Source organism: Mustela erminea, chromosome 18 (genome assembly GCF_009829155.1).
Source record: "Mustela erminea isolate mMusErm1 chromosome 18, mMusErm1.Pri, whole genome shotgun sequence".
Taxonomy (NCBI): domain Eukaryota; kingdom Metazoa; phylum Chordata; class Mammalia; order Carnivora; family Mustelidae; genus Mustela; species Mustela erminea.
The window spans coordinates 974,666-1,044,060 of NC_045631.1; the positions used below are offsets into that span (position 1 = coordinate 974,666).

A 69,395-nucleotide genomic window follows, 5' to 3' on the forward strand; every position below is an offset into this window, starting at 1 on the left:
CCAACTCCTGTGCTCCACCCGGCGCCCAGGCCTGCATCCCAAGCCAGCTGCAAGCTAGAGGCCTAGATTCTGAAGTCCTGGCCTCTCCACCTAGTAGGCTGTTCTCCACCAGGGCAACTGTGTCTCCCAACCTGGGCCAGAGGGAGCCAGGGTCGTTCTGCATGACAGGGAGCCAGGCCGGGGCGAATGCAGTACAAGGACACCACTCAAATCCCACAGAGCCCAAGACAGCCTCTCAACAGGGAGTGTCAATAGTCTGGCTGCTGGGAAACACATGCCGTGTGGTGGGGTGGACACAGAGTGGTGAGGGGGAGACCCTGCAGACCAGAGTTTGGAGCCAGGGAGACCCCGCGGACCAGAATGTATGAGCTGGAGAGACCCTGTAGACCAGAGTGCAGAGCCTGGGAGACCCTGAGGACCAGAGCTTATGAGCAGGAGACCCCACAAAACAGAGCACGTGAGCAGGAAAATCCTGCTTATGCGCCTGTGCCTGTGCGCATGAGCAGGGAACCCCGCAGGGCGCATGAGCAGAGGACCCCGAAGACCAGGATGGGTGAGCCGGGGACCCTACAGACCGGAGCGCGTGAGCCAGGAGACCATGCAGACTAGAGCGCGTGAGCTGGGGCCCCCACAGACGGGCAGTTACAGCAGGCGCCTTCCAAGCACATGCTGTGTCCCAGGTGGGCCCTCTCTTCTGTCCATGGGTCCATTCACCTGCACCCTTAACTCCACACCAACCCAGGGAGCAAAGGGTTGTTTTTACCAACTTTCCCCTCCATTTTACAGACGCAGAAACTGGGGGCGAGGGGTTAAGCACTTTGCCCCAAATCTCAGGGCTCCTGGTCTGCATGCTGGGGGTGGAATCCTGGTGAGCCCTGGCCTCTGGGAGCCCAGATTTCGTGCCACCCAGACACGGGGAGGCTGGGACTCTGCCCCCTCAGCACCCACGAGACTCTAACAAGCTGCCTGCTGCCCCTTAACTGTCCCTGGGGGATCCGGAATCAGTGGTCCTTCCAGCCCCGCGCAGCCGCTGTGGCTCCGATGTCCGTGGCTGTGGCTGCGTCTCTCCATCTGTCTCTGTGTCCGTGTGTCCTCTCCCCTGTGCGTGTGTGTCTGGTAAGGACACTTGTCCCTGGGTTGGGGGATGATCTGGGACCGTCTCCTGTTGAGATCCTTCGTTTAATTACATCAGCCAAGACCCGTTAAAGGTAACCGCTGCAGGTTGCAGGGTCGTGAATGCAGCTGTGCCTCTCTGGGGGCCGCTACTCAGCACCCTGCGGACTGCAACGCCTGCCGCAGTGAGCGTGGTCCTGAGAGTAGAAGCGCCACCGCCCACGGGGGACGAGGGAAGATCTTAGAGGAGGCACTTGTGCGCGTGGGAGGGGCTGGATGACCCACGGGAGACACTGCACACTTGGCTGGCCGTGGCCCGTGGGAGCGAGGGCGGGCCCTGCACTCTGGGCACCGGGGGCTGTTGGCTGTCCGTGGCTGTGGGCTAAGTGACCGACGTCACAGGCCGGGCACGAGGGGTGCTGCCCTTCCCACCCCTTCGGCCAGGTGCCGCCGTGGGACCGCTCAGCGGGCGGGTAGAGGGCACCTGATGTTGGGTGGGGGCCAGGGTGAGTCCGGCAAGAGCACGTTCACACACAGCGCGGGACACCGCAGCACACGGCGCAGAGAGAGGAGGAGGAGGACCCGGCTGCCCCAGGCAGGGTCCTGAAGGCATGTGCCCCGCAGGCAGGGGCGGGTGGGCTGAGGGACACGGAGGCTCCAGGGAGCCAGCGGGTCAGCTGGATGTGCAGCTGGCGGGGGAGGCGGGGGAGGCGGGGGCGGGGGCGGGGTCAGGAAGGGGAGGAGGAGGAGCCGGCAGGAGGGCAGGCTACCTGGGGCGCTGGGAGCAGAACACATGGCGGGAGCGAGAGGAGCGCATGGTGGGGGCTGGGCATGCAGGTGGGGGCGCGAGGTCTGGTCAGAGAGCAGATTGGTGGGTTTGTGGACAGTCCCCGGCTATGCTCGCAATCGCCATCCAGCGTGGCCTAGGGAAGGGACCGTCATGGATGGAGCCTGATTTAGGGGGTGTTGCTCCCTTGGGGGGTGGCAGGGTCCAGCAGACCCTGGGCCCTCCGCTCTCAGGCAGGCGCGGGCGTGAGTGCAGAGCAGAGGGAACTGGGAGGCCAGAGGGATGGTGTGCGCTGCGCCCCCAGAACTGGAAAGAGGAGCCTGACTCACAGGGGGCAGGGTGGGGCTTCGAACCCAGGGAGGCCGGAACCCAAAGCACGCGCCTGCGCCTCACACAGCGCCACCTCTTGGTCGCGGAAGGCTGCGGGGTGGGGGTGGGGGGGGCGGCCACCTGTGCGGATGTGCAGTGCCGCTGGAGGTGGGGTCTCGGTGCCCTGATGGCCCCGCACCCTCCAGACCCACAGAAGCATAAATGAGCTCGCGCTTTGACGCTGGCCTCGGCTCCCAAAGACCCGTCAGCTCCGGGGACACTGAGGAAGTGTGACCTTTTGTCTTCCCGTCACAAGGCAGGCTTCCCCGGAGCATGCTCAGGCTGGCGGGGCAGGCAGTGGTCCCCACCTCCCCCGTGGAGCGCCGTTGACCAGGGAGGCAGGGGCGAGGCCTACTTGGAGTCCGAGGGCCCCAGGCAGGGCATGCCCCCCCCATCCCGGTACTTTCCCCCAGGGGGTGTTTCCGGGCCCATTAACACATGCGTGCTTGGCTGGGTCTCCATTTGTCACGGCAAACATCGGGCATGTGGTAATGGTTCCCTTAAACCATGGCCGGTTGGGTCTTAATGTCTGTTTAATGACACCTGCTATGAAGGCTCCCATAACGGAGCTCATAATGGCAGATGAGGGGCTGTTAGGCCAGGAAGGACAGCTCTGGATGGTGGGCTGCCTCTGGGGGGGGGGGGGGTGGAAGGACTGGGGGGAGCCACCTAGAGCCTCCCTTGTTCTGCTGGGCCCCTGAGAGCAGGGGACACAGAAGTGGCTCTAGGGGATGTGGCCAACACCAGAGCCATCTGGGTTTCCTTTACCGACCACTAACCCACGCTGAGTGAACAGGAAGCACTTGGTTTCCCGTGTGGGACTGGGGGTAAGAAATACCAGGGATGGGGAGCTGGGGACACGTCCCTCCCTGCCAGGTCCCTCCCAGCGGCAAGTGGGTCCCTCCCTGCCCTCCTGCCCCAGCCTCAACCTCCACACTCGGGTGCGGGACAGAGACGGCTTGCGAGGGTGTGTAGAGACGTCACCAGCCATCGCGGCCGTCCTCAGACGCTCTCTTTGTCCTCATGCCTCCCCCCTTGTGGTACTGAGGTGCACTCAGACAGCTGGGGCTGCTTGCTCCTGGGGCACCTGCCCCCCTTGGGAGGAGGGGTCTCTAGGTGTGGGCGTCGTTGGTCACACACGAGTAACCGGAAGCCTTCCATGATGAACAGAATGTCCCCTGTGCTTGACAGGAGCGCGGTGGGACCAGAGGCCGAAGCGGTTAGCACGGCCGGCCTGCTGGGCGCTCTCAGACGGGAGCACACCCGGGAGTTTGCCAGTGGCCAGGGAGGACGCTCTGTGAGGAGGGGATGGTGTGTGGAACAAGGGGTCACAGGAGGCCACCCACGTCCCCCAGACGACCGGACAGGGAGCTCCTGCACGCCCTCTGAGGGGGCGCTCACAAACCGCGGCTGAGCACCCAGCATCTTCCTCGAATACGATTAATTCTTTCCATTGGCAGGAAAGTTAAAACATTTTTATATTGAAGCCAACAAAATATATCACAGTAAAAAAGCAAACATTGCATGATCTTTTTTTTTTTTTTTTTTTTTAGGATTGAATTTTAAAAAGTGAGGTGAGTTTTGTGTCTCCCCGGGCCTTGCTGAAATGTCCGTGGAGGGCAGCGTCGGCACTCGGGGCCTGGAGGACGGGAGCTAGAGGGGCTGTTGATGGCGAGGGTCACTCTGGGGAGGTTCTCATCTGGGGGTGAGCTGGGAGCAGACCCGCGTTGGAAACAAGTGAGGCAGACGGTTCACGAAGGACTGAAGGCAGGAGGCAGGCTTGGAACCTGCTGGAATGGCCAACATTAGAGGCCCTATGGGAGGGGACGATGGTTGGGAGGAGCAGCGGGGTCCGCCCGGGAAGATCTCTGAGGTTCGGAGCCCGCGGCACTCCCACTGGCTGGAACTGCAGGCCCCGTGAAGCACCTGGCATCCACACCCCACTCACCATGCCGCCATGCCGTGTGCTCATGACATCAGCAACCACACAGTGTGGCCCTACGGAGTGCTTCCTGCACGCTCGGCACCCTGCGGGCTCCCACTCTCTGGGGCACGTTCACCCGCAAGACAGCTGCTGAAGCCAGAGCTGCCTGGGACTAAGTAGACCGCGGCTCAGACAGGTGCCCAGGAGCACATCCGGAGCCCAAGGCCCCTCCAGCCTGTCACTGTCCCCTGGGTCCCAGGTGGTCAGAGGTTCCGTTCAGGTGTTTCTGGAGAGAAGGCAAACGAGCAGCGTCTCTCGAGAAACTTTGTCCTTTTACTCAGAAAGGAATGCGCTCACCAAAATTTCCATCCGTGCTCATGGACGGGGACCAGGGCGCGTGGCCCACGTGGCCACAGGGAGCCTGGGAAGGTGAGCTGTCATCAGGAAGCATGGCTACCCCGACCTGCGCAGGGTCCTCTCAGGGAATAAGGGGGTGTGGTGGACACGTGTCGGCTGACGTGACTATCTCCACCGTCCTGGGATGTGATTACCATTTCCTAATTTGACAGAGGAGGGGATTAAGGGACAGGCAAGCCAGGTCATCTTTTCTGAAGACTACATAGTAGACAGGGGAACCATATCTCTGTAGGCGACCTGAGGGCAGGACCGTGTGTTTCTCCTTTGCTCTGTGTATCTGTGACCCCATCGCCAGACATAAGTCACCTGGCTCGATGCCTGATCGAATGCCTCGTTGATGGCCCAGTAAAGTCCTGTGCACGTCCCAGAGGAAAGAGTTCCGGAAGCCTCCCCACCCCGGCATGTGGTTCCTCTGGGCCCAGGCAGCGTGGCTGTGCCAGGAGGACCAGGTTCGGCTGACCGCCAGCCCAGCCACGTTCAGCTGAGCTCACCAGGACCGAACAAGGTTCTCAAGCAGTGTTTTTAACAAGTTGTAAATAATATCTCACCAAGTCCCATCGCTGCCTAGAACTGATGCGGCTGATGAAACGCAATCATGATCCCGTGAATCACTTCTGTCTGTTTACAAGAACGTTTCATTCTCCTCCTTCCAGAAGGACGCACAGAACACGCTCTAAAAGAAGACGTATCTGGTGCTGACATACGGGAAGCCGGTGTTGCATTCCGATTCCTCACTGGCTTGTGCGGTGTGTGCAAAAGAAGGGAAGCTCGTGATTACTGGGGATTAAAAAAAAAAATACTCACAGATAATTTGTCTTAAGAAGAAACACGGGCATCTGCAGAACGATGAACTTACCTCCCCGTAGTCTGCTCCTAGGTCAGAAACGTGGCCGGTGCCCTGCGAGGTGATTACTGGCTTCTGGCCCTGCTCTCTCACTCTCAAAGAAAGGGCGTGTGTCTCGGCCTCCTGCAGAACCATCCCGCCCTTGCCCCCCATCGCCCCTGCTAAGGCTGACACAGACCTCCGTATGTTGGCACATGAACTAAGGAATAAACCTCTGGAATAAAGTTGGAATATTCTGGACGGGGAAGTCTTCCCTGCTGCAGCGACCGTCCGTATGACAGTCGGGCTTAAGGAGGAAGAGGGGGAGCTCAGACACCCAGGGTTGCATCAAACCGTGAACCGAGCAGCCGTGCCGCATAACAAAGCATCCCGACCTTCAGTGGCTTGAGACAAAGACTATTTCTTCTCATGGCCGGGGCTCAGCAGGTCGACCGTGCTACGGCTGATCTGGGCTACCCTCGTTCAGGGGCGGGTCAGCAGGGCATGGCTCCAGGCTCCTGGCTAGACTCGGGTCTTTTCCTCGGGTTTCTCCAGAGGCCACATCTGAAGTGGTGCCTCTGCCTGGTGCATAACCTTCTCGGGGATCCCAGGAACGTGAGCTCGCCCCACTCCAGGGCACAAGGACATGGCAAGCCTCCGGCAGCATTACATCTACGAATATCTTGTTAGTCCAGACAGGTCACTCCGTCCACCTGTGCACCTCCCTCCCAAGGGCAGGGAGCAGGGCCGGGCCCTGGGGCCCTGGGGCCCAGGGAGGGGCCATGGGGCCAGGGGAAGCCTGAGAAGTAAGTTCTATAATGAGGCAGCGAAGCCTCGGAACCGGGGATTCGATCTGTCCCAGAGGAAGCCATGGGGTGGTAGAGTGGTGGGGTAGGGTGGGGTGGGGTGGGGCGGGGGGAGCAGAGAAATGCAGGAGAAACAGAGGGAGGACATGGAGTGGGCAGCAGGTGGAACATGCGTGGGAAGGGAAAGGGCGAATCTGTCCTAGGTCCCCCGCGTCCAGTTTCAGCCCCAGAAAGGTGAGAGCCACAGGTATAGGTGGGGCATTCCTGAGGGACGCAGCCCACATGCTGCCAAGATGCTCTGGGCTGGAAAGGTCACAGCCGCACCTGCCTTCCCCTGCAGAGAAGCCGTGACCCCTAGTTTCCCCGCAGTCAGTTGGTCTGTTAGCAAATACCCGCCGTGGTGGAGGTCTGGATGGCAGGTGGGCGAGCAGACCTGCGCCAGCATGGGGCTCCTTCCCACCGCCCTCGGCTGCCACCCGACCTCTGCTCCCCGGGCCCCGCTTTTCTGACAGTCTCTCGCCCGGTCCCCAGATCGACTTCCCTGTTAGCGAGCGACACAGGCTGCCACTCCTTCATGAGACCTCCACTTTCCCCGAGATTCTGCTTTCTGGCTCTCATTAGCATTTCCCTCCTGTCCCCCTGAACATTTCTCCTCAGTGTCTTTTCCCGGCGCACTGAACGTTCAAGGAGGGGAGTGTTGGCGGCAGAGATGCAGAGAAGCACTTAACAGGAAATGGTCCAAAATCTTTTGCCCTGGAAGCGCCGGGAGCCTCCTGCTCGCAGCCTGTCCTGTGATGTGGGGTTGGGTGGATGACGAGCTCGTCTGACACCTGTGTGACCTGCTGTCCGTGTGGGCAGTGACCCCAGTGACCCACCCTGCCTCCTGTCATAAGTGGCATTGGCAGAGTCCTTTGCACCACCCTTCTGGGCTCCTGGGGGTTAGGCCCGCAGCCAAGGGAGTTGGACCACCCAGGGCCTGGCCGGGGGCGGGCTGCTCTCCTGACCACCCTGCACAAGGGGAAGGGGCTCAGGCTTCACCTACAAATTTCATCGCCTGCTTCTCCCACATCAGGGACCTTCAACCTGCCTTTCCGCTCCCTCCCGCACTCCCCCCTGCACTCTGCTAAAACTGCCCCGTGCTAGTCTGAACTCCTGCCCACCCTCTTCCTGCCTCTTCATCACGCTTGAATGTCACCTCCTCCATGAAGCTCTCCCTGATTCTCTGGCAGGAGTCATCCACGCCGCCTCTCTTCTGGGGCACTCATTGTGGTGCAACTTACCTCCTTCCCCACCTGACTGCTGCTTCCTGGCTGTGGGGAATTTGCCTCAGGCTTTGCTTTCCCCCCCAGTGCCCAGCTAATGATTCCAGTGGAGTAGTTCCTCTATGGCGAGAGACCATCAAATTGGGGTGGGAGTGGCAATCGGAGAAGTGACTTGATATGTCCTTAAGAGCTCTGGTCCCCAGTTTGCGGCTTCGGAAGAGAGGAGAGTGAAATCAGTTTTTATTGAATCGGCCTGCTCTTTGCAGAGTGATTTTGTGGTCTCTTTCATTGGGCCAATTACAGTTATGAAGATGAATTACGACAGGCGGCCCCCGCGTGCCTGCATTACTGTGTGCTAGCTGCGTAATTAGTGGCCGGCGTCTAGGAGGGGAGTTTGTTGGATGTTTCCATCAGAAAAAAAAAGAGAAAGAAACACACATTATGATCCATAAAAAACAATGAACAATGATAATTTCATTTTTATTGGTCATTTTAAAACATTCGCTGATAATTTCCCCCATGCTTAATAGGCACATGCTTGCGTCCTTCAAGTAAATCCATAAACTTGTCGCAGAAACGCAGTCTTACATGATTGTTCAGCGTCCTGCCGTCGTGAAGCCCAAATGAGCAACTTCCCAAGGTGCCAGATGTGGGGCTCCTGGAGGGCGTTGATCCGGCCTTACGGGTTACCGGGGGCAGAAGGACTCTCATGAGAGTGAGCACTGACTGTCCAGCTGTCCTCCAGCCAAGGGGGTTTAAACGTGAGAGCGTTTATCCTGTTTTGCATTTGATTTAAAACAGGATGAGCCCTTCTAACAGGTATAGGTACTTTCTGCAGATAATTAGGAGGAGTCTTGAGGTCCTTGGGGTGGGGGACGGAAAGCAGCACAGATAGGAGCGAAGCCTGGGCTCTGGAGGGAGGGGCCTCCGCAGCCTTCAGGATGCCCACAAGACCCCCCTCCTGTCTGTGCTGTGGAGCGGGACAGAACTCTGAGTAGTGCGTGTGTGTCTGTGATCATGTGTGTGTGAGCGTGTGAGCATGAACATGCACATACCCGTGCGATCGTGTCTGTGTGTTAGTGCATGGGGACATGCGTGTGCATGTGCACGTGTGTCTCCAAGTGAGCAGGTGGGTCGTGTGTGTACGTATGTGATCATGTGTGTCTGCCTGTGAGTTTGATTGTGTATGCATGTGAATGAGTGTGTACGTGTGTGCGAATGTGTGTACGTGTGCACAGATGAGTGTGAGCACGCATCTGCGTGTGATCATGTGTGTGGATGTGAGTGTGTGGACATGTGTGTGCATGTGTGTGAACACGCGTGTGCATGCGAGTGGGTGGGTGTGAGCATGTACGTGTGTGTGGGTGTGAGCATGCATGTACACACGTGATCGTTTCTGTGTTACTATGTGGGGAACATCCGTGTACGCATGCGCGTGTGTCTCCGTGTGGGTGTGCACATGTGGGTCATGTGTGTACATGTGATCGTGTATGTCTGTTGTGCGTGATTGTGTGTGTGTGAATGAGTGCCTGTGTGGGTGTGTATGTGTGTGTGCGTGTGAGCACGCATGACTGTGTGTTCCCATGTCTCCAGAATCCCCCGTGGGGAGTGAGTGGGGACGAGAGGTCAGGATGCGCTGCAGGGCTGGGACTCTGTGCAGCATCAGGTGAGGCAGGGCAGCAGCTGGCAGGCAGGAAGGCCAGGCTCCGTCTGTGTGTGCTCCTGGCCGCGCCCCACGGGCATGTGGCCTCTCCCTGAGCTGAGCGTGTCTGCCACAGCCCACCAATGCCCTGGGCTTCTCTGGGACCGACACGCAGGTCACTCCTCCCGCACTTCCGCTGTGCCCGCTGCTCTGCCCGCCCCCACGGTTCCCACAAGCAGAGTCGCAGCTGTGGCCCGGCGTCTGCTGGGTCGTGGCGGCTCTCCATCTGCCCTCACTCTTGCTTCCTGCAGCCTGCTTGGCTCTCTTTGGCTCTGCAGACGTTTCCTGCCTGCACTCTCTCTGCCACTATGTAGCCGTGTTTGAACCTGCTTTTCCCGGAGGCTCCCAACACCAGAGTTCCCACCCCGCGGGCCTGGGTCCTCCTCCAAGTCTGTGTCCCCCGAGACCATTGCAGGCCTGGACCCAGAAGGATAGATCATCCTTGTCTGTATCCCTGGGAGTGTGTGGGGTGGCACACGCTGGTGTGGCTTCCATTGTAAGCGGGGTTTTCCCAAGTGGCAGGAAATGCCGGGTCTCGCCACGTGGGCACTAGGTAATCCTTGTGTTAGTCAACAAGCAGGTAATTATTCTGTGTTTGTGTGATTTCCCCTCTCATGACTCATTTGCTCCTCCATGTGCTCGAATAGTCATTCAACAAACATTGAAGCCAGTGGGTCTGAGCCGTTCGTGCAGGAGCCGGGTTCAAATCGCAGCCCATCACACCACCCGACTGCTCAGAAGCCCGTTTGCTTATCTGTTCAGGGGGCCTCCTGAGGCTGATCAGAGGAACACCGTACAATTCCGTGTTAAAGGCCCCATAGTTCTCCGCTGCTGTCGCTGCCGTGGGTGTCCTCACCATTAAACCCTGCCAAGGCTCACAGTCCAGCAAAGGCCGGGACGAGGGTTCCCTGTAGTCTGTTCTGTCCCAGGGGATCAGGAGAGGCTGAGGGAGGAGGCACGTCCCTCCATGCTGGGCCTTGAAGGATAGTTAAAAGGCTACTAGTCAGTGGGGCAGGGGGGAAGCATCCCAGGAAGATGGAGGAGCACGAATGGCCAGGTGGATTGATGATGGAGGCCGTGAAGAGGAAGGTTGTGTGGCCAGATTACAGAGAGCCTTAGAGAGCCTCGAATGCCAAGCCAAGGGGGGCATCTGGGTTGTATTCTGCTGGCCGTGGGGAGGGATTCCTGCGTCTTAAACAAGGGAGCGGTGGGATCCGATCGGTGCCAAGGGGACAAGTTGCCATTATAAAAATAAATACGTTCCCCGGGACTAAGGAAGTTGGCAGGAATGCGCGGCCAGATTTTCAATGCTCCGCCTGTGCGCTCGCTTCCTGCCGCAGGAAAAGGGGCCAGGAAGGGGGGTGTCACGGGAGCTTCGAGGCCTCTCGTCCAGAGTAGGCAGCCAACTGGGCTTGCCAGGGACCGCGAGGAAGGGGACGTGATGCAGGTGGCCTCTGGCCCCATGCCAGGCTTCTTCCTGTCCTCGTCGCCTCAGCAGCTCCTGGAGACCCAGAGGAACCACAGGCGGGAAACGGGGGAAGGCGGGAGTGATGGGGTCCACGTGAACATGCTATGTGGCACTGAGACAGATCACTTCAGTCTCCCAAGACACTGTGTCCCTGTCGCTGTGGGAGCTCCGTGGCACCGGCCGTGGCTGTGAGGACTCAGGGGGACAGTGTGAGTGTCTGGGACGCACTGTGGGGTGCACAGCAGGTGCCCATCAAACAGCAGGTGTGGGGGGGCGGGGGGCTTCGGAGCCAAAGAGGCTCACACACCGGCTCCCGCCTCCCACCACCCCTGCTCCACCACCCTTCTCACCCAAGGGCCCTGCCGCAGGCGCACTGGACGGGACGTGGGACTCGTGGCTCCCACCCGGGAGGGGCTCACAGGGTTTCACCACCCTTCTCCCAAGCAGGCAACGCTCGCATCCTACGTCTTTTCTTCCAGGACCTTCGAAGTTTTCGCTGTAAGTGGTAAAACACATCAGTGAATTTCCCCATGAATATTTATTGAAATGGCACTTTTAATACAAAGCCATTTTAGTGAAACTCCCAGGAAATGCATTCCATGCAGCCATTGATCTTAAAATATTTACTACGAATATGCTCGTCTTGGAACTATTACACGCTGCCTCTTGTTATTTGTTCTGGATGAAATCGCAGGGATCTGGCACGCGTGGTTTTACAAGCTGAGCAGGGCTGGCGAGATGATCTGGACGGCATTCGGCTTCCTTTCTCCCTGGCCCCCAATGTGTGGGTTTCTGCCGCTCCTCCGCGACTCTCGGGCGGGGGGGGGGAGGCGCTGAGGGCTAGCCTGTGGCAGTCGAGCTCTGAGAACAGACGCCTCGAGAATCAGGGGCACAAGGGCTCATCTTGCTGGACGCCCCAACTTACCCATGAAGGTGCCCCTTCACGTGGGGCCACTTCCCAACCCACCCACTGCATCGGCAAAACCTGGAGAAGGTAGAGAAGCTGCGAGGTCCAGGAAGACACAGGGATGCCGGAATTTCATATGTTCTGGGGCGGGTGTGGATGCTAAGGCTTTTTGGAGAGGAGGCCACCAACATCCTTCACGACTAGGATGCCACCTATCCCCTGAGCCAGCTTTGACGCTTGGGTCCCACAGACCTCAAAGTACTCGTACGTAAGTGTTCATACCGAGCAGCCCTTGTTGCACGAGGCCAGCAGGGGCCCCAGCCACAAACAGCGTCTCTGGACAGCGGGGAGTTGTGGACAAGGTGCTTCCCACTTCCGTGGCCCCATGGCCTCGGAGGACCGCTGACCGCTCATGGGGTGTCAGCACAAACCTCCAAGCACAGACCTTCATGTGCATGTACGAGTACTATAAGCGTGGGATAGACAGACTGAAGAAGGAGGACTCAAACAGACGAGGTAAAAGGTTCAGTGTTTCCCTGGTGCCAGCGGGGTGCACGTGCTGCACGTTGGAGGTCCTTGCTAGAGAATGTTATGCACCGTCCCACAGCCTACAGCATGTCATCGAGTAGGGACCTGAAAGACGGAAAATTGGGTGCCTTGTAGGATCTTGTTGCAAAAACATACAGTGGCTGTCAGAAATCTCGTATGTCAGTCTGCAGACGGTGGGTAGAGACTTATGGCTACAGAGGGGCAGATGGAGACGCACGCATGTGTCTTTCGTAGCATGGCATGGATGGGGGATCCTCGGCCGTGTGCCCTGGGGCCACGGTGAGGACTGGATGGGGAAGGGGCTCAGCGTTAGGTACGGAGCAGCAGAACAGGGGACAAAGGTCGGGCGATGCCGTTAGGCCGTCTTCCCGACCATCCATCAACAGGGCTTTGGACAAAAACCCGCTGCTTTGTCCCCAGTTTTGCAAACAGGATATGGGTGGACCAAGAATGTGTGTCTTCCATTCGGACAACTCCCTGGAAAGCTCAGCACTGCGGTTCGTCCTGCCTGCCGTGCGGATGCCACATCTCACTTTTGTCCCCCAGCGTCTCAGCCCATGGGGGAGGGGGTTCACAGGTGTCATCAGCTCCAATCCCCCCCCCCCCACCAGCTCACAAACAGGAAGCATGAGGCAGTAGTTGCTTTCCCGGAAAACTTGAAAATCAGATGGTTTAGGATTTTCGTGCATCCCTACTTCCTTCCCCTGATAGTTGCTGTACCTCCGGCCTGCGAGTCCTGTGCCGGGAATGGAGGGTAGGAACGTCCGTACAAAATATAGCATTTGAGTGAATTGAAAACGGTGATTATCTAACTTAAAACATAAGGAATGGAAGGAACCCACAAAATCTGATTTAAGCATTTTTTTTTCTGTTTTTCCATGGAGCTGTCTGTTTTGGGGAAGACTTGACAGAGACTGGGCTCTCGGTGAAGGTCTGGCTGTTACGATGACCCCGCTGAGGTCAGTGTTTGGAGCAGGTGCAAAGGTGATGCTTTTTCCCCAGATTGTGTGGATGGCATCCATAGAACTGTTAGGGAGCCAAGACGGGTGAGGTCTTCGATCTTCTTTCAAATTTCTCGGGTTTGGTTTTTTTTTCTAATAAAGAACTTGAGCTTCAGAGAGGAGAAGATGCTACCCAAGGTCACACAGCATCTCCTGGCGATGCTCGTAGGTCATCCGATCCAGTCTCCGTGGTCAAGCGTCTGGTTCTCACGGCAGCTGGTTAGGGGGAAGCACTCGTTCAGCTTCTCCTTCCCTGAATCGAATGCAGACGGTGACGTGGTCAGGAAGGCAGAGAAGGGGCAGCAATGACAAATGCTGAGAAGCAGCAAACTGACGAGAAGGTCAGAGGTGGGGAGCGCTCAGCACACAGCTGGGCTCGTGCCGCAGAAAGGCAGGCGTGTCCCACCGGGAGTCAGTGGAATTGGGGAGCAGGAGGTGGCCCAGGCGTGATTCACAGGGTCGTTGACTGAGGTCCCAAACCTGGGCCCACCAGGAAGGTTGTCCGGACACCATTCTCCTCTCCTGGAATGAACACAGATCCTCTGACACTCCAATGAGGACCAGAAGCACCAAAGAGACCACAAACCCGACAACGAGAGAAACTCCCAGCCAAGGAAATAGCGTTAACAGCACCGAGTGCATTTAATGTCCGTCGGCAGACGTGAAAGGGCACCATCCACGAAACCGGGCAGACTGTGATAAAAATTAATTAGAAGTTCCAGGAATTAAAAAAAAAACATGTAATTATGGAAATGGGCAGATGGGTTAACGGGAACTGTACGCGGGGGAGAGCAAATGATCTTTTTTGAGGACAAAGTGCAGGACCCGCATGGTGGGATCCAAAGGGCATGTGTGGGAAACTGCCCGCTGTGTCTCCCAGATGCAGCCGGGCTCTGGAGTCCGGACACCAGCCAGTGAGGAATTCAAGAAGGACGTTGGGGGGAGGGGCAACATTCAACCCAAAAATCATCAATGGCGTTTAAACTAAAGAAGTCCAGATACTGAAAGGACCACCGTGCGCTGTGCACGATTAACTAAAAAGGAGTGCAGAGTGGCTAGTGTGGACTGGGGACATGGCTCTGACTCATGGGGACACGGGTGTAACTGGCCCCACGATGATATCCTCAAACACCCCCCATAGTCAGTGCAGACCAGCAGGGGACGGGAGCAGAAAGTACGGATTTCCAGAATTTTCCCACTTTGGTGGTGTGGCCGTCAGACCCCGTCTTGGTCCACAGGGATCCCCACTTCCTAGGGTTTGTGCTTTCATGGGACCCCTGCCCCTGAGTGGGGGTCTGTCCCTTGGGATGCGGCAACGGTGACCGGACAGTCTTCCTGGGATCAGGTAGGAGACGTGGGACCCTCCAGCCAGCAGCCGCTCTGCAGCGACCTTCCTGGGAGAGGCCCACATGTCAGGGCTGACTGTGGGTCGCAGGGACCGAGGACCTCTGTCCTACAACCACAGAAACTCAGATCCGCCAACAGTGTGGGGGAGCCTAGACGCGGACACGCCCATCAGGCCTATGGTGGGAACACAGACCGCTAACACCACCTTGATGGCGGGCAGCCCAGGGAGGTCTACCCAGACGTCCGACCCACGGGAGCCGGGGGAGGGTGCCTGGGGGTCGGCTTGAGCTGCTGGGTTCGTGGTAATTTGTCACGTGGCAAAGGAAAGCTGCCCAGCTGACAATGGTGGGGTGTGATCTCAACCGCGGCCAGTAGCACTGTCGGCCGGGTGCAGGGGGCCCTGCCAGGTGGGCGGGGGTCACTGGGTCAACTGGGTGCGGGGCTCAGACAGTGGGGACGAGATCAGTGAGTGACCTGATGCCAACGTCCAGGTGACCGCTGTCTCGTGGTCAGGAGGGCTGGCGTGCGATGGGAGGGGGCACCTGCTTGTCCTGTGGGTGAGCGTCCCAAGCTTATCAGTCAGCTCCCTGGGGAGACAGGACCCTCTCCCACCTGGGACACCTGGGAGAGAGCACGGACACCCCGGCATGGCAAGGTCCTTCTCCCTGCTCCTCGCGGGCAGGTCTTCAAGTCCTGGCCCTTGGCGCTGACCTCGGGCGCCCACCAAAGTGTGTTCCAGAAGAGAACTGGCCGTGAGATTAACGGGGTCACTTCCAGACAAGCTGGCTGGACGCCCCGTCGGCAGCGACACCCAAGAGCTATAGGGTTGAAGCAGAAGGGCAGCGGTTTTGTGGAAGGAGCCGCACTCCTGCCCGGGCCTTTGAGCACTCGTCCCTCCAGCGTGACCTCCAGGGTGTCCGGGTCCCTCATCTGTGAAGCAGAGGGCCGTTGCGTGGACCTGCTCAGCCCAGGAGCTAGATCTCTCCTCCGACAGAGGCGCCTGCGGGCCGAGGGCTCTGTTGTAGGAAAAAGGCTCCGTCCGCAACCCCCCAGCTCGAACTGGGCCGAAGCCCGGCCCCCGCCTGCAGCCGTCACGGAGACAGAATGACAGAACATGGGGCCAAGCCCGCGGCCGACGAGGAAGAGAAACCCAACTGCAGCCGAGGTGAACGAGAAGAGGGTTTATTGGCTCGTGTAACAAACCCGCCCAGAGCAGGGCGGTTGCAGTCAGTCTTGAGTGTACATAACGATGCCGAGTTCCTGGCTCCTGTGCCCCCCGATGGTCCCGCTGTATAACCGGTGACACCTGAGGGTGGGCCCCTCCGCAGGCCCAGGGCTGCTGCCTCCCCTCCCACCAGCAGTGCACGTGCTTCCCAATGTCCTGAGATGCCCCCCACGGCCACACCACCATAGCTCATGCGACCGTCCCCGAAACCACTCTAGCCAGAGAGATGGAAGGAGCCGCTGGCTTTGCCCAGCTGGGGCCCCACCCAGGAGATGACAGTGACCTTCAATAGCCCCACCCCAGAAACCAGGGCTGCTAGAGAGGGATACGGGGGCGGGAACAGGGGGCACGGCCTGCCCGGCTCAAGCTCTGGCTTCCACTCCATTTCGACCTCATTCAGGCCAACTGGTCCTGGTGGGAGCAGCGAGCAGGGGGTGCCCAGACCCATCAGTTTCCCACTAGACCCCCACAAACCACACTGCACAACCCCAGCGAGCTTCCAGCCGCAGGAGACACACCTCTGCCCCAAGCATTCCTGCAGCCATGAAGACCCCCCCAGCACTCCCATCTCCCCACTGAGGGCCCCCCAGGAACCAAGGAGCTCCTGCCATGTTTTAAGGGGAAAATAAATTCTGGTGTGCAAACATTATCACACATTCATGCACTCGGGATCTAATTTTAGCTGCAAGAGACTTCGTTACAAGATGCTCACATAATTAAGCAGCTTTCTTCCCGGGGTCTGGAAGCCTGTCTATTCTTCTGTTTCATTTACACATCACTGGGATTATCAGAAATGTGTTTTCGTTTTTTAAAATTATGTATTTTGGTGTTTCCAAATTGATCCACAACGGGAGATGAAAACCATGGAAATTACATGTCTTAACGCAGGTCTGTGTGACTTCATGGCCTCGCCATTAAACCTGGAATCTGCAGCAGTGGGGATTTGTCACAACTCTCCCCCAGATTCACACTGGCTTTTGCACCCTGGCTGCTTGATGGAGAAGCTGAGAGCTCCAGGAGGCCTCACTTGCACAAACAGACAGCCAGAGCCCTTCCCGTGCCTCCAGGCTCTCCCACAGGAAGAACCAGCCACAGGGCCTTTGCATGTCTTTGCTCATCAGATACGCAGGAGCACCAGCCCCCTGTAGGGTGCCCGACCATGTGGACCGACTCAGCGTGACCTGGGTGTACACTGACCCCATCTTTCTACTCATCTGCAGGTCTGGCTGAGGTGCCTTGTAAACCACAAGGCCATCAGAGCAACCGGCTCTCCCCCGGGAAGGAAGGGAGGTTCTCTGCACACCTGCAGCAGGAAGTGGACCAGGTACCGGGGGTCTGACTGATGCTGTCCTGATTCTGGGTTGGGCAGGAGGATGGAAGGCCCAAGGGTCAGTGGGCCTGGCCCTCCAGCCATACCTCTGCCCTTCCCAGCCTCCCCAGTGTCTGGGTCTTCTCCCCGAAGTCCGCAAAGAGTGAGGGCCAGAACTAGAAGCCAGGCTCAGGAGGAAGCCAGCATCCGGCTCTCCATTCTGTCGAGACTCTAGGCTTGCTTGGGGGGGTGGTGGTGGTGTGCAGGGACCCTTGGGCCATCTTCCACGGCAGGTGGGGCCCCCTGGCAGGCCTCACCTCTTCCTACGACTCCAGAGAAACAGTTTCGTCAGGGGCCTTCCCAGAGTGAACTGCGGAGCTAGGGCCGTGCCAATAAGCGTTGCCAGCATTAAGCTGAGAGCGGCTGTGGGACAGCCCAGGACAGGCTCAGCACCACAGTGGGTTCCTCACGGACGGGTGTGGAGGCCTCGCTCCAAGGAAGGGCAGCCCACCGGGCCCTCCACCCCACCTGCTCTCATATGGTGGCTCTCGGCATCCCGGGAACAGGGGGAGTGCAGGGTCGGGACATTCCAATGCTGGTTTCCCCAAATCTCTCACCCCGTTTTCTTCCCCTGCAGCAGCTTGGCTCAGGCTGCAGGAGAGCAGAGCAAGGGGCCCTGCCACCAACACCCCAAGCCTGTAAAAGCTGTCGAGGGGCCCATCCACCATCGTCCACCTGGCAGGGGTACAACCCCCCAACACACTGGAGACCTGGTAGCGCGGCCTCATTCTGAACCCGAGGTACCCCTGAAGGGAGCTCTGTCCCTCCAGGCTGAGCACCAGGTGGCTGAGGATGGTCCCGCTCTGTGTCCCCACCTCTGTCCTCACCCACCCACTCCGCCCCCAGCTGCAGAAACTCAGACACACACGCCCCACAGCCCATCCCCCTGTTCTCCAAGCCCCCGAGCCTTTGCACACACTGTTTTCTCTGCCTCAAGGTCCTTCCCTCGGGTCTGCTGGGGTAATTCCTACAGATGCCTCCAGACCAGCCTGCACGGTGACCCTGAGCCTGCATAGCATGCACAGTCCTCTGCTACTGGGTTTCTTCCCCTCCGTGACCACCCTCTTCTGTCCCGAGTCTGTGAGCTGAGGTGGGCAACTTTCCTACCTCTCCCCCCAGCCCCCGGCCAGCTAGCACACAGCAGCCCGCTGCGCTCCTGAGGACCCTCCCTCCAGGGTGAATGAGTGGGAAAGATGGCAGGCTCCCACAAAGACAGAGGGTGTGGCGAGGAGGCCCAGGGACCCAGCGGCGGGGGATGGGGTTGTGTGTGAACTCAGAGGGTTTGGCCATGGCCCCTCCCCCGACGGTTGTATGGATGAGGGACATGGCCAAGTGGGTGGGGCTACAGGTCCAAGTGACACCAAGACCCACCCCTCCTGGATCTCCCCATGTGCACCCCAAGCTCCCCCCGGAGGCCAGCCCTTCCCTGACCCATGCCCTCTAGCCCCACACCCTGCCTCCAGGACATGGGAGGAAAAAGTCAGGCAAGGGGGCTCCTCCAGGCGTGCTAATGTTGGACGGGGCAGTGGGGGTGCAAAGAGCTATGGCAATCCTGAGGTCAGTGTGCAGCGTGGGGATGGGGGGGAGGCTCCACCCTGAGCTGCCAGCCAGTCTGCGGAGAAGGGAGATGCAGGACTGTGGTCCCGGGAGCCTGGTGGCCATACCACAGGGGCTCACAGGGGGTCAGATGTGCCATGTAGGGTCACAGGGTCCAGCAGCCTCTGTGAGCTCATGCCCACACTATGGTACTCGCTGCCCACAGCGCTGACCCCCGCCCAAGGACCCTGGCCAGCAAGCCCGCAGCGGGAAGCAGGAGAGCCGCACCGGGGGCCCAGCACGCACGTGACCCGGCATGCCAAGTCCGAGGTGGTCCCCGCAAGCGTGCAGTGGTGCGTGTGGCGGGTCTGTGAGCGCGGGGGTTCTGCAGCGGCTCCGGCAGCCAGGCCCGCGGAGCAGCGTCCAGCGGCGCGGGCGGAGCCGCCGGGCCGTCATCTGGGCACGTACTCGCCGGGCAGCCCGGCCCCGCCGTGGTCGCGCAGCGCCTTGTCCACCGTCCGGATGTAGCCGTCGATCAGCGCCCGCATCTCGGGGGTGAAGGGCTCGGGGTCGTGCGGGCGCCGGCCGCGCCGTCGGAAGCTGCCCTCCTTGTTGTTCTCCACGCACAGCAGCCGCTCCTCGCTCACGGACACGTTGAGGAAGGCCACCATCTCCCGCAGCGTGGGCAGCAGGCTGTGCCGCAGCTCCTCGTAGTGCACCACCAGCAGCCGCTTGCCGAACCGCAGCCAGTCCAGCACGTGCGAGGACCACCAGGCCGCGTAGCTGCGCACGAAGTCCGGCCACTCTGCGGGGAGAGACACGCAGGTCGGCCCCGCCTCCCGGGCGCTATGGGTGGGGAGCCGGGGAGGAGGCCGACCAGGGCAGGTGGCCCCTCGGACCAGGCCCTCCAGACGGCCCACAGGCAGTAAGAGCGGCACCTCGGGGCCAGTCTGGGTCACCGGGCCACGTCTGCGTCGGTGGCCGTGCTGCCCCACACGAGGACAGTTGCGGCGTATGTGTAGGGAGCTGGTTCCCTCTCTCATGGACGGTGAGTGCCCTGACCGCGGGGCCCACGTCAGGGCAGGGAGATCCATGGGGCCCACACGGCACAGCGGTGTTCATCACGGGGTGGATGGGTGACCCTCATCCATGCTCACCTTGCCCCAGGTGACAGGGGACGAGCAGGGGCACCAGGAGGACGGGTGCAGGCCCGAGCGCCCGCCCAGGTCCTCCTGTGAAGCTAAGTGAGCGTGGTCCCTGCCTGATGCCGACCACGTCTCACGGGGGTGGCCAGTCCACCCCATGACACCGCCGGGCAGCCGGCAACGTTTGGGGAGGATCTATCCCTGAGAGCTCTGTCCCGGCAAACTGAGACGTGTGCTGGGGCTTTTGTCTTGATAGGGACGGTGTCAATATCCACAAACACAGCTTGTGACCATCCCGCCACCTCGGATGGCGTGGGGACCCTTCGCTTTCCCTGGTCCTCACGACCACCCTCAGACAGGGACTACCCTGGTGTCTCCGGGGGGTAAACTGAGGCCCCTGGGAGTTGAGGAGGAACCAGAGCTCTGCCTCCTACACCTGGGGCACCAGCAAGGGGCAGGGTGGGCTGGAGGCGATGGGGGCATCTGCCAGGGCAGGGTCTGCAGGGACGGGCCTGCCTGCCCGATGGCCCCACACCTGCTGCCCTCTGACCGCTCAGTGTCCCAACACTCGACACCTGGACCCATGTCCCGGCCATACTGTGGCAGGGCCGGGACGGGTGTCTCCGCACAGGAGAAGAGCTGCCCCCCCTTCTGCCCACCTTTGCTCTTCCAGTTCCGATCGGCCGCGTAGCCCAGGTGCCCAGCACACTTGCGGTTGAACTCGGCCACCAGGGACCGGTACGGGTTCCGGATCAGCAGGATGGCCGAGTCGAACATCTCGATCTCCCTGCGGCCGCTCTCGTGGGTCTTCACGCAGATGGTGCGCCGGCTGCGCCAGTGGTCCTTCTCGCCCTTGAACCCTGCGGGGAGACGGGGGGCCTGAGCACGGTGGTGGACCCCGCTGTGGCAGCCGGCAGCGCTGAGCACACCTCCAGGAGACCCCACAAGTCTGGAGGCGGGGCCTGACGCCCCTCTACAACCTCTGGAGCGTGCGTGTCAGTGTCTGCACGGCGATTTCCCGCCAGCATCGCCAACATCCCATGAAAGAGTCGTGGCCACAGGCGTGGCTCAGAATGGGCAGGACCCCTGCCAAATTCACACAGCAGCACAGGGCTCTGGGCACCTGGTGCAGGTGTCCCCATGAGGCCGGGCTTCCAGCTCCCGCCCGGCGGTGGACCCCGGGGCCCTGTGGCAGGGTCCCAGCCCTTCCCACCCATAACAAAGTCACACACGGGTCAGCAAGATGCTGTGGTCTTGTTCGGTGGAGGCCTTTATGCTGGGGATGGAGGGGCTCCACGTGCGGTCCCACGGAGCAGAGGGCCTCCCAGGAACTAGGAGTCGGGGACCGGTCAGGGGTGCAGCAGGATGTCACAGAAGGAACCCAGAGGGGTGCCCCGGAACCTAGACTCCGGCCACGTCCCACTAGATCTGGGGTCCGCTAGCCAGGGATCCATGCTCCATAAACGAGCACGCGTGTCTCCTGGGCTCTTGGGGACAGCGACAGTGACAAGCAGGGGCGGGGCGTGGCACGCAAAGGTGCAGCAGGTAGGGCCAGGTTCTTTGATGCTGGGAACAAGGCTCCTCTGAGGCGGGTTTGCCGCCTGGAACCCAACACAGTTCAAACGGATCTCTGGCCCAGGCCTAACAACCGCCAACCTTTGCCAGGGCTCCTACTGCCCAGCACCTGGGACAAGGGGAGGAGGAACCAGACCACAGGCTGTAAACGCGGGATCAGGATCAGCATTGGGTCCCCAGTGCCCCAAGACCTGCAGTGCCTTCTGTGTGCAGCAGGCTGTCCCCACAGCAGCCACTCTCTGTGTCCCATGGGCCGCAGTAGCCCAGGATAGATGGTGTACCCATGCGTGTCACTGGGGGGTTGATGCAGAGGCTAGCGGCCACCCCGCGCCAGTCCCACAAGCCTCAGAGGGGGAACCTCCAGGGCCATGACATGTGGCCACGCCAGCCACTGGGCCCCCGGGCCACTTGCAGAACAAGTCCACCAGCTGTGCAAACGGGTACAGCCCTCTAGACCAGCAGGTGACCAGCAGCCTGTGCTGCAGGACTCCACGGGCACCAGGCCACAGCAGGCAGGACCCTGGGACAGGTCATCTGGCCGCCCCACTGGGGGAGCCAGTAGCACTCAGGAATTAAGGATGAACGACCAGCTTTCCTGGCTTCTCCCGCCAGCTCCAGAGCCCCCCACCAAGCTGAGGACGCTGTGGACATGGGCTTCTCTTCCTAAACCGCAGTCCAGTCAGGAACCTGGACGCAACAGGGGTGACACCTGACGGCAGACCAACAGCCCCTCGCTTGGCCGGGTTCTCGGTCCTACTCCGCACAGGGAGGCCTCTCGCTTCTACAGGGGGAGACTAGGGGCCACACAACTCCCGGGGGCTTTGCACCATCTTGGAAAACACAGCGTTTTGAGGAGCTCCTTCTGGCCTCACAGAACATCCGACAAATGAGCCAGTGACGTCTCACCGAGTTACCGCGAGTTCTGACAACAGAGGAAATTCGGAAAGTGGTCGTAGCGTAGTGTGGGTGCGCAAGCCGCCAGGATGGATGTCCCGAGTCCCGGGCCGGCTGCACGGCTGGCACTGGGTCTGCAGTGCTGGTTCCCCGGCCCCTGGGGCCGGCCCGGGACTCCAGGCCCCGTGTCCCTCACTCACCCTTGTTGTACAGGGTCCCGTCAAAGTAGTAGCTCCCCGTGTAGAAGCCGGTGGCGTGCTCGATGAGGTGCCGCGCCCACGTGTTCCCGGCTCCCGGGAAGCTCGAGAGGGCCACAAACACCTTGGCCTTGGTGGGCAGGAACCGCCGGTCTGTGCAGCGAGTATCTGAAAGGCCAGAAGCTGACCACCGACTGCCCCACCCGGACCCACCGCCCGCAGACTCCTGTTTCACCCATGGGGAAACCAAGGCAGGCCCAGGGGGGGAGGGGATGGCCGCCCAGGCCCGTGCTCAGAGAGAGCTCCCGGGATGACGAGGCCTCCCACAGGCCAGGCAGCGAGCCCTGGCTCCCCACACAGCACAGAACATTCCAGGTTCTGCCGGACGGTGGTGGGGCCCCGCCTCACAGCTCTCCTGCTGTTCCTCAAAGCACCTCCGTCCCCAGACTCGCGGAAAGGCCCAGCGTCCCGTGCCCAGCCTCCAGGGACGGTGGTGGCCTCTCCTCCCCACCCTAGGACGCATGCAGCCGCACTCGTCTCTCCCAACGCCCAGAGAGCACATGCGACGGACATGGGGGAGGGCCCCACATGCCTCGTGCCCCAGGCACCGAACTCACCCTGCACGGGCGTCTGGTAAACCGCGCAGTACTCGGCCAGCCTCTGTGCCTTGGGCTCCTGGCCACACAGTGCACTGTCCACGGCATCCCGGAGGTTGAACTGAGGTGTGGGGTAAGCACAGTAGCACTCCCAGCCCCGCAGGATGGCCAGGGGGAACTCCTGCCAGGGAGCGAGGGGGGAGAAGCATGTGGGGTGCCCGCCGGGGCCAGGCCTCCCGGCTCACATCAGCACGGATGGTGCCCATCCTTCCCGCGCCAGCCCAGGGGAGGCAAGACGCACAGGACGTGACTTCTGCCCCCAGCAGCTCAGAGCGGGCCGGCGACCCGACAACGGTCAGCATGAGCCAGGCCCGGGGCTAACCTTGGGGGCCCGGCGGGAGTGCAGAGAGGACCGGGCACCCGGGATAGGGGCATCTGCAGGAGCCAGTGTGTGCGAGGGTCAGGATGAGGCAGGTGAGCGCACAGACTGTGTTGTGGGCCCACTGGTCGTAAGTCCCGAAGGGACCTCTGGCGTTCCCCTGGGGTTCCGTGGGGAAACCAGCCCAACCCAGCTGCGGGGGCAGGGGATGCAGGCCGGGGCATTCCCGAAGTCCCTGCTTCTCTGCCAGGATTAGGGGTGTGGCAGTGCTTTGCAGTGAGGCTGGCCCCTGACCTCCTCTGTGGGATTCGTTCCCTGCTCCCTCTGCCCCCACAGAGGAGACCGCTGGGTGCTGGGCGACCTCGGGCACGGTGCCTGCCGAGCCTCTCTGTGCTTCACCACCGAACACGGGCAATCAGGGACTCGCACGTCCCTGACGAGGGCGGCCCAGCACGGGGCACGGCACGCGGGTGCCCCCGGGTACCCAGCCCCGTCCTCCATGCCTGCCCCTGCCTCTTGCAAATGGAAATGCAGGGGGGGAGGCGGCAGGGAGGGAGGCGGGAGCCAGAGGCAGCACCACACAGACCTTTTTATTTTTTGCTCACAGCAAAAATCTCGTAAATAAATAAAGAAAAGAAAAATCAATAGCGTTTTCTGAGCGTGGCTTGGCAAAGTGAGGATCTCCGCGCTCAGAAAGTCGCCCGTCCCAGCCTCGGTGGGGAGTGAGAGGCGATGCAGAGCCTGTGGGGGGGCTCCTGTGCTCAGGCATGTGCCCCCCAGTGCCCTGCACCCCTACCAGAGCCTCTCCCCCCCTCCCTCCTCCTCCTCCTGGAGGCCCGCGGGCTGCTGCACCCCTGCCAGGAGCTCCCAGGGTCCTGGCCCTGTCCCTCTGCGAGCTGAGCTGCCGCGTGGGGACAGAAGCCTAGACCCTGCGCTGTTCTGACACTACATACCCCCATCACGCGCCCCTGCATGCCCCCCACGTGCCCCCACGCACCCCCACCATGCACCCCCATGCGCCCCACCATGCACCCCTGTGCGCCCCACCATGCACCCCTGCGCACCCCCATGCACCCCACTACCCATGCCCATCGTTGCTACAGCACCAAGCGCCCCCCCAAGGCAGGAAAAGCCCTTAAACAGCCCGGGGGCCCCATCCAGAATGCTAGTCTCTATAAAATAGACAAGTCCTTTGGCTGCTGGCTTGGAAGAGGGGGAGGACCTGGCTTCCCTCTGGCCTCCTCCCCAGCTTATCTTCTCCCCTGGGACCAGAGCCCCAGTCCCCAGGCTTTTTCTGGACAAGGCTCGAGACAGGGATTTTTGGAGGATGGAGGACGGGGGAGGCAGTAGCTCAGGGTGTCTGGGCTTCCTGGGCATAGGGACCAGGGAGGAAGCAGCAGGCATGTAGCCCGTCAGATCCCAACACTGACCCTGACACGTCCGAGCCTCAGTTTCCCTGTCTGCGAGCACCTTCTCATCTCTCAGGACTCCACTGCCCCCCCATGCTTGGGGGACCTGAGGGTTTGATGCTCTGCCCGTAGGCTCCTCTCCAAGGTCCCCATGCCCGGAAGGTTGGAAGCCCCACCCCCACTGCACCTGTCAGACCCGCCCATGGCCACAGCAGCCCAGCCCCCCACCAGCCACACCCTCGGGCACCGCAGCGAGGCCTGCATTGGCATGTAGGGCTGGGACTGGGACCGGGCCATGAAGCAGCACCGGAGGAGCACCCAGCCATCTCTCTGCACTATGTGGCCTCTGTCCCAAGCCCACATCCTTCCCCCACCTCAGGATGCGGCTGTATTCGGAGACAGGGTCTCTAAGGAAGGAATCCAATTAAAATGGGGCCATGGCAGGTGCAAGCCAATCCGACTGGTGTGGCCATAAAAAGAGATTCGGACACAGACACGCAGATGACCCTATGAACACACAGGCACAGGATGCCCGTCTGTGAGCCCACGAGGCCTGAGAAGAAACAAGCCCAATGACACCCCACCTTGGGCTTCTGGTTTCCAGAGCCCCGAGAAGTGGCCCTTTGTTCTGTGGCACTTTGTTCGGGCAGTTGTGGTGACCTTCTACGCTGGGGTCCTTACGGTCCTTGGCCATGCACCACTGGCACATGCAGAGCTCAGGACATTTGCACCTGCTCTTCTGTCTGGAAGGTCCTGCCCCCAGACCTCTCCCTTATTCAAACCCCTTTCCCTGAGAGACCTTCACTAGCCACCCTGGGTCACACCACCACACCCTTCGCACCCCCACGAGACCCCTATCCCTTTGCTGAGACCGCTGGTTCAGCCCATGGGAATCACTAGGTCCCGTTTCCTCCCGCAGTCAGCCACGGCTCCGACTTGCGCTCTGCGGTCGTCCAGCTACCCTAGAACATCCTGGAAACAGGATCCCTCGGTGCAGACTTTCCCTTTCCTCAGAAATCCGTGTGCCCACGCTGGATCCCCGTGGAGGAACCCGCAGCTGTGGTCCACGTGCAGACGCATCATGGGGCCTCCGTTCGCCCCACATGTCCGGGCTCCATCTGCTGGGTTCTCACGAGTGCCAGCAGGACCGGGTCCTGGAAGGAAGTGTCCCTCTACCAGTGGCCACCCCTGTGGGGGTCGCACCCCACCAGCGACCCGAGCCCCTCCTCTTCCTCGAGTGGATGAAACCATCAGGTTCCGGGCGCGTGCGGAGCACGGGGGAGCGCGGGCAGTAATGCAGTTTTATTTACAACAGAACAGAACTGGATTCTGAAAACACAGGACAATTTCCAACCCCTCGGGGATTTCTAGGACATGATTTCCATAAAAATTAAATATTGATGAAACTTTCTCTGCCAGCTTCCCTGCTGCCCCCACCCCCACCGTCTTCTCAACGGTTGGAGAAGGGGAGGCAGGAGGGGGACACAGATGTGAGACCGTTTCTATCGGAGGGGCACAGGGGGACGGGGTGGGGAGACAGGTCTCCACCCGGAACTGCATCCAGAGCCTGGGCTTGGTGGCTGCCGCAGGCACAGTGAGTCAGTCCAGTGCTGGGTCATGGCAGCAACGGCTGGGCCCTCCCGTCCCGGGAGTCCCCCTGCAAAGGCACGGTCGTGGCCACAGGTCAGGGAGTGGACGTCCCAGCAGGCCCGTCCGTCTCTGTCCTCTTTGAGCGCCTTCCTTGCGGTCGGTCCCCAGAATTATAGAGAATCACCAAAACGTCAGAGATCAGAACTCGGGCTTCAGGAGGGCAAACTGAGGTGAGGAGGGAGGTGCCGAGCAGCCCAAGACTTCAGACCGTGAGACTGATCAGGGGCAGAAGCAGCCTGAGGCTCTGCCCAAGACCACACTCAACTCCATGGACACACTCACGAAAATGGGGGGTTTTTGGTGATATCTGCAAACCAGCACGGAGCTTGCCTTCACCGATCTCCTGCCTCCCTTCACCCCGAGACCGCTCTGGACATGCACACCCAGAAGGACAGAAGGTGCCTGGGGGTGGTGGCTGCTGGGATGGGTGTGGAGGGCAAGCGTCACGGTCAACCACAGCCCGTCTGCAGAGCCCATCACCGAGCGCATGTCTTCTGCTGACACAACGCCCCTGCTGTCGGCCTGCAAAGTAGGAGCTGTGGGTCGGGGAGGCAGCCCTGGAGCCGGGACCAGCTCACGCTCCCCCCTGCCATGGAAACCCACGTCTTTGAACAGCATCGTGAGAATCAGTGAGAATGCCATGGCTCAGGGCCATGAGTCTGGCCGGGACCACAAGGCAAGGACGTGTCTGCACAGAGACACGCACCCAGGTCACGGACTCTGAAGCCACCTTCCGCTGTCTTTGGAATGAGGCCATGTGACTCACTTCTGGAAACGCACCTGAAATCTCACGAGTGACGCAAGAGACAGAGTCCCTCACACCAGTGACTCCACATGTGATGACATGAGAAGAGCATTACAGGCCACTAAAAGGCTGACCTTCGGGAATGTTCGTGGCAGCGTGGCTCCTAACCGCGAAGAAAGAGCCCAGAGTGGGCAGGACGGGGGCTCACCCCACGAGGGACACGGGGAACAAAGGAAAACGGAAGGAGAGATTCTTTGTTTTTCTTTAAGCAGCCTCCGTGCCCAACATGGAGCCTGAGGCAGGACTCAATCTCACCACCCTGAGACCATGAGCTGAGCTAAGAGTCAGACGCTCGACCGGCTGAGCCACCCACGTGCCCCAAAAGATTTAACGTTAAAGATGCGAATCCCACCAACATGCCCGTCGAACAGAGGACCTGAAGATGTGAGATGCCATTGGTGGTGTCCTCTGATGCGGCAACATCACTGGTGAGTTCTCATTTAATTTCACGTTTTCCAAACTTTCTAAAATAGTTTTGTGTTACCTTTAGAGACACCCACCCCCAGGACAATAAATTTTCAATGAAGACACACATGGTGTAACATTGACAGGTTTACGGCCAAAATCATGAGAAAACCCCAAGGCTGTGCCATGTGCCAGGTCGTCATCGGCCGACAGGACTGGTGAGCATTTTAGCAACGGGAAAAACCTACCGACGTCCAGGGGCTTAATTCACAAAACCCAGAGGCTCACTGCCTCCACCACTGGCCAGCTGCAGAGGCAGCGCCCCTCCCCCACCCCGGGACAGCCTGCACCTGCTGGGATCCAGGTGGGTCCGGCAGAACAGCCGTGGTGCAGGGAACGAGCCGGATCAGCGCCACGGGAAAGCCCGAGAAAACCCGCTCGAGCCATCAGCCGTCTATAGGAAGAGCTCACACTGTCTCCCTTCGTTATCACCCTCCGACAGACCAGGAGCAGGTGCAGGGAGAGGGGACCTCCGGCCGCATGCAGGATCCCTGTGGAAGTGTCAGGGGGCAGCAGCCTGTCTGCCCACGGTGCTGGAGTCCCTCACCGGCCCCACGTCTGGCGTGGACACAGGGCAGGTCTGTCCCTACAGCCACAGAGTATCAGACCAGATGGCTTCTCTGTGCTCAGACACACGTGACTCAGACACGCGGTGCCGAGCCCCGCGCCCGTGGTCAGAAGGTCATGGCACAGACAGTGCCCCGCCTGTCCTTCTGTCTGGCCACATCGCGGCGTTCCTGAACCATCACGACCAACCCACAAAGCACGGTGGAGACGTCCCTTCTGGGGCCACAAACGCCCCTGACGGTGCTCGTCCCAGACCGGCCCTCAAGAAGCCCAGCCCGACCCCAGCCTTGGCTCCGCGTGGGGGTCCGTGAAGTCGCTGCGGCCTCGCTTGCCAAAGCGGGACACAGAAAACCACGGAAGTGCTCCCCAGCAGGGGAGGGGTCGCGTAAGCAACAGGACGTCGGCGCGACCGAGCCCAAAATGGGGAAAGTGCTGCCCGTGCCAGGACGGAGCGGTCCCTGAGCCCGACAGAGACCGACCGAACGAGGAACAGGAGCTGCCCGTCCCCTCCCCCGACACTGCTCAGCAGGAACTGTGGCATCGTCCCGATGGCACGGGCCCCTACCCCCACAGCCACGACCCCCGCTGGCTTGGGCAGCATGTGGGGGGCAGCGTGTCCCCCTTGGAGCACCGGGAGAGTAAAGTGGGTCACCCGGCATGTGGGGCACCTCCACGTTTGCAGATGGAGCGGCCAGGTCTGGCGCAGCCAAGCTCCTTGGACTGGCGATGGCAGCAGGCGCTCCCGGGGCTGTGGACCTCTGGCAGGTGCGCGGAAGCCCTGGGAGGGCCGCATGTAGCAGGTGCACATGGCCCTCCACCCACAGTTCTGCTCCCACGTGGGGAGCATGGGAACACGGGCCCTCGCCGTATGCCCCAAGGACGCCCCAGACACCCCGAAATGCTAGAGCCACAGAGACCCACTCCAAAGGCTGCGGCTTAGGCTGGAAAGTGCAGGAAAGGCTCTGTCTCAGCCCTGATGGGCGCGACTCAAGAGACACCAGGGAGGGCAGGCTCCCCGCATCCCCAGAAGCCCACTTCCTGCAGCTCCGAGACACCAGCCAGGTCAGAACCAGAGGCCCTGCCTGGGTCCAAATCCCAGCTCCGCCATGTAGGGGATGGGTGACCTTGGGCAGCATGTGTGACCTTCTCCACCTCTGTTTCCTCACCTACAATCACAGCGTGTCTCAGCACCCACCAGGCATGGCCATCAGGAGGGCAGAGTGACTTACTATGTGGCGAGGAGTGTGGCCGCTGCCAGATCGACAAGGACATATGTCCATCACCAGGACGCTCCCATCCTAGCCCCATCCTGTTACGTGGCCTCCGGTCATAGTCCCCAGCACAGGGGAGCAGCCCTGACCTCAGCCTACTGCCATGCCCTGGGGCCCACACGTGGGGCCACTGGACCGCACGCCAGACCTCAGCACTCTGGGGGTTTCGTCGCTTACCAGCCCCACCTGGCCTTGACCACCGTATCCCACCTAGAGCTCCTGCACGAGGACGGGACGGAGGCCTCAGCGCCGCCCCCCTGCTCTCTGCAGAATCGTATCCACGCCCCGGCTGAGCCAAAGGCACGCGTGTGACCCTGGCCCTGACGCCGGGTTCAGTGCCCAGCCTTGTCCATGGGCACAACCGATGAGCCGTCCACTCTCCCCAAGCCCGAGCCAGCACATCCCACTAACAAATCCAGTCAGTCTGACACCTGCCATCGGGGAAGGCACAATCCTTCCAGCCTCGCGGCCCAGTGGACAGCACCTGGCCAGCCTGGGGTGCCCACGCAAGCATAGACCACACAGCCATCCCAAACCTGCGTCCAGCCCTGGCTCCTGGCCCGTGCAGTGCACGGCACAGGCGCACGCATCACAGGTGCCCTTACCTTCTGGGAACAAAACCCCGAGCACGCGTCCACCGTCACGTTGGCCTGTGCCAGGGAGTCCGGGAAGGTGTGGGTGCCGTTCTCCGGCAGTCGGAAGCACCCACGGTACGTGACGGTCCTCCCTGTGGGGACAGAACAGGTCTCCGGTGAGACACGGTGCCCCTGGCTGTTGGTGCCTGTCAGGGGGAAACGGTGGCTTCAGGGTCTGGAAAGTGGCAAATAGAGTCGATGGGGCGGGTTTCGAACCAGTGAGCAGCCATGGACGGTGTGTGGCGGGCCAAGCTCCTGAGACCCCGGGCACCCGAACCTCGCCACCACGTGACGGGGACCACGTGGCTGCAGCTGCTGACCTCAGGCCACTTCTCCTGCCAGCTCCGCGGGATGGTTTCTGCCCCCTCTCTGTCCCTCCTTCTTCTCCCACCAGCTCTACAGGATGGTGTCTGTCCCCCTCCATTCCTCCTTCCTTCTCTCGCCAGCTCTGGGGGATGGTGTCCGTCCTCACCCCGTCCCTCCTTCCTTCCACAGATCTGCACGAGGCCACCCAAGAAGCTGATATTCTGGAAAATTCTATGTCCCAGGCGTGAGGAGAAAAGTAGATCCAGAAGCGTGAAATTCCGCCACGGCCCCTCGCTGTGCTGCGGGGTCAGATCCGAACTCCCACCAGCCTCAAGAAGGCTCCCCGAGCCTACAAGCCGTCCTCCAGCCCAGCTGGAGTAGTACAGCCCCGAGTGGGGTCCTGGCTGCTGGGCCTTCTGGAATGTTCCAGCTCTGACAGCTTGCACTCTGGCCATACTCGTCAGGGCTGCTTAGGCGGCAGCCTCGCTGTAGTGCCCACTTTGCCCGCCCACCTCAATAGCGTGGAGACCCCGTCACCAGCCAGCACCCCGGGTGGCGTCTCCATGCACGACCATAGAACAGGACCAGGCCTGGAGTCTGGGAGCCTGTCAGGTGGGCCAGTGCTCTGCGGTCCCAGCGCCAGTGGGCCCAGCGAGTGCCCGGAAAGGACAGATATGTGAGGAGTGGTGTGACTTGCCATGGGCTGGTGGTCCCAGTGGCACCGGCTGCCTCCGTCTGTGCCACCATCACCGGGAGGGGCTGCCGTCCAGGCCACGGGGCCCCCTCATGCCCGGGGACAGCCCAGGGCCTCTGAGGCCACACAGCACGTGCGAGACGCCCAGATGAGTGTGTCTGTCCCGCAGGCCATGAGCCCATGCAGCCCTTGGCTGCCCCCGTGCCCACCACGTGAGCCCCTCCAGTGAGGCCGGCAGGGAAGGGAGGCCGCCGGCTCTTGCCCGTGTTGAGGACGCAGGGCTGGGAGTGGGAGACAGAGCACAGGGAGAGGCGGGCACACTCACGCTTCCTGGAGCCGGGTGGCAGCTCCTCCACGCGGTAGACGGACAGCCGGCCCACGCCCCCGCACACGGAGCCTTTCTCCCCTTTGCACTCGTGGTTACACGCCTCGGGCCCAACACTGGTCACCGGGAGCCGGTTCCCGCAGTAGCACTCGGCCCCGGCCTCCAGGCCCGCATACGCGTAGGACCTGCAGGGAGAGTAGCCCAGCTGAGTCGCTGCCCCGGCCCCATGGAAGCGATGACCAAGGTCGGGGTCAGGTCGGGAGGCCAGGGCCGCGGCGGTCAGCCCACAGCTGTCCGTAGGGACTGGTCTTCAGACAGACTTAGAGGTCCCCCAGCTGGCAGGGAGCAGGCCGTGCTTCGTGATAAACTAGTTTGATCAGCCCCACTTGTGCCCGACCGAGAGCTCTGACCCGAGGTCCCACCGCGGGAACAGTGGGCCCGAGGCCGTGGCGGGCTGTGAAGGGGCTCTCAGGGCCAGAGGACGGGAGCCCGAACTCGGGACACCTGTCAGCTCCTGGGACGCAGCACTCCCACCGTGGATGATTTCAGCACCGGGCTCGCATTGGTCCCCGCGGGGCCAGCACGAGTCTGGAACACTGGCCTCCAGGCCTCCGCCCAGGGTCGCTCCCCACCTGCGCGTAGCAGGCATGGCCCCAGCACGGGGGAGGAAAGATGGCGGACAGGCCCCAGGGCGGGCCACACGGACGCCAGCTCTGGAGATAGGCCAGCACGTTCATGCCCCCGGGTCCGAGGACTGAAAACCCCTGTGCTCCTCATCCCCGTTGGTGGCCACCGGCTGGCCATGGGGCGCAACGGTCACTGTCTACCTGCAAGGCTGTTCCCCGAACTGCTGGGGAGGTAGAAGGGGACCGAGCTGCTGTCACTTTCCACTCGGTCTACACTGCAAGGCTGAGCCGGGACCCATCCTATCTGTTCCAGACTCAGTTTCTCTGTAATGGATCATGACCAAGCCGGAGGGCTTCCCGGAAGAGGTGGCATTGAAGCCAAGCCTTCTACTAGAGTCTGAACACACAAGTAAATGGAGGCCCAGGGGAGGAAAACCACCCGCTAGCATGGCGGCCAGCTCCCCGGGCACTGTCGTGAGCCCGCATCACGTCCTCTTGTGCCCGGGGGGTTGCTGATCCATGCGGCTCCAGTCAGAGCAGGACGCCCCCCGCAGCCACATGCCCCCTCATCCAGAGGCAGACTCCGCAGCCCGGGGCTCTCACTCACCGCTCCGCGCATGCGTCCTGGCAGTGGGAGACGGTCATCTTTCTCAAGTCGAAAAACACGGCGCCCTTCAGGGTTCTGTCCCGGCCGCCGTCGCTGAAGCAGCCGACGTACGTGCCTGAGGATGGGAACACAGTGGAGGCTCAGGTCCGGGACAGGACGGTCCTGTCGCACGCCCGCCCTTGGGGGGACCCTCAGAGGGCCCAGGGCACCCAGTGAGGCCGCACCTGCCCCCGGCGCTCCCGGACGCCTGGGCGGATGGCCCACTGTCCCCTCACACACCTGCCAGGAGCCGGCAGTGGCCTGAACAGCAGCCCTGTCCTCCTCCAGCCCCACCTCGCCTCCCGGGACCCTCGTCTCCATCCCTGCCCATTCCCCCGCCCCCACGAAGGTGCAGACGGGGCAGGCCCTGTCACCTATGATCCAGAGAGAGGAAATCGGTTATGGACAGTTATGGAAAGTCTGACCTTCACTAGAATAAGGAGCATCTTGCAACCGGGAACAGGATCTCAAGAGAAGTCTGTGTTCCCGGGTCAGGGGAGGGGAACTGCCGTCGCTGGAGGCATGGACGCAGCGAGTCGGGTGGTAAGGGAGCCGTCCACGTGGGACTCCACAGTGCCGGGGACTGCTGAGCCCTTGCCCGTGCAGAAGGGGACGCTGGGGGACGGGACCCGCCAAGCGGTCCCGTGTTGGCCCTGTGTGACAGGTAAGCGCCCTCCCCGTCACCGACACAGAGGGGACTCCCAGACACGTGCAGGGAAGCCGGAGAGCACGAGCACAGCGAGCACAGCACACCGGGCCGCGTGCACACACCGCCACATGGCGCAGGAGCTCTCCCGGTCCCACGCCGGCAGCTGGGCCAAGATGTGGACGGGGCGCCCCTCGTGCAGACACTGCCTTCTCAGTAAGGCAGCACACACTGCCTCTGGGGGGTGACAAGCCCAGGGTGTCCCCACGGAGTGGCACCCTGACCCCCCAGTCCTGGTGCCCTGAGAGCAGACGACACTCTCTGTGCTCCTGCCAGGATCCCGGCCCAGAGCAGGAGCCCAGGGCTGCCCGCTGGGGGGTTTGGAGAAGCATGTCCCCCACCTTCATTCCCGGGGACAAAGCCGGGAGCAATCGTCCCGTCTGTGAACACCACACCTAACTCTGCCTCTGACCTTGGCTACATCATGACAATGTTCTGTGCCTCAGTTTCCCTAACTGTCCAGTGGATTTAAGGTCCACCACCTGCCCCATCCCGCCCAAGCCCCTTCCTCTTGCCCCTGGCATGGACCTGTGCCTGTTCCCCGATCATGTCCACCGTCTGCTTCCTGCCTATCCTCGTCGGGTGTCCCCAACCATGCCAGCCCGCCACAGACCACCAGCCCGCCACGGGCCACCAGCCCGCCACAGACCACCCGCCTGCCACAGCCTCTCCTTTCTCCAGATTCGGACATTCTGTATCTGAAACGCTCGATAATGCCCAAGCCCTTCTCAGTAACTGCTGCTGTTAGAACGCTCTTACACCCGTGTGCCCTGTGTCCACGGGGTCTCGCCGCACCCCGCACACGGTCAGCACCCTGTACCACAGTAGGTTGGGGCCCCCAGAACCAGGCTGAGGCTCCCCAAGGGTGGGGCAGGTGAGCAGGAGCTCGGACACAGGAGGGGCAGGCCTGCCGGCCCCCCGCACGCAGCTCCTGGGCCCGGAATAAGCAGCAGGATGTGAGCAGGTGCCCGGAGACGGGATTCCACCACAGAACCAAGGTCGCCAAGGCAGAACCCAGGGATGGCGGGGAGCAAAGGTCACCATCCTCACTGTCTGCCCGGGGGGCCGTGAGCCTCCGTGTCCCCTTGGCCCAGGACACCCGGCAGCTAGCCACGTAGCCACGTAGCCACAGGCATGTGCTCTCGCTCAGGACACCAGCACCCCCAGGGTCACAGACAGGTGAGGACCCCTGAGACTCCTCCCCCCGCAGCAGAATAGAGGGTTACCCTCGACCCGGTACTTGGTGGAGGAAAACTAACCTTTGAGAAATTTCCGGTGTGTCGCACAGCAAAGAAGAAATTCTATTACAACTTTCAATTAAGCTGCAAAACACAAGCTCACGGGTCGTTTTCATGGGAAATGAGCCAAAAATGTGTCGAGGGGCCCATGGCATGCGTGGAATGCAAGCCAGGCGGGAGGGGGCGTGACTCTGGGCCCATGCCACCCCCTCCCTGCCAGAGCTGGGCCTCCCCATCTGTAAGTGGGGACGGACGGCCCCGCAGGCTCAGGGAGGGTCGAGAGAGGGAGGTAACATGCAGCGGTGTCTGGCACAAGGTCCGGCCCACGGTGCTGCCGAGCGGCGGCTGCGTTGACCCCAACAACGATCAGGACGGGGACTCTCCAGTCCTTCGTCCCTGAGACCTGAGTCAGAGGGTGGGACCCGTGCTGGACGCCCACTGGGGTGCCCCTGGTGCCCTCATTGTGCTCGGCAGCCGGACGCTGGACCGGAAAATGGCAGCAGGAGACCTGAGCCATGAGCAGGAGAGGAGGAAGCACTTGGAGCCGCAGGGCCGGGCTCTCCGCCGGCCGCACCACGGGGCGCGCAGAAGGCCCGGGACCCACACGCCTGCAACGTCCGGCAGAGCTGCGAGCCCTTCATGCTGGAAAATCACCGACCGGCTCTTCCAGCTCTGACAGAGGCGAGGGTGTGCGGCGGAGAGAGGACGTCCGGCGGACACACTGGGACACAATCTGAGGCGGATTTACTGCTTTCGGCGAAAACGGAGGCGACGCATTATTGTCTGTGACTCCGCATCTGTTCATTTGCGCGTCAACACGGACGCGCCGTGCAGCTGCTAACGACGACTTTGGAGATATTGGAATGTCTTTGGAAATTACTATCAATAAAAAACAAACTGGCGAGGGGAAGTTACTATTTCTCCCCTAGTAAACTTACTGACATTTTATTCCATTATGGACGTTGTCCAAGGTATAATGAAATGCTCGGTGATTGATGGCCTCCTGCCGCTTCTGCGCCGCACAGGAGCCCCTTCCAGGAGCGTGGCGGGCTGCCCGGCCACAAAGAGCTGCCCTCTTTGTCTGCAGGCCCAGCAGCTGGCCCGCATGGGCCGCTGGGCCCCGTGACGAGCGTGGCCAGCCTGGAGGCAGGGAGGGCGCCCCAGGGGCTCACGGCGGTCAGCATCCTGATTGCCCCAGAACTGTTGCCCCATGACCCTGCGGTCCTGATTTCTTCAGTGGCTGCAACACCCCGTCCACCGCTTCGCCTGGGGGAGATGACGTGGAGACAAGGGGTGCCCCCGGCGTTCAGACTGGGTCACTCCATACCTCCTCTCCCGCTGGCCGGGTCATAAAGACCTTCACCTGGGCCTCGGTGCTGCTGTGTGGCGATGGTCCACCCCCAGACTGAGCTCTTCAAGTGCACGGAGAAGGGTAGACTGGTGCATGGACCCCCGAGGAGGGTGCACAGGGAGAAATAAAGAATTGACCTTTGGCCAATCTGCCCAAGGCCACAGAGTCAGCGACCAGCAATACCAAGAGAGAAACCCAGGTCTGTTTTCAAAACCTGTGCTCTTTTCCCTGGCTGCTGCTCAAGCGTTCTGTGTTGACTTTGTCAGTCATTCACACTTTAGTCTAAACGGGTCACGCTGGTATAGTCTGCATAGAGACCCGGCTTCCTAGGGCGCTGGGGCAAGTTTACAGAAGGCAGCCTGTGCAGTGAGCTGCAGAATCCATTCCTCTTGTCCCCCTCATTCTTAGGGGGGAGTCTTGCTAAGGAACTCCACAGCAAGTGCTCTGACCTACGTGACCTCAGGAGAAATCTCCTTCTGTGGAGACAGAAAGATACTGTCCTCTGGACTTCACTGACCGTCAGTCATCTCCCCAACGTGAAGGCCTCAGGGGATCCTCCTCTTCCCTGGATCATCTCACTATCTTGGCAGTGAAGCCAGGCTCCCTGGCCTTGCCCTCCTCCTGACCTGCCACCTCCAGGCTGTACTCCGAGATGTCTCCCGGTCCCTCCCCTGCCACTTGCTCTTCCCCAGCTCCCCCCTTGCTCCCTGCCAGTCTCCTGGGGTCACACCCCAAACAGACCACAGCTTCTGGGGAATTGCCAGGGGAGTGACCCTGGCAACTGACAGAACATCCCCACCTTCCTGAGTTTCCCCGCAGGATCAGGACGTCATAGTCAGGGTATTTCCATCAACGTGTCATTTATAGGTACACCACAAATGCCATATGATTAGCTGGTTTAACAATAAAAGAGCAGCCACCATGGACTGGTGCCGGGAAGCACACCAGGCCCCCGGGGCCAGGGGTCTCCACCTACGCGAGCCCCAAAATCACCCCGGACAGTGCTGTGCAGACACAGCCCCCAGCCTGTGATCGGGGGAGGCTGAGGACCTGCACGTGGGACAGGCTGCTGCCCTGGGCCCTCCCTGCTGTCCCATGCCATCCCCACACGAGCCCTGGGCTGGGTATGCCTATCTCTATGCCCCAGGGACCTGGGGACCTTAGGTCAGGGGTCCGAGGTCACTGTTAAGTCAGGACGCAAGCAGATGTGCACCTGAACCCAGAGGCCAGGCTCTGGGACCTGCCCAGCCAGTGAGTGGGCAGAACTCAGTGGTCTGGAGGCTGCAGGTGGGGTCTGAGAAGGGGAAAGCCACCCCTGGTCCCAGGCAGGGCTCCGGGGAGCGGCCCCGCAACACGCCAGGGAGTCCAGAGCCAGGCACCTACCTCGGCTGCTGGCCGCGGGCCTGGGGGCCTCAGGGCCCGGAGCGGGCGGCCCCTGGGGGTCCCCCATGAAGTGTTGGAACCAGCGGCGTCTCAGCTGCCGCAGTTCCGAGTTCCGGCTCCGGAGCCCGCGGGGGCCGGGCCGGGGTCGGGCCGGGGACCTCCGCAGCATATCCACGCCGAGCAGCAGCTCCGGGCTGACGCGGGGGGCCTGCAGTGCCCTGCTGTCCAGTAGGCCCATGCCCAGTGCCACGGCGGCCACGGGCAAGGCCTGCAGGGGGCCGGGTGCTCGGGGCCCTGGCGGAAGGGCCACGCGGGCGCGCTGCAGCAGCAGCAGGCTGCCAGTCATCAGGTAGGCGGCTGTGAGGAGGAACAGCAGGACCTGCGTGCGCCGCAGCAGCGTCTGCAGTCGGAAGAAGGGCCTGGCCATGCCCCTGGGCGGCGGGGCTCCCGGCTGGGGCCTGGGCACGGCTCCTAGCGCCCGGGCGGGAGGGAGGCCAGGGCACCCAGAGGCCTCATCTCCGCATGCTGGGGCCGGCCTCTGCTCCTTGGGGCTCCCGGTCCTCCCGGTCTGTCTCCAGCAGGGGCCCCAACAGCACCATCACGCGTCTCCGGCCACTGGGCCCCACGGCTGTGGCTCCTGCCCCAGGGTCACCAACTCTGCCATCGCTGGGCTCCGCCAACGCCCATGCCTGGCTGGGGATCTGGAAGAGGAGAGAGAGCACGCTTAGATGCTAGGGGAGGGGCACGGTGCCGCCACACCGGGGTCAGGAGCCCCTGCTCCAGCCTCTGTTTCCCAAAGGGGACACCTGTGCTGCAGGAGCCCCAGAGAGCAGGGCTCAAGTCCCAGCTCCATGACCAGCTGGCTGTGTGCCCCTGGGCAGTCCCTCAGGCCTCAGCTTCCCCATCTGTAAAATCGGAATGATGCCCCCTCCCCCTGAGCAGCCCTGGACATCCAGGGACAGAGATGGCTCCACACAGAATCCTCTCAGGCCAGGCCTGGAGCCGAACACTGACCTAGCATCTTGTTCGACCCTCAGGGCAGCCCAGAGAGGGAGACGGTGGAACAGTCCCATTTCACAGATGAGGCAAAAGGGGGCCAAAGAACTTTCCCACGTCGTTCCGCTGGCAAACAGAAGAACCAAGGTTTGAAACGGTCTGTTTCAGGGCCTGAACTCTAAACTAGTAACTTTCCCAGCCAGCAATGGACGCCAGCCTGCACAAGTGTACCCAGCCCTGGGCATGCGTATGCAGCAGGCGCTCCATGCATGCACGAAGTCTGCCAACGGCCTCCCCAGAGCGCCTTGGTCCTGGAAGTTGCGTTCTGGGAACTGCTTCGCAGAGCCTGGTGGCTCTAGCCTGGGAGAGGGTGAGGGGCCACGCACCTGCTGATGGAGACTGGGGCCCCTAGCGGGAAAGCCGGAGGCACTCAGCGCGGCCTCCCAGGCTGCCCTCGGCTCTCACGCTAGGCTTTGGCTCCGGGTAGCGGCGCCTCTGAAGTGGGCTGCTAGGGGCGCCTGGCAGGGGCTCTGCAGCTGCCAGGAGCCAGGCCGCTGCATGAGGGTGGCCCTCGGCACAAGGACAGTCTTGTCCTGGGAAAAAAAGCTCCCAGGAGCATGACTAACGTGGACCGGGACCCCCGCCAGGCCCACAGCCCCTCAATGGCTGCTCTGTGAGCAGGGCACAGCCGGCCTGGTGTGAGCAGAAAGACAATGTTTGGGCCCCCATGGCCTGGCATTCCCAGGGCAGAGATCCAGAGCGCCACCCCCGCCCCCCCACACCGGCCAGCACAGCCCTTTCCAGCTCAGCTCGCAGAACCCCTGGTCCCGAGGCCCCGGAGAGGGCTGGGTCTGGGATCGCGGGGGCAGGCCCTCTGTCCGCAGCCGGAACTGGATTTAAACTGTGAGCCGGGAAGCCGTTCGCACCGGTCTTGAGCTCTTACTTTCTTGTTAAGCTGGCGTGCGCCAGGCCCGCCCCAGCCAGCCTCGTCAGATTTGTAACGCTACAGAGAAAATCCCAAGAAATCCTGCCTGATCCCCTGGCCTCCAGCTCTGGACCTCCAATCCACCCTCCACAAGGCCGCCAGGGCGATCCTCTGAACACACGAATCTGATCACCGTGCTCCCCGGCTCAAAACCCCTGTCAAAACCTCCCCGTGGCTTTGGGGTCACACTCCAAGCTCCTCAGTGGGACGCACGAGACCCCTCCCGGGCTTCTCCACTGCCCAGCCCTTCTCTTTGGCTTCCCATCACACGGGTGTGCAAGCACGCATGCCCCATGCCCCAGGGAGCCACCGGCGCACGCCGTCCTGGCGCCTCTTCTATCTCTCCCGCTCTCTTAGCTCTGCGAAGTCCTGTGTATCCTCCACCTCTGAGCCCAGGAGTCACCTCCTCCAAGAAGCCTTCCCTGATATCAGAAAGCCACCCCTCCTGTGGGGTCTTAGAGCCCCGAGCCCTCAGGGAACACTAACCCAGAGCTGGGGGGCCCAGCCCGAAATGTGGGGAAACATGTATGGTGGGCCAGGCGCCGTCAGGGCCCATCGTTCAGGATCCCAGTGATCATGGACCCCACAGTGCCCTCTGGAGTCACCCCCTCCCAGTCTGGGGAGGGGGCCTGGGCGTGGAGGCAGGGCCGGTCGTTTTCAGCGTCCTCTAAAGCAGCCTGCCACCCTTGCGGCCAGCCTCACACCCCCCTTCCCCCCCGTCACCCCTATCTCTCCTTACGGCAGGCACCGAGCACACCTCACCTACTGGCAGGCACTGGTGGTGGATGCTTGCTGAGGCCTGGGGGTGGCCAGAGGAGGGGCAGCTGCACGGAAGCTCCCGGCCCAGCCAGGGTCAGGGCAAGCTGCCAATGCCTAGGGGTCATCCAACCATGGTCTGTCTGCGTGGGTCAGAGCCCATTGGCGGTGCCTGCGGCACCCCAAACCCCCATGGGGCAAGGCATGGCTCAGAATGGCGCCTCAGGCTCCTCATCTGTGAAATAGGACCAACAGCAAGGCCGTGGGATCTGCCCACAGGGAAAACTGCTCCCTACAAAGCTTGGTGCTCGCTGTCACGAACACCGAGGAGGGGTCCCCGGCAGCTGAGCCACGGGTGAATTCAGTCTCTGGGAACCCCTCGCCTCCCTCGTAGCCCCCGCTCTCTGGGGTGGGCCTGGCACCCCGTCCTTGCTCGAAGCCGCCCCTAGGCTGTTAGCAACAGCGTTCCTGTTGTGCCCCCTCCCTGAAGCACTCCTGGCGTGAAGGAGGAGCCAGGCTGGGCCGCGGCCGCCCCTGGCCCTGCCCCGTCCCGGCCTGTGGTCAGACCACCGAGCTGCCCCGTGCCCCCAGCCCAGCGACCTCTATGCAGCCCTGTGGGTGAGCTCCAGCCTCCTGGGGTGCCCCGTCCGCTGGGAGTCTGGGCCATTCTCCCCCAAGCTGCTCTCCCCCACGTGGCACTTACTGTCTTGTCATCAAACAAGGTGCTCCAGGGAGAGAAGAACGAGGGGACATGCTGCTGCATGAGGCTGGGGCCTTGTCGGCCGGGGGGTGGGGCTCAGCCCCCCAGAGAAGGGCAGGGGCTGGAGGAACGAGGGATCCCACGACCCAGGGTCTTCTGGGGTCTCAGGAGGAAGCAGGACCCTCTCGTGGGGGGGGGGCTCAGGAAACCTGGGTCCTCTCCTGGTACTGGGTTGCCGTCCAGGCCCCAGGGGGCAGCAGGTGCTGAGCCTGCAGGTGAGGGATGTTGGGTCCATGCCGCATGCTCGGCGAGACAGGGGGAGGGGCTCCCAGGGACTGAGCAGGTGGGGGTGGCGGCTGGGAGAGGAAAGCAACAGCCCCTGAGGCCTGGAGAAAGGGCTCTGAGGGCTCCAAGCCCAACCCCGGGGCCACTGAGTTTCGGTCAGGTGACTCTGCCTCCCTCACCTCCCCCCCAGAAAGGACAGGCAGTGACAGGTGAGGGGAGAAAGACTCCAGGAGCCCCCAGAAGCATCTCAGCCCTGTGACCATGGCCTGAGGACAGGGACCCTTGGGGTTCAGAGCCGCACACTCCTAGTGGGGCAAGAAGCTTGCAGACAGAGGCACGGGGCCGAGCATGCTGCTCGCCCCGCAGGAGATGGGCAGTGGGGTCCCCGCAGCCCTGAGCTCCAGCTTCCACGACGGGGGGACAGGGGGTTCCTCAGCCTAAGGACCTCCAGGAGGCTGCGCTGGGGAGCCTCCAGTGGGGCTTGGGGCTCTGAATTAGCTCCCTCTGCTTTCTCCCTCTCCTGCAGCCTTGCCACTGCCCTGCTCAGGGCCTGTCATTGGACACCCTGCCCCCTCCAAAAGGCTGGACCTAAGAAAGTGACCTTCCTAACACGGAACCAGTAACTGCTGCTGTTTGCAAGGGCTCCCGAGGTCCCAGCGGCCAGGCCCAAGTTCCCCAGCCTGACGCTCCGGCTCCCGGCCCCTTGCAGAAGGCCACGTCCCAGGTACCGTGTCCGCAGGCCCGTGGGAGCCGCACCACGCCCCCTCAGGCACGTTCTTCTGTTGGCCAGGAGCCCTGGGGCCCCTCGCGTGACTCTGAAATGCTCTGTGACCATCAAGGCTCAGCTTCCATGTCACATCTTCCATAAGCCTTCCTGATCCCCTGAGCCGATGCTGGGACAGGATGCTCCATGAACAGTGCCCGGGTGTCCTGCCCCAGGTCGGGGCCATGTGCTACTCGGTCCACTCCTCCTCCCAGCCTGGGAGCCCGCTGAGGCCACACACACTCAGGGCCCCTGACCAGCTCTGGGGTGAGCACAGGGCAGACCCGCTGGAGATCCGTGCCCATGGCTGTCCACGTCCTGGGGACCCCTGCCTCTGCACCTTGGAGGCTCAGAGCCAAGAGAGAAAGGACCCCCCTGAATTCAAATCCCCGGGCCCTGGGGCAGGACGAGGTCGGGGAATGGGAATGGGATCCCTCTTTGAATTTTGAAAAGACTTTGAAAAGGCAGATGCGTTGATCTTCTGAACGCAAAACTTACGTGGGAAAGTCTAAAATAAGAAATGCCATTAAGAAGGTATAAAGCGTAAGAGGAAGGTCAAAACTCCGTTTACCGTGGAGTCCAGAGAGGACGGTCCCTTCTACCCACCGCTGAGGTTCATACAAACGGGGCCTCCTGCGCCGCACCAGACACCAAAAGATGCTCTCACGCAGCATCACGTGCGCGAAAGGAGCAGAGCGGGCAGCGAACACGGAGGCTCCCCGTAAACCCGAGAGGCAGGGTCACCGCGGGCCGTCGTAGGGACCCGGCTGCTGTCAGAGTCGGGGCCACGGAGCCGGGCCACCGACGAGACATGAGACCCACGCTTTCTGAGGTGCCGCGTCACACGCCCCCCTCCGCTGGAGCCCCGGGCTGCAGAGACAGTGGGCAACCACCGCGAGGCCTGCCGCCGTCCCTTGCCCGTGCATGGATCTGGAGCCCAGTGCAGCCTTGGAATGGCCCAGCGCAGCCTCCTGGGCTGCCGCCGGCCCAGCTCATCCAGAACTCTGGCTTGTTCATTGGTTCGTGTGCTTCTCCCACTTGGGGGCCACCCCTGGAGGGTCATCCAAGGCCCTCAGCGATTCGGATAAATCCAGGTGAGTGAGCGGAGCATGCAGACTCAGCCTCGGGCCCCTCTGACTCCTGCAGCCGCTGGGATAGGGACTCACCCTACAGGAGGGGGTGCCTCGGGTGCTCCTGCCCTCCAAACCCTCTTGGCTCCCTCGGGCCAAGACGGTCGCCCTCTGGGAAGGACTCACATCGCCAAGGGGCTCCAGCGGCAAGAGAAGAGAAGCCCCGCGGAAGGAAGGGGCCTCGGCAGCCACAGGTGCGCCCTGTTCACGGCTCCCTAAATTAGCCTGTTCTCCATCCCCTTCTCACATCCACGCTGGCAGGCGGCTCCTCCCCAACCACGTTCTCCAAAGCGTCCCACTTCCGGTAATTGTGCGGGCGGCGGGTCAACGCGGTGATTAGGACAGGCACGGCAAGGAGAGATCGGGAGAAACAGTGTGAAAACAAGACTTTAAGGCCCGAGCAGGCAGCGAACACGGAGGCTCCCCGTAAAGGCAGGGTCACCGCGGGCCGTCGTAGGGACCCGGCTGCTGTCAGAGTCGGGGCCACGGAGCCGGGCCACGGACGAGACATGAGACCCACATATTCTGAGATGCCGCGTCACACACCCCCCTCCGCTGGGGGTGGGTAGGCGCAGCCAGATTCATGCGCTGGTGCCCCCCACGAGCCGGCCTGCCCTGCCGGCTGGGGTGAGGATCACGGGCCTCTCGAAGATAAAGGCCCTGACAGTCGAAACACCGTGCCGTCCCCACTGCCTGGGCCCTGACCGTGAGCTGGCGGGGCTGGTCCCCAGTCTGAGCCGGGCGGGAGGGGAAGCCGGGTGTGTCTGCGGGAGACCCGGCCCTTGCAAGAGCTTCCGTTTGGCAAGATTCAGTTCCAGCCTCCAGGCATGGGGAGCCCTTGCAGCCAACCCCCAGGGAGCCAGCCCCGTAGTCACTCCTCAGCACCGGGCCTTACCCGACCTGGCCAGGGACTCAGGCCGACCCACGGGTGTCCAGAGTATCCACTTCTGCCTGATTAGACAGATTGGAGGGAAAGGATGGGGTCTGGCCTCCTGCGTAATCCAGGCTGCCCTTCACTTCCTGCCGGATATGCCGCAGGCCACCGGCCACACCCCACAGGGCTCCTTCCCACGCTGCAAAGAGGGGTCCCCTCACCCCACACCAAGCGTTCCTCCAAAGGAGTCTGAAAGTGCTCCTGCCCAGACTTGGGAGAGCGCAGCCGTGGATGAGGGCCACGGGGCTCCCCCTGGGGAGGACGGGGCTGCCAGGAGCAGCCCCCCGGCCCAGCCGCCCGCCAAGCGGCCGTGATCGCAAGTGTGCGTGGGACACAGACACATGTGCTCTCGGACCAACCCAGCTGCTGCTCCTCACAGACCCCCAGGGCTCTAGCGACCCACTGGGACACCTTCTCCAAGGGGCTTCTGAGACCGGAGCCAAGGGAATGTGGTGGGGGAGGCGGTGGGGGGCAACCTCCCCTTGCCCCGTCTCCAGCATTTGCAAGGGGCAGGAAGGGACTGCTGCAGGCAGAAGGGCCCGCCAGCTTTTCCCTCCTCTCTCTCCCCATCAGCCCTCCCTTCTCTAACCCGCTGGCCAGCCCAGGCAATTTGGAAGAAAAACAAAAGGCCCCATCTGTGGGTCCCAACCTGGGACAGCCCCATAGCTCCCTAAACTAAAGCAGGCCTTTCCAGAACAGGAGGGGGTGATGGCGTGAGACGCTGCTGGTCAGAGAAGTACAGTGGAGTTCCCAGTCTGTCCGGCTCCGAGCAGCCGGGAAGGGCGCCTGGGCAGCGGGGGGATCCCGGATGCGGGGTCAGGGCTGTGGGAGCCGAACCTTGGTGTCCAGCCTCCCCCGACTCCGACAAGGACAGGCGCCCCTCTGCACCCCTGCCTCCCTGGGGAGAACCAGCAGCCACTGCCCAACGGTGGGGATGCTCAGAAAACAGACCCCCACAGGGCCACCCTGAAGCTCCGGACATACAAGAAAAACGCAATGAGCAGCCCCGGGTCCTGTCTCCGTCCCCACCTAGGGAGATGCAGAGCTCACTCTGGGTAATTTTGCCGACAAAATACATAAATACATACGTTCCGCCTTCGCCTCTGCCTCCGTTCAAGTTCACGGAGAGACAGAGCGAGCCTCGGCTGACCGGAAGCCTCTCTTAGCAGCGGAGCGAGGGGGAGCTGCTCGGGCACACGTCTCCTGAGCGAGGCAGCGCGCGCCCCAAACCCGGCGCTCGTCCCCCGCCTCGCCGGATCCACCGCTCTCTCCGCGGAAACGGACGGTCACCGAGAATTCCGGAGGGTGGGGACAGCGCGTCCAAAGCTGCCCTGCGCGCCCCTGGCCACCCCGCCCGGGCCCCCTCCAGCGCCGCCCCCACGCGCGCACCCACACCTCCCCGGCCGGCCGCCCCGAGAAGAGCAGGTGCACCCCACCCCCTGCTCACCCCGGGCCCCCTCCAGCGCTGCCCCCGCGCGCGCACCCACCCACACCTCCCCGGCCAGCCGCCCCGGCCCAGAGGCGCCCCCCCGCCAGCCGCTCCAAGCCCCCGCAGGTGCAGCCCCGCCGCGCTCCGGCCGCGTCTACACAAACTTGTTCGCGGCCGTCTGGGAAGGAGCCCGCCCGCCCCTCGCGCGGGGGTCCCGGCGGGGGTCCCGGCGGGGCGCCCCGGAGACAGCACTCACCCCGCGATCGCGGCCGGCTGGGGCGCCCGCTCCGGCGGCCACGCGCCCGCTCCCGGGCTCCGAGCCCGCAGCCCCGCAGCGCCCGGACCCCGGCGCCCCCGCGAGCGGCCCGACGCGCCCCGGGGGAAGAGGGCGCCGCCGCCAGGCTCCCGGGGCTGCGGGCGTCCGGGCGGAGCGGGCGGCGCGGGCGGGCGCCGGGCGGGCGGCGCGGGCGGCGGGGGGCGGCGGGCTCTGCACATGCTCACTCGCGCGGCCCGGGGACAGCGGCCGGCCGCCCCGGGTCCTAGAGGCGCCCGCGCCCGCCGCCGCCCGCCGCGTGGGAGGGGGCGCGCTGGGGGTCAGGGCCTCTCCGGGGCCGGCCCGTGAGGCCGGCGCGCCGGGGCAGAGAGAGGGACACGCGTGCGTTGCCCACGCGCGCACACGGCACCCTCGCGCGCACACGCACGGCCCCGCTGGTGTGGTGCACGCAGCCGGCGGGTGCATTGGCGCTCACACCCTCGCACGCGTGTCCACACTGCCACATCACCGAGACGCACGGGGACGGGGCACCGGCTGATGGAGACACACCAAGTCACTGCTTCCCAGCCCCGCGGACACCCACTCGCGCTTACACCCACCCACACACAGCTCTGTCCCACTCACAGACCGCTTGGGACACGGTGACAGGCACACACAGTGTCACACACTTGGTGGTACTCCGGTGCCAACACAGACACACACTGACTCACTGTCCCATCCGCGGCTGGACACGGACACCCACGTCCTCACGCACACAGACACATGGGCACAGCCACACACAGAGGCACCATTGCACGGACACATCCCAGACCCTTGTCCCCCACCGGCAGGCTCAGGGCAGCTACTACACTGCCCCACACCAACCCTCGGGGACTGACACACACCTAGATACAGTCACCCACGGAAGCAGTGCCACACTCCTGCAGAGAGTCACACAGGGCAGGGACCCAGAGGCACACGTGCACGCGCGTGCATACACACACACACACACGCACACACGTGGCAGCAGGCACCGATACAGACACTCGGGTATACAACCACAGGGCTATCCACAGTCCCCCCCCCCCGCCCTTTGCAAAGGGCTGGATCCAACCCCAAGGATTTCCCCTCCAAGTGTCTCCCCTACCCCTGCTCCTCAGAAACCTCCAAGCCACAGCAGCACCCCTGCGGGTGCATGGGGGGGGGGGGCTGTCCTCACCCAGGGCTGGCTGCTGAGATGCTCCCCGAGGCTGAGCAGCAGCAGAGGCTGCGGGAGCAGGTGGCTGTGGTGCGGCTCTGACCCTGGCTTCCTAAAAGGGAGTTTTGTGCGTCTCACGACCGCTAGGGGCAGAGCTGCTTGGCGAGACTCAGAGGAACAGCTTTTCAACAGGTGCAGGGCGGGCAAGGAAGGGATTGGACTGGGACCCGTCGGAGACCCGCTGTGTGAAGGACAGCCTGGTGGCACCAGAGCGGAAGGGGCTGGCTTGAGGGGACACATCCAAGCCCCATACTTAGAACAGAGTCGATCCCCTCTGGAGCTGTGGGCGTGCTGGGTGAGAGGGTACCGGGGTGAGACACACCCAGTGCTGCCCCGGTGTCCCTGGCTTGGCAGAAGAGCCCCTGGGCGCGTCCCTTACAGACTGTGAGTGTTTGCCCGGGGCTCACGTGGGTGACGCTGGCCCAGCTGCCTCCTGCCCTTTATCTCACTGGAGACTCACAGTAAGGCAGGGGCTGCCTTCCTGTGCCACCTTCCAGAGGAAGCTCCTGACGCCCCAAGTGGACGAATGCCCGACGGGCACAGCGCGTGGAGCCCAGGAGCTCTTCCAGGAGGGCTCATGGGACAGCACTTAAGCTGGGAAGGCCGTGTGCTCCTGCAAGGGTGGAGAGTCGTCTCGGGAAAGAGAAAGGTTGGCTGGGCATCTGTGCCTTTTGTGTGCCCAGTGCCACACGGCACCTGCTGTGAAAAGCCCTCCAGGGGGCACGGGAGAGAGGTAAGAGCAGCTGCGGTCTCCGGGAGAGACATGCAGGAGGAGGGAGACGGCAGAATCCAGGAAGTGCTGGAGAAGGGCTTGGAGACGGGTGCGGGCCGCCGGTAAGGTATACAGAGGGTCAGGATTGGGACGAAGCCTCCTCTGTGGCAGCGGTGACCCGTAGGAGGACCCAAGGAGGCCTCCTGGACTAGGCCTGACAGTGGAGCCACTCCCAGCCCCCATCGAGCTCTGCCTCACAGCTGTCCTGTCAGCACAGCTGGGACTGCTCGACCGCTGTCCCCATGTCATCTTCATCCATATCCCAGAAGGTTCGCTAACACCTTGGCGGTCCCACAGTGGGACTGACATGTCCAGTTACCACTGACCGTCAAGTCGCCGCCTCCCACTCCCCTGCAGGTCTGGAGTGAGAGACCAGACCCTCTGCTCCCACTCCAGTCCTGCCTCTGTGTCTGTCTCTTGACGCCATCTGCTTCTCTCTTTCTGGATCCGTGATTGGATTCCAAGTAGGTACATTGTCTCCTAACTGCACATCGGTCACTGGTTTACCCACCCATCCTTCCTCCTTCCTTTCACTTAATCACTGAGCAAAGCACCCATTGCATTAGATTTTGTGTTGAACTCAGAAGACTCTTTGATCAGAAAAGGCAGTCCCTCCAGGGAGTGTCCAATGTGGAGCCCTGGGCAAGGAAACACGCCCGAAGTGAGAACGTACCACAAACAAGGAGCCCTACTGCACCTGCTGAGGGGCTTGTAGCTTCAAGCCCGTCGCCACTTGGCCAAAACCATTCCTCTGCTGGTAGCGGAGCACAAGCAGCGTTTGCCTGCTGTGGGAAGGCAAGCAGCTGGGTATGCATATGTGGGCGTGACACTGAAAGTTTAGAGGAATTCAGGGAAGGCTTCATGGAGGAGGTGACATTTCAGCAGACTCTTTAAGGGGAAGTAGGCATGACCTGAGTTCCAGGGAGCAGGCACCATTCCAAGCAGGGGAGTTGTCCTGCGTGAGGGTAGGGAGGTGAGAAACACGCGGTATGTTGGAGGAGTTCCCGGTAACTCGATGTGGCTGGGGTAAGGTTGGCGGTGGCTGCAGAGGAGACCGGCCAGCCTCATTCAGGTTGCTGAGTCCCGCGGGTACACAAGGCTGCAGACCCTCACCACGGCCCTGCTCCTCCACAGGCGGCCACCTGGCCCTCCACCTCAGGAAATACCCAGTAAAGTGTGGGCCGTCAGCCCCCATTTCTGCCCTTCATCGACGGGGACAGCCTGGTGGTCACGGGCCGCAGGGTGAGCAGCCCGGGCAGGGGCTCGGGTCCCAGCTCCGCACCTCCCCTCCCACCTGGGGAAAGTCACCATCTCTCTGAGCCTCACCGTCTTTGCCTATGAAAGAGAGACGACGCGGGCTGTCATGAGGCTCGATAAAACGCGTGTGGCAGGTGCAGTGCGCGGCCTGCTGCGGAGAAATCACACAACACGTCCCAGCAAATATTGTGTACAGCGCTGTCTCCCCAACTCCTATGATCTGGAAACGCCACCTGTGAGTGCTTTCTGGACCGCCACCCCCCACCCCCGACCAGCGAGGTCGCCCTGACGTGGCTCGCCGACCAGCTCCCGGGCTGCAGAAAATGCATCACGCCATCGTGCCCCAGGGCACACGTGTTTTTGTCTCTCGTCTCCTTCCGGACCGTCACAGGCCCCCACACCTGGGGTGCCAGCCACCGCACAGACAGGGAACTGTCCATCTCGTTCACAGCTCTGTCCTTGGGCTCCAACTTAATTCCTGGCACATAGACACGCTCACTAAATATTTATTAAATAAATAATTGATTGATTTTTTAAAATGCAATAAGTCTAGCATGACATATTTTTAATGAATCCGAGCGGGTCCCCAGTGGTTGGCTACGGAGCTTCCCAGGAATTCAGAGACGGCTCCCACCCCCTCAGGCCATAGGCTCCTGCATCCAGCCCTCCCGCAGTCATCTGGGGGATTCAGCTGGCCGCCAGCAAGACCCCGCGTTGGGGAGAGTATGAAGGGTTCACGGAGCTGGTCCCCTGCCACCGGCCTCGGTGGGCTGATGGGGCACCGGCGCCCAGCAACCTGCTCTGACCACGGAGCCCTCGGCTGCTGGCCCACAGGCTTCCCTGCTCCCCACCCAGAGTGGCCTGGGAAGGCTGCCTCGTGCTCCCGTGGGGGGCCCTCTGGAGACATGTCTGTTAGAAGGGGTCATGATGGGGTGATGCCTTCTCTGCAGCCCAGGGAGCTGGCCGGCGAGGTGGGTGCCAGGACGTCAGGGTGGCCTTGCTGGGCGGAGGGCGTCCAGAAAGCACCCACAGGTGGCATTTCCAAATCATAGAAGTGTGGGAGGCCTGATACCAGCCTGGGGCCCACCAGGTTCTGAGGAATGTCAATCCCACGTGAGTGGCGCTCTTGAGGGCACGCCCCTGGCCCACTGGGCACCCCCAGACTGTGGTTGAGTAGAAGTCCGGATGGGGAGACACAGGGGCCAGAGAAGGAGGGCCAGGGCTGTGCCTGTGACCCTTCCCCTGCTCACTGCCCAGACAGCGCCGTGGGGCCACTGCCCCCCGCCAGCCCCTGGAAGGGAGGATGCCCAGGTGCTGGGCACCTCACTAGGCCATCATCCCCGCAAACCTGCAAGGCATATAGGCCACATTCCTGTCCTCTCCGACCCTTCCCGAGGGGCGCGCATAGCGGACCCTCCTCCATCCAGAAAAGCTTCTGGCTTCCTTCCCCGGCAGCCGCCTCACATCCACACGCACGTGCCATCCCCCATCTCAGGTAGGAGGGACTTTCATGAGAAGGACATTGTTGAGTCCCAGAGGATGTGGCTGATGTCACCGGCAGTGCCCAGGGGACTCGGAAAGGACAGGGGAAGAGGGCCGCCTCTCCGAGGGATCTGTGGCTGCATGGAGGGACCTGGGGACAGGGAGAGGGGAGAACTGTTCCATGCAGGGCAGGGCAGGGCAGGCTCACCGGGTGAAGAGCTCCCTGTGTTCTAGTTCCTTCCGTTCCCTTCCTCTGTGGTCCTACAGAGGATCCGAGGCAGGACCTTCTGCTGAGGAGGAGCAGAAACGCAGGGCTGAGGCTCTGGCCCTGCGGCTCTGCTTACCCCCACCCCCCAGCCTCGGTCTACCCATCTGGAGAATGGGGATGAGGAGGAGGAAGGGAGATGGGCCCATGCCCCAACCCTGTGTGTGACTTCCTCCCGGCATGTTAGGAACCTTTGCAGTTATGTCCTCATCTGGGTGCCTGTTGGGTCCGTGTCTGCTTCTAACACTAGACCCTGACTCCCGGACAGGGCTGAGGGTCGCGGGTGCCATTCCCCGGAAACTGGGAGGTGCCCACCGTCTTCTGTGCATGGGGTGCCAGAAGGAGTGTGTCCACTACAGGGAAGAATACCTGCATAGCTCACACACGGCGGCCAACCCCCTGCACCGGCTCAGAGGAGCCGGAGTGGGGATGGAGGGTGCTGGCGCAGGGGCGGGAGAGAGGTGGTCTGGGGTCACGGACCGTGCCGGCAGCTGGTTCTGGACGCACGTGCCCCTGGATGGCTCAGGGAGGCTGAGAAGTCCCTGGGCTGGCAGGTGAGCAGGGACGGGATGCCCACGGCCGTCTGACCTCTGTCCGGGGCCGCTGGAAGCTCTCCTCCAGGGGCTGGAAATGGGATGTGGGCAGGGAAGGGGGCAGGAGTCCTGCCCCCACAAGACCACAGTCCCCAGACCGGCCTCTGGTCATGGCTGCTGCCGTGGGGGCTTGGGGCCCTCTCGCCATGGTTCTGTGTGTATGAGTTTGACCCACAGAATCTCAGGCCAAGACGGTTTTCCCCGGCCTCCGACTCCCCTTGGACTCCCTGGGAGAGCCCCACGCACGTCACCACCCGTCCCCACCCACATCTCAGTCTGACCCCCGCCTGCCGTGGAGGGAGAGGTGGCCCGGCTCGGATGGGCGTCAGGATCCCCACCCATCTCTGTCCAGCTCCCCCCGAGCTCTAGGGAGCCGCGAGAAGGAAAGTGACAGCGAGTGCCCGGAGCCCCTAGAGCCGTGCCACCTCGATTTCCAGGCGGACAGGGAGGCCCGGGCCCCTCACCAGCCTGCCTCCCCTACTCCCTCCCCAAGAGGCAGGACCCCAGAGAGGTACAGCCTCAGTGGCCCCCACGCCCTCGCTCTCCCCCATCACTGGGGCTGTCTCCTTGGAAGAATCTATCTCTCTCCGGCGTCATAGAGATAACCTCTCCGAGTTCCGCTCCTAATAGCTCCCAACAGTCCTGCAGACGGCCTCCAGGAAATAATGAATTACTCCGTCTGTGTTCAGTTTCTTTGTTTCCTTCTGGTTTTTTGTTTGTTTGTTTTGTTTTTGTTTTTTTTTTTTTTTGCCAACAGATTGGGGGTTCTCCGACCACCACATCTTCCCAACAGCGCAGACAGTGTCCTGTTTGTTGCACAACAGACTTCCAGGGGAATATTTTCTGAGGGAAAAGGTGGAGAAAAATAATCTCATCTTAAAATGTGGGCCTTTACATTCTCTAAAATGTAGCCCTGGCCAAGTCCCCCTTCCTTGGGATCCCCCGAGGTCTTACAAGGCAGGGACTCAGGAGCCACAGCTGGCTTGATCCAGCCAGACCTGCTACCCACCTTGTTCCAGCCCCATCCCGAATGTGACCAAGCATCCACCCCCCAGGTTAAATTCTCCGACTCCCCCAAGCTGGGTCAGGTGCCTCCACGGACACACGCAGGCATGCCCCCACTAGCATGAACACACATTCGTAGAGTTTTGTCTGTGTGTGTGCTATGATCCTATAACTGGGGTTGCATTCTTATCAGTGTCAGGTTCCTCCAACAGTCCCGGCTCTCAGCAAGGGCCTAACGAGCCCACATAGGAGTGGGGAGGTCCTGGCTCTGCCCAGACCCTCTTTGGGGTCTCAGAGGGGGACCCTGCAGCCAGGGGGCAGTGGCCGTGGCCCGGCCTGGGTGGGCCAGGCCAGGAGTGTCAGGCGGAAGGCCAGGAGGCCAGTCTGGAGCCCCCACTGCAGCTGGGAGGCTTATTTACGATGCTTTTAGCTCCAAGCAGACCCATTTCCGAACTCCTCTCCGAGATATAAATTATCCTAAAGGGCTGATTTGTGTCGCTGTGGTTGGACAATGCCTGACCAGAAAGCACTCCTGCCTCTCTGCAGTTTCCATCCAGGGAGAGCTGTGGGTTTTTTTCTCCCTTATTGAGCACTTCAGAAAGGGGGCTGAAAACCTTCAATGGGTTTCGTTTTTAGGGAAAGCAATTTTGGCTTATTAGGCACTGCCGGCTTCAGAAATATGCTCACTAATGACTTCTATTTAAATATTTTCCTCCAGCTGAGACTTTTTCAAAAATACCGTGTTAATGGATTCAGCATCCCCTAAATGGGTGCTTCCCCAACTCGGCCTCTGAACTTTCTTGGCTGGATCGAATACACAGTCAGGAGGTCACAAGCAGCCGGCGACACGACAAGCCCACAGAGCTCGCCATGGAAACGACGGGTTTCCTTGTTGCACTCTCAGCCATTGGCACAGACTCAGAGGGAATCGCCCGTCCCTCGGAACCCAAGCCAAGCTCTGTAGCCTTGCACAAAAGGCCCAGCCTGCCCTCAGTGGGGCCACAATGTCCCCCACACTCCCCACTGAACCCCGGGGCTAGAAAGGGTGGTGCGGCAGCCTGGGCTCCAGGCTGCCTGGCTTCTGAGTCACTCGGCCGTGGGCAAACCACGCGACCCCTGGTGGGTTCCATTTTCCATCTGAGAAATGGGATGATGCCAGCCTGTTTCCCAGCAACGCCCCCCCCCACCCCCCCCGGGGCTAACCGGCAGACCCTCCGGGAGCACTTGGGAGAATGTCTGGTATTCTTTGCCCATGTTTGTTGCCGCCGGTCCTCCTCCGAGACGGGAATTTAACATGATCCTCTGCTAAGCTTGCCCTCCCCAGAGGCGTGGCATCCCCTGACCCTGGCTTCCAGGACGCCCGTCTTGTCCAACACACATCCAAATCAGCTCAGCACAATCGCGGTCAACCCCTCTCTCTGCCAGCATCAGAAGCCCGCTCGGGCTAGCTCAGGCTGAAAGAGGGTCTGGTTGTGAGAACATGGGGGCATCCTGCAGAACCCCAAGATTAAGACAGTAGCACAGCCTCAGGGGTGCCCAGAATCAAACCTAGAAATGCAGGAAGATCCCACTTAACTCCTGCTTTTATGTGGGAAAAGACCGTCCCTTTTTTCCTTCTTGGACCCTCGGTCTTTTTTTCTATCTCTCTGCAGACCAGCATGTTCAACTCAGCCACAGGGTAAAAAAGTATTTCCTCTCCTTTAGCTTTTCCTGATGGTTCCAGCCATGGCAAGCCTCCTGATTCAGTTCCAAGGCTCTGCAGATGGGGGTCTGACCAGGCCCTCCAGGGTCAGGTGCTGGTCAGTGGAGCCCAGACTACAGGATGACCTGATGTTCCCAGCACCTTGATCCCACCATGCCTGTCTTCCACACGGTCTGTGTTTCCCTCAAAGGCCATAAGGACTCCTCGAGGACCACACATTTCCCATCTTCACCTTCTCTGGTACCCAGTCCAGTGACTGGAACATAAATTTTGTTGCAGAAAGGAAGGTGTGAATGATGGAGGAGTGGCTTGCATCTCTAGCCCAGATCACCATGCAACCTCCTGCAGGTGGTTCCTCAGAGGGGCGCTAGGAGGCCCACCTGGCCCCCGGTCCCGCACACCCGGGCAGGGTTGCCTGGCCCTCAGCTGCCTCCAGAACGGGCCGCTTCCCACTCCTGCTGGCACCCAAGCGAAGCAGGGCTCTGTCTTCCTGAATATGCAGCGAGTGGCTCCAGGGTCTGAGTTGATTTCTGTGAGAGGGAAGCTGCTCACTCAACAGAACCCACACGCCCAGGAATTATTAAAGGAGCAGAATTAAATTCTCGGGGGTCGGAAGTCCAGGAACAGCAGAAACACAGCATTCCCAGCAGAACCTTAGCTTAACTGCCGCCGTCAAACTTGCCAGAGGTGCAGAGACACTCCTGTATTATTGACTTGGGTCCCACCACCGAAAGGAGGAGCAGCCCCTGTGCCGTGGCCGTGACCTCGCGAGCTGAGGGTTTGGTTAATTAGCTGTTGGTTACGGGGCTGCCCTGGGTTGCAGCCATACCGTGGGTTTCACGGACAGTCCTATGTTGGGTGTCACGTCTTCTCTCAGAAGACACTCACCTTCCGGGGACCAGGGCGGGCGGGAGCATCAAGGCACACTTCCTCCTCCGGGGTCTACGCACAGTGGCTTCCCCGGCATCGCCCGAGCTCGGAAGCCACCGACGTGTCCTTCAGGGGCTGGGGGCTGCACGGACGAGGATGTGCTCTCGGGCGTGAGACGACAGAGGGACCCCAAGTGTGTACAGCAGCCAGTCCGAGGAGGCCCTCACGGGAACCGCGGCCTCAGCGTGGCACCGTGGCCGCGTGGGTTCTTCTGCGGTGGCACGCGTCCATGTCAAGCGCGTGGTGGGTTCAGTCCACTTAGGACAAGCCGGGCCCATCTATCAGAGAACGCTCTGGAAACCCAGGGCCCGACTGCCACTGGGCCCGAGCTGGCTCGAGGGCTCCCCTCAGGAACCAGCGTCGAGCCCACTCTGCTGGCTCCTTCCCCACATCGGAGGCCACGCTCCATAAACCCTCTCGCCTCCCGGGAAAGCTGGCCCAGGCCTCCGGGTGTCTGTGGCTTCCCCGCTCCTTGCATCGCAAAGCAACCGGGAGGGCCTCGGATGCCCCTGTGCCCCTCTCCAGACGGCGGGCACCGCGAGGGCAGGGACTAGCATTTCATCTCTGAGGCCAGCACGGGGTCTGGTGCCTGTCAGGGACTGAAGCGTGTTCCCCCAATAAGCCAGTGACGGGAGAACAGGAACGCACGAGGGACCGAGGGTGCGGGAGAGACAGACAGACGACGGGGCGTGGCCGGGGCAGGTGAGCATGGCCAGACAGGAGCTCCGCCCACCCTGGCCACCAAGACAGCCAACGGCACATCCCACCTCCTCTGAGGTCCCCCAGGATCACGGGTCACCTCCGCACGGTGGCAGTGGCAGCACCAGGACTGGGGCAGCGAGCGCCCCATCGGGCATTTGGCAAAGCAGTGTGGGGGCCAGGGAAGGGTTAGAGAACTAGGCTCTGGGTCCCTGGGAGACGGAAGGTCCCATGGATGAGAGGCCACCAGGGAGAAGGGGGGCAGAGGGAGGCGTTGCCTTCGGGCCCCAGGACCCTGTCCCTGCAGGCACAGAATGGATTCCGTGCCTGTCCCCGGGGCTCAGAGTCCAAGGGCCTGGGCTGGCACCGGCCGGACCATCTGTGTGCGATGCACAAGGGCCTGAGGGCTGCCCTGGTGACACAGGACATGCCCTCCTTCCCGCGGACACCGAGGGTCGGTGGAATTGGTGTGCAAAGCGCCTGACACAGCACCTGCCTGGTGCCCGGAGAGCTGAGGGGTGTGACCGCATGCAATCGGGACTCGGTCTCCCCGATCCCTCGAGGGTTTTGGGGGGCCCTATCGCTTGCCACCCTCCACGCCATTTCGGTCATTCGGGCTCCCTGTGGCAAACACCTGCCAGCTCCCACCCACGTGAGACACAGTCCCGGAGACTTTGGGTAACCATGGCAACGGCCTCCCGAGCAAGATGACTGCAACTTTATCCGAAAGTTCTCTCTCCCTGCGCATCTGGGTGCCCCAGAGTCTACCGAATGTGGACACGTGGTTTGTGACCCGTTGGAGCTGAGTCTTTCCCAGTAGGAACATTTCCTCTGCTCAGTAACGCAGCTGGTGGGGAAGGGCCTGGAGGTCCCTCCCTCCACAGCCCACCCCGTGGGGCAAGGTGGTCTGGGCCTGTCTCTGTCCTGGGTCCCCTTCAGCAGCTGCATCCACGTCGGCCGGGGCTGCAGGGATCAGGGGCTCGGGTCCACGGCTGAGCCTCACGGGAGACCTCCGATTCCCCGTGTGGAGGGCATCAGGGGTATGAGGCCATCCATCCCGCCCAGCGCCTGCACGAAGACGTGCTCCAGGACGAATGAGTCAATGAACTAATGCCTCAATGTGTCTCTCTGGAAGCTCAAATAAAAGAATGCCTTTGGAAGTGTGTGACAAGCACACAGGGCTGCCGACGGGTTTAACAAGGAAAGCAGCTCAGTCCACACTCCCTGAGCCCTGCCTCAGAGACCTTCCGTCCTCACAGGGAGACCCCACCCCAGCTTCCAGAGGAGGGCCTGCTCCCTGGCTTTGACCCGTACCTTTCTATCCTGGACCTGCAAGGCCCAGACAGGAAAGCCTCCTCCTCCAGGGACCAGTGAGGTGGGAAGCACACATCAACCACGGGGTCACAGCTCACTCCACCGGTCACCATCAGGGGGATAAAATCCTGGGGTTTCGTCCATGAGTTAACTTGCCCCAGCAAATGGCCCATCACCCCTCGGGCTTGGAGACTGCACGGAGGCCATCTGCTTCTCCAAGGGCTCAGGGGGCCATGTCCTTGGCTGGCCAGGGAGAAAACGGAGGTGCAGGAGTTGTGGGGGGAGGCTGATTCCCGCTGGTTCTGGCAGCACAGAGGGGATGCTGTGTGCAGCGGACAGGCCCCCCGGCAGGCCTGCAGCATCCAACGTGATGCTGGGACAGAGGCCCTCGATCCAGTTAGCACCTGCTGGCCACCGCAGGCCAGCCATGGGGGAAGGGACACGGCAAAGAGCTTAAAGCATGGCTGCCTCGTGGTGGGAGCAGGGGGTGGTGGCTGCTGGAGCGCCCCACAAGGCCCAGGGTCAGGGAGCAAGAGCGTGGCCTGGCCAGAGCCCAGCTCCTCTCTGGCCTCCATCTGGGGCCCCATTGGGCTCCGGCTCTCCCGCCCAGGGCGCCGCCACAGGACAGCGGAGGAGAGCGGGCTGGGGTGGCTGGACGAGGCAGACGGGAGCTGCCCTGTGCCCAGCGCACCACAGGTGCGGCAGGTGGCAGGTGGGCTCTTTGGGCCGTCTCCCTGGTGCAGACTCTGCCTGGGGGATTGTTGGGACAAAGGCCAGAGAAGGCCGCAGGCGGGTCCTGTCCCTGGGCCTGGTGGGCGGCTCCCTCCCCAGGGCTCGGCCTGGAGCCGGCTTTAGCAGAGCCTGGGAGGGGGGCTGCACGTCTGGTCTGGTGAGCCCCGGGGAGGGGCCGGGCACCTGGGCACCAAGTTCTGGCCAGATGGGAGTCTAGACCTGGATCCCGTGGCCGCCGCCTTGAGAGGGACCTCTTCTCCCGGCCCACTCCGCGAGGACAGCATGGATGCCCAGGCCCGGCCCTGAGCAGACGTCCAGTAAGGCCGCACTCCGCGTGAGAGCGACGTGGCCGGGAGTGCGCTCTGGGGCTGGCAGGGAAGGCTGCCCTCCCAGTGTTACCGCTGACGCCGTGTCTACAATCCGCCGGTCGGTACTATAAATGCTCCTGAAAGGTCAGGCCTCCCGCGCCCGCGGCGGGGAAATCGGTGCCCAGCAACTCTGGCCACGTGAACGGACACAGCTGTTTGACCCTGGAGAGCTGGCAGGGGTGCACCGTGCAGGATCCCTGGGGGCTCAGTCAGTACCCCCTTCCCCATGTCGTGGCCCCTGGACGTGGCTTCTCGAAGGACCCGCAACTCTCGTTAAGTCACATTCACTCACCTCCCAGCAGTGCAAGCCCAACACCCAATGCCTGGCCGCCTGTTCCATCTTGTGTCCCCCACATGGTGTCCAGAAACTGGCCTCTGGCCGCCCGCTCTGCTCCGGCGCCCAGACCCACGAAGTCACCCTTATCTTGCCCCCATATCATTGCCATTGGGCTGGGCGTGTGCTTGTCTGCACAGTCACTAGCCGCAGTGCCCAGAGTGACCCTTTTAAAACGTGAGGGGGGACCCATCACTGTTCTGCTCAAACCGTCCCGTGGCCGCCCCGTGCGGGTCCGAGTGAAGGACGAAGACAGGACCGCGTCGCTGTCCCCCCCTCCCTGCGTGGTTCTCCCCACCGGCCGCGCTATCCCCGGGCTCACGGTCTCCCCGCTGGGAGTCTCCGTCTCCTCATCAGCAAAACGGGCATAAAGATGTCTACCTCGCAAGGTACCGGTAAGAATTGAATTAAATGGGCTACCACATGCTGGCTCTCCTCCAACAGCAGCCCCCCGGCCCACCGACCGCCCAGCTCTCTGCACCCCAGCTCCTCCGTCTGCGTACCTGGGCCGCCGCCAATGCTCGGGGCTTCTCGCAAGGATCACACGTCGGCAGGCGGACGGGGACTGTGTTCCACCTGCCAGTGTTTCCCAAGGGTTCCCGCCCCGTCGTGCCTGCAGCCTCTGACTGCATTCGCTGGCCTGACCGCCCGCCCCTCCTGCCCCTCCCTCCGCACGCGCTCAGTCTGTTACCCCAGAACGACTTGGCCTGTGAGCCCCGGGGTGCAGGGGGGCGGCCCCGCGGCGGGAGGCTGCCGCTCCCTACCCCTACCTGCCCGTGCGGGTGCTCTGTCAGCACTGGCTGAAGTGGATCCCATCCAAGCATCCGGGCGAGCAGCCCCAGCCCTCAACTCCTCCCGGACCAGATGCCTCCCTGCTTCTCCGGGTGGGAGGTGATGGAGACGAGGGCCATGTATGCCCGGAGAAAAGAAGGCAGTTCAGGACGTTAGCAATAAATGCAGCTCTGGGTTATGTCCCGTCTGGGGAGGAGGGGGCCTCTGGACAGACTCACAGCCAGCCGGCGGAGTGTCGCCATCACGCTTGATAAAGATGTGCGAGGTCTCGTCAGATCCCTTACGAGGTGCCCCCCTGCCCGCCAAGGCTCCCCCGACTGCCATGCCCAGCCGGCGCAAAGCCCCAGCCCCTCACGGTCTCCAACGGGGCCTTCGCCCCGCCGTTCCCCTCGCTGCCCAGGGGCTCCAGGTCACCGGCGTGTCCCACCACCCCCTCTCCGCCCACCTCCCAGGCCCTGCATCCCCGGTCTGGTACCGTCTCCCTGCTCCCCAGGCAGCCTCCGTCCCTCCACTGGCCGTGCTGGGATCGTTCTGGAATATGCACCTGAAACACCCTGCCCTCCTTTGCCCTAGGAAAACTCTTACTCTCCCTTCAAAACCCAGGCTCTGGGGACACCTGGGTGGCTCAGTGGGTTAAGCCTCTGCCTTCAGCTCAGGTCATGATCTCGGGGTTCTGAGACTGAGTCCCGCGAAAGGCTCTCTGCTTGGCAGGGAGCCTGCTTCCTCCTCTCTCTCTCTGCTTGCCTCTCTGCCTACTTGTGATTTCTGTCAAATAAATAAAATCTTTTTAAAAAATTAAAAAAATTAAAAATTTAAAAAAAAAAAAAAACCCTAGGCTCTGTGTTGCCTCGTCTCTAAAGCCGTTCGCTGGCCTTTCTGAACAGAGACCTGCTCCGTAACTCCCGCGTCTCTGTCGTGGACACTCACCAGATGCCCAGGCTCGTTCCCACGTGCCTCTCTCTCCTCCCATGAGCCTGGGAAGAACCCGGACGATGGTCAAGGACTTCGCTGCATCTCCGGAGCCAGCGGGTATGAGAGGCTGGAGGGAAGGAAGGGGGCCAGAGCCCCCATGAGGATCTTGTCGCCACTCCGACTCCCTGGCTTGGGGGTTCCACCCGTAAGGGGACCCCTCCTCATGCTTGTGCCAGGAAACCAGATGCACCCGGAGGGACCTGGTGGGAGACGGGGCACAAGTCCGTGGACGCTGGGCCCGCCGGGGCTTACCCTGAGCAGGGCGGAGGCGCCCAGCCTTGCCCACCCACCCACGGCCCGAGTCAGGCAACCCACCAGGCCGTGAGCCCCGCGGGGCAAGGATTGGCAGGCCTGGGTCATGCGGCAGCGGCGCCTGGCCCGCCGGGGACAGACATAGGCCTCGGGAGCCCATCCCTCCCCAGTTCTCAACACCAAACACCCTGCACTCTGCTCTTCAAATTGGGCTGATTCCCGGGGCCCTGAGGTCCGTCCACCTCCCTGCAGTGACTCTCGCTCTGGGCAGGTGACGTGCAGTCTTCGATGCCCACAGCAGGCACGGGCAGCGGCTCCGTGTCCCATCTGGAGCCTGACGCTCCCCAGCTCCGGCCTGGGCTCCGGGCACTGGATTTCCAGAGTGCGTCGTCAAGGACAAACGGAGCACAATTCCTGGAGGATTACCTCCGGATGACAGGTTTTCAGGAGAGTCTGACGGTCTTCCTTATCCTTCCAACATCTCCCTGACACAGACGACATGTCCGTAGTATGTGAACTCCAGAAATCGTCACAGCAAATATGCTCATGCCGCGTGAGGAGGCTACGGCGAGAGCAGTGCGAGAGGGCATGGAGTCGCCAGAGCCGGAGTGCTGGGGGGGTCGGGACGAGGTTAGGGTCTGGAGGCCTCGTGACAGCAGAACACACACGTGTACACACGCTCATGTAGGTCCTACGTTGGCGTCTCCTGACTCCCTGCCCTCGGCCCCAGGCATCCGGCCCTCAGGAGGCCCCTTGCTGGAAGGTGCTAGAATCCTGCATGTGGCCCCCGTCCCCAGGACTGTGGGGGAGAGAACAAAAGACTTCCCGGAGGGTCACGCTCTGAACCAGCAAACCTCACACTTGGGAGCTGGCCCACGTGTGACATAAGGGTCATGCAAAACGACATAGTGGCATGGGGAGGGGCGATCACAGGGAGGAGGGGGGTTCAAGGGCAGTGAAAACACTCTGTATGACATGTGTCCTCCCGTGTTCACCCAAACCAGGGGATATACGACGCCCAAGTGAGCCCCAACAGGCCTATTACCTCCTGAGAGTGATTGCGACGCGTCAGTGCAGGCTCACGACCTCCAGTGAGGGGGACGGAGGGAGGCTCTGTGTGTGCAGGAAACCCTGAACCTCCTCCTGGTTTTTCTGTGAACCCAAGACTGCCCTGAAAAAGGACGTATGTGTATATGGTTAACGGCAAAAAAGTAAGCTCGTCAAACGTCATCAACAATAGCCAATGAGACGTCGAGAACTTCCAGGGGCCTCAGGAGTTGGGGGCACGAAGCTGGAATTCGGGCTACACCGACGTCACAAGCACCCCAGGTCTCCGTCCAGGCCGCATCGAAGGACAAACGGGTCACCAGAACAGACCCAGCTTCTAACCGCTCGAGCAGGTTCAAACGGCCACGCGGGCAGAAGTCGGGAGGAGGGTCCATAGTCGTCCCGGGAAATGAGAAAATGCGTACGGAATCCCGCGTCCACGCTGACTGCGGAAAGGATCCAAAGACACTCCCGGGCCTGATGAATTGATGGCAAATATTACACTTAATAACGACACAGTACACGCTTTTCCCCGGAGTCTGGGAACAACGTGCTGTCAACAATGCTATTCTGTGAGGAGGTCCTCACGAGGGCAACGAGGAAGGAAAATGTTCCTAAATGTAGGGATTAGAAAGAAAAATACCAGCCCGTCGTTTCCCACCAATGACGTGATTGCATACTTAGGAAAATGGAGAGAATCCGCAGAAAAATTATTAGATCAAACACATGAATGTACCAGATCGTTAGGCACAAGGTCAATATAGAGAAATCAATCACGCTTGCACATGCCACGAGTAGGAGATGAGAAAAGTGTTTACATCTACCATTTGTAATGGCGTAAAAACCAAATACATATATATAAAACCCAACAGAAAACCGGAGAGACCTGTGCTCTAAAAACCACAACTACAAACTATAAAACTGATCGACATAAATTCATCAAGACCTAAATAAACGAGGGGACGTACTGCACGTATGGGCCAGAAGACTCAAAACTGTGAAGACACCGATTTTCCCCCAAATCGATTTGCAGAGTCAACATAACACCAACAAAAATCCCAGGAGGTACTGCCAGTGTATGGAAAAAGTCTACTCCAAAATTCATACAGAATTAACAGGGCCGAGAACATACGAGATTTATCTTTATGCTCTCAGGCCTCAAGATTTTTTAAAAGCCCATTAACACCTTGGTCCACTCCAGGTCCGAGAGAAGGAGGCATGAGATCCTGACGAAGACGCGGAGGGGCGGGGTGAGCTTAGCACAACTTTCCCCTGTGGGCATCTGGCCAGCAGACGTGTCCCCCGACCACGCTAGCAGATACGACCCATGAGGTGCAAACGTCACACGCAGCCCCGAAGCCCACTAAAACAGGTACGTACTGTTCTGTGCGTCCTGCCGGGTAACGAAACTGCAGCATATGCACAGCGCGAGGCAGTAACTCATAAGGAAAGAGACACGCCGCGGCCGTCCGCGGAAACGCTGGAGACGTCCAGAAGCCGGGCAGAGCACCGGACGCGAAACACGTGCTCTGGGGCTCACACGAGCACACAAGGGGGTTTCTGGGGGCCGGCGGTAGAGCTGCTGTGGACACGCTTTCCATGGGAAATCGAGCTCAAATGCTCCGCGATGTGCCTTTCTGAAGACACACTGGACATACCAATTAAAGGAAATACTGAATTGATCTGGACGGGAGGCAAAAGAGCAAGGCATGGTCGCGGGAAGGTCCCAGCTGGTCCCAGGGCTGGTGCCGGCACTGGGAGCTCGGGCTGCGCAGGGAGGGAAAGTCGGGAGAAGAGGCTGGAGCATCTCCCAGCTTCTCCTCCACGTTCCAGGAGACGCGATCGTCGGTCGGGCTCTTACGCCGCTGGGACGCTTGGAGGGTCATGGCAGACCCTCCGTCATGCGTTCCTCGGCAGGAATAAACGTGGGAGTCCCAGTGAATTAAGGATGAGCTCGTCGTCTTGGCGTTGGGAGGGTGGCGTCTTGTTTCCGGCTTCCTTGACTGCATGTCTCATCACCGTGTCGTCCCAACGCAGCCACCGCTGGAGAGGAACAGCCTGTCGGGTTAGGGTCTGACCGCGAGACCCTCCGGCACTGAGCTGTTTCTAGAACTGGGATCTGCGGAGAGCAGCGAACGTGGGTGCACGCACGACCTGCGTACCCTTGCTCCATCTCCTCCACTCGCCACCCGTCTGCCCATGGTTGCAGACGCCTGTCTGTCTCAGCGCAGTCCCGGGACATGCACGTGGGCAGACGTGGCTTCACCGCGCTCCGCAGACCCTGCGTTTTCTGCACAGTGAAGGTCAGCAGCAAGACTGCGGGAGCCCGTCTGTCCGCACCGCGTATCCAGCGCATTTGCCCGCTTCCAGAAGGGCCCAGGAAACGTAGGAATGCTGCTTTTTGAAGCGTGTCCAGATATGTGAGAAGCACAGAGACATTCCCAAGGGGACGGGACCAGGACCCCCTCTGGAAAACCGACCGTGGGACCTGACCTCTCATCGCCGGAATTCATCCGAGAGAAATGAGGCACGTGTCCGCTGAGGGCATTGCGCTCGACGGACGCTGAAACCACCCTGGTACCCATCAGCCAGGGAAGGAGCCGATGTGGTCCAGTCACACGGGGGGATGTTAGTTGGCAACAACCTTTACAGACCTCTTGGTCTGTGCTGTGTCGTGGAATTTTCCCTGAAACAATAGCACACTAAAACCAAGGGAGCCGGACACAAAAGGCCGGCATCATGTGCACACATCGCTCCCTCTTCCCGGGAGGCTCACGGGGCAGACTGCAAACCCTTCCACCCATGAACGCAGGGAGCGCTGTGCTCCGGGACCCCAGCCCTGGCCACCCTGCGGCCGGGGAAGGGGGGTCGGACACTCCGTCCCATGATAATGACACACGCCAAGCACACACGGAGTGGCTGGGTAGTCAGAGGGGCGTCTTCCTGATCGCCAGTCCCTCCCCGCCCCAGAAGACCCCCTTCCTGGGATGACTTCTGCATAAAGTACATCCCGGTTCACGTGCACACCCCGGCACCATCCTCTTCTCCTGCTCCTGAAGGAGGCTCCCAGCAAGAAACGGGACGGGGCAGAGTCCCACCTGTTCAGGCTGGAAGTTACTAACTTTTTTCATTACAGAGGATTCTGCTTTTATCATTAGCATGTAATGAATTATTCTCAGGTTTCTGCGCCTTGGTAATTGTCTCTCTCAAGAACCTCATTAAACATCGCTGGATACTTTTGATCATTATTAATAAAAGTGATAACTTGGAATCGTCTTGCACTCCTCCTCCAAGGCTGCCGACTTGAAGCAATACAACAGAGATTTAACGACGACTGGAAATCTCCAGGGAGAAACACCAGGGGTGTCTTGTCTTCCTTCTTCTCCAAAGGTCGCCCCCCCTTCCAAGCCGGGGAAGCCCCCCACTCCCACCCACCCTCTCCTGGCGTTGACTCTGTGGACGCATTTCCTCCCCAAGTGCCCACTCTCTCATCTGGGCTGTTTTTTGTTGTTGTTGTTGTTGTTGTTGTTTTAAAGATTTTATTTATTAATTTGACAGAGATCACAAGTAGGCAGAGAGGCAGGCAGAGTGAGAGTGGAGAAGCAGGCTCCCTGCTGAGCAGAGAGCCCGATGTGGGACTCGATCCCAGGACCCTGGGATCATGACCTGAGCTGAAGGCAGAGGCTTTAACCCACTGAGCCACCCAGGCGCCCCTCATCTGGGCTGTTTTAACAATTCACGAGGGGCTGAATTTCAAGGCTGAAACAGAGAACGCTCCCAAAACACCAAGGTTTATTATTATCAGCCAAGAAATATGGACTCTGGTGTTTCTACTCCAAACTCACCACCACGAAGCCGTATTTGGAGGCTCCTGGGCTTGCCAACGTGAGTTCACAGAAGCCAATGGAGTCAGGAGTTCTCTGGGCCGTTGTCCCTCATTACATGTGATTAACACACGCCCTGCTCTTTGTAAGGGCCAGACGCTGCGCTAAGACCCTTCCTGTGAATGATCTCATCTGAAGCCGCGGTGGTTCCGGGATGCAGAAACCATCCATCATCCCCGGTTTACGGTTGGAATCAGAGAGGCTGCTTCATCTGTCCAAGCCACTCAGGGGATATGCGGCAGAGCTGGGATTCAAATCCATGCGCCTCCCCCACCAGTGTGCCCTACCCCTTCTCACCCATATTTCAGTCCTATGGGCTCCAAGCAACCTTCACAGGAGAGAGAACTAACGGTCTTGGAATCCACAATGTCCTACCTCCAGGGAAGATCCCCGTCCAGGTAGGGTCCTGTCTTCACCAGCCTGCATCTAAGTCTCGAGATCTAGGGCAGATTGTATTTTCTAAAAATAGTCCGTTGATCTATCCCATCCCCCACGCTTTCCCTGCAGTCCCATTGTGACCTCTCCCTGCTCAGCGGCGGGGTCCGCGTTCCCGCTCCTTAAACCTGGTGGAGTTCGTTGCTACGTGAATTCCAAGAGTGGGTCATAAACTTTTCTACATGATTCTCCCAGGGTCTTGCTCTTGGACCCCGTTGCCATGCCGTGAGGAAGCACACACGCCCTTTAAAGAGACCCCTTGTGCCTGGGTGGCTCAGTGGGTTAAAGCCTCTGCCTTCGGGTCAGGTCATGATCTCAAGGTCCTGGGATGGAGCCCCACATCGGGCTCTCTGCTTGGCGGGGAGCCTGCTCCCACCCACCCCCTGCCTACTTGTGATCTCTGTCAAATAAATAAATAAAATCTTTTTTAAAAAAATAAAGAGACCCCTCCCCAGGCTTACCTGAAACCCAGCCAGCAGCAATGCCCCCACCCCGGCCCCCGCCCCTGCCAGCTGGGCGTGTGAATACCTCCGGCTTCAGTCTGAGCCAACGCGGCTGATGCTGCACCAGTGTAGACAAGCCTCCTCCCCAAATTCTGTCTACACTGCAGACCCTTGAGCTAAATAAGCAGAGTTTGGGATGGCTTGTTATGCAGCCGTGGACAACTAGAATGAGTTCCAGCCTTGTTTTTGCTTTCCAGACTCAAATAGTCAAAGGCCCCCCAAACACACACTCACCTGCCTGTCCCCAACCACTTCAGACTCAACGTGTGTGGGGAGTTCTGCTTCCACTTTGCATCTAGAAATCCCCCCAGACATGTCCCTCCCAGCATCATTATGTGAGAAAGCCTGATGACAGACTCGTGACTTTTCTGGAGCCCTTCAGAGAGCTGAGCTTGCAAGGCAGCCATGTGGACTGAGTCCTGATGAGCAGCGAACCCTGTGAGAGGCAGTGAGATGCTTCATCTCAGGGAAGGTGTCACCTTTGGAAAGTGTGGGGAGCAGACGGGGCCGTCATAAAGTAGGCAAGAACAAGGCAGCTAAACTTGTGACGGCTCCTGCAAGGCTGGGCTGAGGCAGGACAGGGTGACAGGGGGAGTCGAGGGCCCCAGGGACGCTTGCATCCACGGGCAGGCTCTTCTCCGCAGGTGCCCGCAGTGTGCTCACCAGAAAAGCAGGAAGGGGGCAGGAAGTGTGACAATGCTCAGAGCAGTGGTGCAGGCAAGCAGGTGAGGCACAGCCACAGCTGGGTCATAGCCCGAGCCCTCCCACTCCCACAGTCCTTTCTTTCCCAAAGCAAAGGCCACAAACTACTGGAGAAAGTAAAGAAGTGAGAGCAGGAGCTCCTCAGGCTTGAGCAAAAACACTGCGCTACTGGAGAAGTGGAAGCCAAGCCACCTGACCACGGGGGCTTGGCACCTGATGCCACAGCTTTCTGTCCTTGAGACAGGGGCAGGGGTGGGACACACTCTGGGCCCCAGATCTTGCTCTGACACTAAGCACGGGTCTGCTACTGCTCCTGGGGGAGGAAGAGGCCCGGGCCAGCCATAGACACCAGGCAGCATTGGGTTGCCCAAGAGGGGAGAAGCAGGACTGTTAACAAAATGCAAAACTCTGAGGCTGGGTGAAGAAGGTCTGCCAAAGATGGAGATGGTGGGAGACGGAGATGGTGGAAAAGCTCGTGTGCCATCTGAAGCATCATGGAGGATAGCAGCGCCAAGTGCTGGAGTCGGCGTGAGAGCACGGGGGAGACGCCTCCCACGGTGCAGGTGTGCAGGAACTGCTGAAAGCTGAGGAGGAAGCAGGAAGACTGAAAGAGCCTCCCTGGTGCTCCCAACCTGATGCTGAGCAGGAGACAGCAGCCAAAGGCCTTCTCTTGTGGGGGGGTAGGGGTGGGTTGAAGCTTGCAGTGCTCTGTGAGGAGGGCTGGCTGCACAGACCACAGCCCAGCTCGGTCCCTCCCAAGATGGACTCAGCTCCTAAGCCAAGACTCTGACAGAGGAGAGAGCACAGCCACTTCCAGGAGTCAGATCACTGCAGTCTCCACTGTGCTTCTACATGCAACGCCTGGCCGTCGATAAAGATGAGTCACACACACAAAACAAACGACCCATTATCAAGAGATAAAACAATTGATTGAACCAGACTCTGAGATGATGCCGGCTTGGATATATTCACCTGGAACTTATCACTGTGACTCAGATGGTAAAACATCTGTGGGGAAAGGTGGAGACGGTGCAGAACCTGCTGGAGAATTTTGGTAGAGAAATGGAAAGTCTTTTAAAAATAGGAAATTAAAGTGATATAAATACAAAAAGAGGTTGTCAGAGATGAAGTATTTCTTCGAGGGGCTTATTAGTGAGTAAATGCAGCTAGGGGCCAACTGGTGGACAGCAGAAACCATCCAGACGAAAACACGAAGTGGAAAACAGAGGAGAGTGTCCAAGAGCTGTGAGACGATAGCCGTAATTAAAGTCCAAGAAGGAGGAGAAAAGGAAAAACGTGGAAGAATACATGAAGGGATAATGGCTGAGAACTTTACAAATTAATAAAATACAGCGAACCGGAGATCTGAGCAGTTCAAAGAACATCAAGTAGAATAAATGACAACACACACACTCCTAGACGTAGAGAAGAATAAAATAGTGAAGATAGAGAAAAAAGGAGGCATTACAGAGAGAAAAAAATGTATATAAGAATTCAGCAGACTTCTCAGAAGAAAATGGTGTGGCCCCTCTAAAGTACTAAAAAAAAAAAAAACACCGTCAATCTAAAATTCTGTATCAAGAGAAATGTTTTTGAGAAATGAAAATGAAATAGAGATTTTTCAGAAAAATGAAAGCTGGAAGAATATGTTGCTGGCAAACCTGCCCATAGCAGCGTTAAAGGAAATTCTTCAGGCAGAAGGACGGAGATACCAGATGGAAATTTGGATCGACACAAAGGAATGAAGTATAAACCAAAAGTGTCAAAATGTGAATATTAAAGACATTTCAAAACTGACTTTTAAATTGCTTTGAAGTGTAATTGACTGAAGCAAAAAAAAAAAAAAAAGAGTCGTAATGTATCTGGGGTCTGTAGCACACGTAGAAGTGAAGAGTATGTCAACCGTAGCACCCACGACGGGAATGAGGACATGGAGATACACGTTGTCAGGTTCACACACTACGTGTAAAGTGACATAACATGAGGGAAGCCTCTGGTGAGCCAACACTGTATTATAAACCCTAGAGCGATCACTTAGAAGTGAAGAACAGATAAAACAAGTAAAGCAGTAGTGGAGACAAAAATGAATCATGAAAACATCCAACTGATCCAAAAGAAGGCAGAAAACAGGGTGAACAAAAACACAGATACAACAAGTAGCAAACCACCAGCAGGATTAATAAGAACACGTTTTCCCCTTAACCTGATGCAGTACTGGGGGTCTTCAATCAGCACCTCATGTTCTGTGGATTATTTCTGAAGGTGCCAAAGCTACAGCGGGCTGGGGCGGGGGAGTACTTCTCTTCTCTTTCAACCATTAGCTCACAGCAACAGAGAAGGACAAGCTGTACAGAATCTTTATGAAAGGTTATCGGCTAATCAAGGGTGGATGGGAGTC

The 69,395-nt window shown here is 60.8% G+C and overlaps 1 protein-coding gene and 1 long non-coding RNA gene across 3 annotated transcripts; both read right to left on the bottom strand.

Moving 5' to 3' along the window:
* Positions 1 to 18,949: 18,949 nt before the first annotated feature.
* WSCD1 (WSC domain containing 1) lies at positions 18,950 to 45,907 on the bottom strand. Of its 2 annotated transcripts, XM_032319426.1 has the most exons (9): positions 45,703 to 45,907; positions 37,469 to 38,169; positions 32,752 to 32,866; positions 31,519 to 31,703; positions 30,164 to 30,285; positions 23,034 to 23,193; positions 22,420 to 22,584; positions 20,410 to 20,610; positions 18,950 to 19,410 (listed from the first exon to the last, which is right to left on the bottom strand). In XM_032319426.1, exons 2-9 carry the CDS (start codon positions 37,893 to 37,895, stop codon positions 19,058 to 19,060), a joined length of 1,728 nt encoding a protein of 575 aa, XP_032175317.1. In that variant the 5' UTR covers positions 37,896 to 38,169; positions 45,703 to 45,907; the 3' UTR covers positions 18,950 to 19,057. The 2 variants fall into 2 exon arrangements, with proteins under 2 accessions (XP_032175317.1, XP_032175316.1); XM_032319425.1 differs by lacking the exons at positions 37,469 to 38,169; positions 45,703 to 45,907 and adding an exon at positions 33,216 to 34,744.
* Positions 45,908 to 49,187: 3,280 nt separating this feature from the next.
* Positions 49,188 to 51,390, bottom strand: LOC116576897. The gene is made up of 3 exons (XR_004280336.1): positions 51,103 to 51,390; positions 50,677 to 50,758; positions 49,188 to 49,464 (listed from the first exon to the last, which is right to left on the bottom strand). It is a non-coding gene; the product is annotated as an uncharacterized LOC116576897 (long non-coding RNA).
* Between the last annotated feature and the right edge of the window lie 18,005 nt (positions 51,391 to 69,395).

Excerpts from the sequence above, each read along its gene's own strand:
- WSCD1 (XM_032319425.1), bottom strand. The coding sequence starts at position 33,843 with ATGAAGGTGGGGGACATGCTTCTCCAAACCCCCCAGCGGGCAGCCCTG. Across the intron at positions 31,704-32,751 it reads CAGGACGCATGCGCGGAGCG|GTCCTACGCGTATGCGGGCC; the intron begins GTGAGTGAGAGC and ends CTCTCCCTGCAG. Across the intron at positions 19,411-20,409 it reads TCGGAACTGGAAGAGCAAAG|AGTGGCCGGACTTCGTGCGC; the intron begins GTGGGCAGAAGG and ends CTCTCCCCGCAG.